Below are 72,089 nucleotides of genomic sequence, written 5' to 3'. Positions count from 1 at the left end.
GGAAGAGGGGAACCTTTGTCCTTGATGGTTATAAATCTAAACCCGGTATAGTATACAACACCAGATGTTAGGAAGAGGAGGAGGACCTTAGCTCTTGATAAATATTCTATAGATATTTAATTAATTTAAAGACTGAACGGGTTCTCCATGAATATGTCAACCGCCTGTAGGTGCAATATGGAAAATGTTAATTGCCTTACAGAAATACAAATCCTTAGCTATGGAGCACATATGCATTTTACCTGCCTGATTTTTCACTTTAAGTTTCCTTGTTTAAAAAAAAAATGTAAGTGCAATGAGCAGTTAAAATGTGATTTATGTAACAGCCTAACACATTGAGAAATAAATCTGATTTATGTAACAAGCTTGAGCATTAAAAATAAATGTCCTGAGGTCTGTCTTTCCATATGCAGGAAGAATGGTGTCTGAGCTTCTCGTCTCATCTTGCTGATTTATTTTCAAACTGTGAAGAGAGCAACGAGCTGCCCTTTCTATCCAAAGAATCTATAATGTATCTTGCAGCTTCAGAAACTCATCGAAGAAATTCTCAGGGATTCCATATAACCGAATTCTATTCGCATACTGTGCACCTAATTTCCCTGGACCTAATGCAATTTTTCAATTCTAATTCATGTAGAATGAAAGTTCAGTGTAATAAAGAAGGTTTCTTAGTAGGTGGTATGAGGTATTTTTGAGGACACGGTTGTCTCATAACTTCTTTTATGAAAGAACAAGGCATACAAGGGCTTTCCAGAAAGTATCCAGTCATGTATTTGAGGCATGAATCTTTTTTTATAAAAGATACAAAAATAGGTATACATGGAACAATGAGACCTCAGTACCCTTCAAAGTAGGCGTCTTGGGACCTCACACAGTGCGCGACTCTTCCATTGTACAAAATGTCGCAATTACTAAATCTGGGCTGTAGGGCATGGGGTTTTGTCCTGACGAAGCTGATAGTTCCCAGTTGCCCATAGCTGCAACCATTTTCGTTATGTTTCATCTTCCAATCGAGGAAGAACATTAAGGCTGTACTCATGATACATGTTTTGGCCTGGATGAGCTCACAAGTGATGGACAACATCATCAAACCCAAAAAACTCACATAACTTGTTTTTGATCATGCTACGACTATGCCACACCTTCTTCGGGAGCAGAGAACCAGGCAACTTCCATTAAGACGACTAGGCTTTCGTTTCTGGTAAACCTAAAATTCTGTGGTTATGACCTTCTTGAAGAGATCTGGTTCAATGACAGCAGTTTGACACAAGTCAATAACATCACAGTTTTTTGAATTCCCTGATATGATTCTAGTTCTTACACTGTCAGTTGCCAATCTTTGTTGATTGCATTCCTTATACATTCACCCTTCTCAGGTGTTCTGCTTGTGCAGGCCTTCCAAAATGTGGATAACTTTCAACTGATTTTCGACTACCTTGAAGCATTTGGGCCACACTGTTATATGCACTGTACTCATTCCATTGTTGCCAAAACCTTCTGTATCATCCGAATATTTTTTAAGAAGGAATGTTCAACCTTGAAGCAGAATTTGATGCAGGTTCGTTGCTCAGTTATTTTGAATGTGAAAGCCACACCTTACACATGCTCACTAGTACAGTGACATCATCATTGTTCACGCATGCGCATTCCAGTTCACTCTCCTTGACTGCCAAGTTACATTGATGTCAGGCAAACCGTTCTTATTGCCATCATAATGGCTGGACTTTTTCTGGACAGACCTCGTACAGAAAACAAATCAGGGATTGGCTTAAAGCAGGGGTACAGATGTACTTTATTGAAACTTCTTGATGGTTGATTGTGCTGGACAGGGTATACTTTCATTGTCTTCCCCTCCGTTGTGGTCTCCAGCAAGGAAAACATTGAAAAGCATAATAATGACTTCACCAAATCACACTCTAAATATAGTGAAGGTAGCAGTCAGAAGCAGCAAAGCCTTGGGGGATCCATCTCAGGGGCTACAGAACAGAGGTGCCTAGGCACAGTGAGCACTCTCCTTTTTTGTAGAGACAATTTAAGTCAAAAGCTACATTTTTTTTCCAGTAATGGTTAGATAAAATGATCATTTTTTTAATAAAATAATACATCTTCATTTTTGAGTTCAGCTTTACTCTAAAACCAACAAATATTTTTCTCAAACTGGTAATAATTCTACAACTGCCTTCCACTTAGGGGTGTACAAACTATTTGTTCTGACTGTGAATCTGCAAAGGTTCTTCAAGATTTTGTAGTGAAAAGGCAATTCTTCATAACATTCCATGTCTAACTATCATGAGGGAATAGCTTTTTGTACTTTGGTAGTAATGAAAAAAAGGGCCCAAAAATTATTATATAAAATTTGTATATTCAGTATTAGGATAAAAAATATATCAATTAAAAAAATAATATATTCAGTATTTAGATCAAACTATATTTCTAAATTCATTCTACAACTTCCCACAATCTCTGACCTCTTCTTGCTTGTTTCATTCACAATACATGACATAGACATACCAAACTGTCAGAGCATCCAATAATTAAAGTGTGCAGAATCATTCCTCAGGGCTGATGTCACTAAGTATAAAGTGAGTTTGGTTCTGACATCTAGTGGATGGTCGGTAGCTTACAGATGGAACAAATCTTCCTCTGTAAAAGAATTAAAAGATTTGCACTGCTTCCTTCTCTCTATTATCTGCCAAGACCAAATGATGCCCGTTTACATTCAGCTAAATGATCAAGCGCTGCTTCCTCCACCTCTGCCTGGTAAAGACTGTCATTATAAATATATATATCTTATTGATCCACCATGCCTCATAATGGTGCACAATATTATGCAGATCCAGTGCTGTTTTGTCATTCAAAAATGGTATTTTTGTCTTATATTGGGTATATTACTTTGCCATTTCCTTGTACACTGTATAACAAATCACACTGTACCAATCTAGATCAGGCTTTCTCAACCAGGTTTCCTCTAGAAGTTGCTAGGGGTTTCTTAAAGCATTCTTAAACTCAGAAATTTCACTTTACATAAAAGGGTAGATAACCCTAGGCAATCAGAAATGAATGGGAGAGCAAAGCCTACCGTGATATCTACGTCATGCATCCCGGGAGGCTCTTGGGTGGTCCTTCTGTGCATGCCCTTTTCGTGAAATCAGCAAGTTTTTTTTCCAACCTACGTCACCCGATTTCACGCCTGGGTTGGGTGACATAGCAAGAAGAACCTGGAAGAAGAGGCAAAGATGGCCGTGCCCGGAGCGTTGGAACGATACCGGGACGGCGGCATCTCAGCTCAGTTTAAGCAACACCAATGATCTTTTTGGCTTTCTGTAAGGGTGACATTCTTCCCACTAGCCTGCAATGTAAGAGACAATTCTCTCACTGACCACCACACTAATACACTGTGAGCTGTGGATTTAGTAATTATAGAAGGGGTTCCCTGAAGAAACACTGGTCTATATACCAATCCAGCACCGTTTCCTCCTCTACTATCTAAAAAGATGAAACAATGTTCTCTTGAATGTAGCCTATAGATCCAGCACTTCCTACAGTTCCTACCTGTCAAAGTCACACACCTATTTAATGTTAGGGTTATATTCTTTATCCCGGAAATAAAAGGATGTCATCTGCTTGAAACATATGTGCACAGTTTATGATCATATTAGAAAAGATGGACACCAAGGAGTATCAGTCTAGAGAAGATCTCAGAAATCAGAACAGATAGTGTAAGGCCCTGGTCCAGCACCAGACACCAGTCCCTGAATATAACTCTACACTCTTCACCTAGCAAGCCCCCGCTCAGCCTTGGAAGGCTATCTGCGCTGTACCAGCACATGGTTGCCCCCGGACTTCTGTGTGCAAATGATGGTGTCTGGCAGAGGACCAGGAACCCACAGATAATGCAGTACCATGATTCTAGCAGAGTCCAAAATACAGAGCCAGAGGTCATACACAGGTAATCCGTCCAACACAAGATGAGGTATTCAGTAGAAAAAACAAAGCAGTGTAGGGGTCACAGGCAAGCGGTCAGTCCAGGCTGTGTACAATCCAAGGGTCAGGAAACAGGCAAATTAAGAAACAGTAAATCTAACGAAATATTGCACCAGCAGTAGGTCAGTCAAGCTAAACACTACAACAGGCATTGGTGACTGGGAGCAGAGAGGCTACAAAGTCCCAACAGCCAATGGCAGCACAGGATTGAGATCAGAACCTACTCTGCTCATTGGTTGCAGCATAAACTCTAAATCCCCTCCGCAGTCTCAGAGCAGAGGATGCAGAGAGACCATTCACAGCCATAGGGAAACCGGGGATGCCGCAGACTGCAGAGCAGAGAACTGATAGCTATTTGTCTTTTCTCCCCTGTCGCAGTAAGCAACGTCCTTGAACAGAATAAACAGGGCATGCTGTTTGCGGTAATTTACCGTACGGGATTGCCGGCCAGATAATTGTCTCCTAACAGCCTGCTCATCTCCTGCACTTTACATGGTTCTCATACTCTGCAGGCATGCTGTACATTATAGTAAGCTAACTCTTTATCTCTACCATTTACTGAAAGAAGAATACCCCTCTTTCCTGTGTTATAACCGAACTCTGGGCAAACCTAAAACTTGTCCCATATCTTCCTCCACCTACACTAATCTTGGTTATCAGTTCTTCTCTGCCACTGTTGACAGCACAACACATCATAAACATGATCTAGGTATTGCTGTGTCTGTGCGTGTACTCAAAAACAGGAAATGGGTAATGTAGATGCAACTGGCCTGCACCACAAAACTGTACAAAACAATGGGACTTTCAAAGTACATTAGCAACCGTAGTAGTTCTAAAAATAATGTATTTTTTATTTAGAACATTAAAATACAATCACATGAACATCCACAATGTCCAAGAATATTTTTTTTAATATTTAAAATATTAAAAATATTTTAATATTTTATTTTAATATTTTAAAATATTTTAAATTTTTTTAATTTCATATTGGGTATATTATATTTTATCACCCTTCATAAAATTAATGCACAATACAGGGAGTCTTCAGGTTACATACTAGATAGGGTACTAGATTACAATTTGTATGTAAGTCGGAACAGGTACATTATTTTAATAATTGCAATTAGGACAGATGTTTGTCTCAACATATTATTAAGCAGTGTGGTGTCAGTTACTGTAAAAAAATCCTCACTGTGAGTTAATCACAAACAAAGCAAAAAAAAAAAACTTTATGCAGCCTAGACATTCATTATCTTCTGGAGCAAGCTGTGCTTTGATATACAAAAAGAAACAATTGCAGAGTTTGTCTTGGTCATTAAAGAGTTTGCCGAACAGCAAGAGATTTTCTATAAATCATGCGAAGCACCCCCCCCCCCCCCCAAGCCTCTGTCCTACACCCGACCAAGCAGGGAAGCTCCATTCGTATCTAGGAGTCGTCCGTATGTTGGATGTCCTTAACTTGGGGACTACCTGTACTTTGTAACTTCAACATACTTTGTAGTAATTTAAATGCATCTTCAGGAAGAGACAGTAGTGCATGTAGTACTCACTGAACTGTTTAGAAGTCTGTAAAAAATAAAATTAGCAGAATAGTAAACTTCAGCAAGGGGAGGTGGTTTTTCAACTCACAGTATTGCCTCTCACACACTGTATAAGGACATTTCTGATGGATTACAGACCACTAGGAAATGTCCACACATGAAACTCAGGATCGAAACCAAATAGCTAAAAGAGGAAGAGACACAGATAGGGAGGAGTGAGCTGGACGATCCTTGCAGTCCATCAGACAAGAAATAGGGTGAGCTCAGGAAACTTGCTGCAGCTTCTATTGCATGTTGTGTGGAAGTCAGTGTGCATGGAAATGGAATTATTCAATGTCAGCACAGGAGACAATCGTGTGAAGAGAGACAGATGAGGCTGGAGTTTGGCTTTACTATCTACTAACATATGAGAAATATCTAGAGTTTATATAAAGAGTTCAGGATAAGCAGGAAGACATCTGTGAGAATGTGTGGTTTGTTTTGTAATGCTCGACAGCTTTGTGTAGATGCACATTATACAACAGCCAAGGAAATTGTGCTAATGGAACAAGAGTGGGATACCAAAATAGACCCTGAATGCCTCACCAAATTACCATCGCAAATTATGTTCTAAAACTCCTTTTTAATTAGAGACAACACACTTCTTAAGAGAAACGGGCTGCACAGTTTAATTCCCAGTTATGAAAGTGTGCTGCTCAGAAAAATGAGAAATAAGTACGCCGGAACTGATCCGTCCTTTCTCCTCACATGTGGATTATAATGAGCAATATCAAAGACCCTCATTTGGGATAAATTAATGTAACAAGACGAAATTACAGCTAAAGCATGGAGGCGGACATGTAATTTTCAGAAACAGTTCTCTTGCAGCTGCACAGCCCACAACTGCTGATAAAATGAGAGTAAATTGTCCCATCAACAATGAGGGGCTTCAAGTGGACCTGTCATCAGGACGGCCTGTATAGTAAAGCATAGCAAAAAGCTTTCACATAACAAAACAAACGCATTGGGGAAGATTTACTACAGCAATATAAGATGTTCACCTAATATTACACAGTATTTATATAGCACTGACATATTACGCAGCGCTGTACAAAGTCCATAGTCATATCACTAGCTGTCCCGCAAAGGAGCTCACAATCTAATGTAACTACCATACTCATATGTCATTCATACAATCTAAGGTCAGTTTTTAAGGAAGCCAATTAACCTAACTGCATGTGTTTGGGATGTGGGAGGAAACCGGAGTACCCAGACACAAAACCCATGCACACACACCTACAAACTCCATGCAAATAATATCCTGGCCGAAAATTCGAACCTGGGACCCAGCACTGCAAAGGTCCGAGTGCTAACCACTGAGCCTTCATGCCGCCTGTGCAAAATTATTGTTCTCCCCGGCCCCTGAAGAGTTGGATCACATTACAGGGGTGGCCACCCGCCTATAGCGTCTTCCCACTCTGCTTAAACACAGTTTCTAGGTTGAACACTGAAATTGATCCACCCGTTAAAAGGAATATTTCCCTTAACCTGTTAAATATGATAAAGCTCTTCTGACTTCAGCCATAGAATCATGTGCAAAGAAAAATTCAGTTTTTTCGTTTTTTTTTTTTTTTTGCACCTGATTTTTACCATATTTACTAAGCTATGTGAATTATTCCTCGAAAGGTAATAATTCATTATGATAAACAGCTTTAAAGTGGGCATTTACATTAAATAAAAGGGTGCCTAATCTTTTCTTTATTAAAAAAAAAAAAGTTTCAACTTTTGTTTTAAAATTGGAAGAGGAGGACCCCATCCCCTTCTGTTTTCGAAAACCTGCAGCCTCCAGAGATATCTAACTTATGTATGTGCTTAGGGGGCTTTCCTGAAAGGTAAGAAAAAATGTTTTCATTTTACGCATGCGCAGCAGAGGCTTTCTTAAAATGTTAAAAAAAGTGCTGTTCTCACACTTGTACGGGAAGGTGCGTCCTCCGATCTCATTGCCTGCTCAGTACATGATTGGGTGACATCGCAAGAAGAAGGAAGAAGATGGTGGCGCCCAGTGTCCAGCCCATGTCAAGAAGGAGAAGAAAGTTAGGATGGTGCGGAGAAATTGAGGGCTTTTCACCTGTGAAGGTATGGGCAATTTTTTTTATGACAGTTCTGCTTTAATTCCTTTAACCCCCTTGCAAGGGATATTCCACTGAGCTTAGTAAAAGAGATGAAGAAATGAGCATCCAATCATGTGCAAGGATAAATGTTTTTTTTTAATTTCCTTGCACATAATTGGGTATTTTTGTTACAAAGTGAATTTTCATCACATTCACTAAGCAAAGTGAATTATCCCTGGCAAGGGGATAAGTCACTATGGTAAGTGTAAATATAAATAAGAGGAACAAGAAATCTGCTTTTTTGTTTGGCTAAAATTGTGATATTTTGTCACAGACAATAATAAAAATATACAAAAAAGTAAAAAAGGTTTGGCCCATTAGTATCATGAGTAAAGTAAGACCAATCAGTTAGACAGTTTAGATCCCTGACTGTATAATAATAGAGGGTTCAATACATGAAAGTGAAATGTCTCTTGACCCGACGCGTTTCGCCCTTGTCGGCTTCCTCAGGTTATGTAGAGATCGTTAGGAGATAAGCTAAATGCAGAAAATACAATACATGTATTAATATACAGGGTATGATAAATAGCTGATGTTTAAGTATAGTATTCACATAGCAGAACATCAAAGATGTAATCATGTTTCTTAAGCGCGCATATATAAGGCATACTAAGTACAACATCCATGTATTGGGATGATGCTCGGAGAATCAATATCTAAACATCAGAATTATGATAAGGTTTAAAACAGTATAATGTGCAAATAAGAATAAAGGTGATAACAATACACTAAGGTAAGTGAGCAATCTTAATTCTTTTAATAAAACAACCCCATAATGGTGAGCACAGTGCACAGCACACGCGCTTTTGATCCAGATTCACAAACATGACCGATCTCTTCACAACAGATGCAGATTCAGATCCTATCATTTTATAAGATTATGTCAATGATCTTAAGTCAAAAATCTGCTGGGTACCTAGCAATACAATATAGCAGCCTGATCACCGGGGGAGGGGAGACTAAGAAAATGCCTCTTCCTGCCTGCAGCAACTACTGGCATCACATCAGCCTAGGCAAAGTCAGAGGACTTGAGTTCAGGATCAGCTTTTTTATGAAGAATTATTAAAAGGTAAGTTATTTTTTTTATTATGTCATCATTTTTTTATTGTGACATTAATTAATTTATGCACACTTGACGTTTTATTGAAGGGAACCATTCTGTTTTATTCATTTATATTTACATTCCCAGTGCTACATTTCATAATTTGTCTTTATTGAATAATTCAGGTCTTTTTTTGGAGTTTTTTTAAAAAAAAACTGCAAGACCAAGTTAAAAATGATCAATAATACCCTGCCTGGGGTGAGCTCAGTGGCCATTCTTTTACTCCTGGATTACATTGGTTACTCCTGGATTACATTGGTTACTCCTGGATTACATTGGTTAAACAGTTTGGCTTGTGTTGGTATTCATTTTTTATGACGTCGCCATTTACATATGAAATCGTGTATCACATTTTTTTTGCCTGCTGCACCTACAACTTCATCATCAACTCTTTGACTTTATTATTTGGCTTGTGTTGCCATAAACCTCCTACATATCAGAGTGATAAGTGACACATCCCCAGTACAGCTGCTGCATGCTGATAATTGGCAATCAACTTAATTTTACTCATCATCAGCTTGGTTTGTAGCTGTAACTTAATGACTATGGCATTAAAGCAAACTTATGGATTAAAATTTTTTTTAAAAGACCTTCACGTTACAGCATGATCATAAGGTTTTAATATATGGAGTGACTTAGCTACCACAAGTCTGCAGTAAGTGAAGCTAGAACAAGTTAAGCATATTTGCTCTGGTCATTGACTCGGGGTATATGAAAGAAATGATTAGCATGATAACCAAATCTTAACAATGGCAGCCTCCATATTTGTATTTGAAGAGTCTTTTACAATGTAGATGCCCATTGTATTGAACCACAGGAGCTCGGAGTATGGAGCACATGCAGAGCAGACATAGGGAGGTGCAAAGTGTGCAACTGCAGAAGGCCCCCGGCTGATTCTCAGACAACAGGGGCCCAATGTCAGTTCTGCACAGGAGTCCACCAATGGCTATGTAATCCACTGGGCACATGTACCCTACCAATAGGTGGCATAGTGCTTGAAGTTAATTACAACACAGACACAATGGCACTGCTATGTTATGGGGGACTTTTAAGGGAAGTAATACTTTTCTTTCTTTAAATGTATCCCATATAGGTCCTGAATATTGTAATTGTTTAAATGTAGCTACTTTAATGTTCTGGTAAGGCACTGGTGGTTCTAAAGCCTCAAGCAGCATTATACTTCTTAAAAAAATAATAATAAATTGATTTAAAAAAACAAATATTAAACCACACACTTGCTGGGGTTCAGCAATGTCTTCATTTTTGCCTAAAGTCCTGGCATCTACCTTCTGTATGCAGTGTACAGGGCTCAGCTCATTTTCACTCAGGGGAGCATTCTTGCACCTAACCACCCCAATCCATTAGCCAATGGAAACTCTTACTGATGCTCATGATGATCATTATCAACCACTGAGCCTTATTGGCAATGATCACAGCAGGTGGAGTTTCCACTGGCTGATGGCTGTTGATGGAGGGACTGCTCCCCATTTTGTACTTAACCGATAATAGGGGAACTAAAGAAGAGAAAGACTAAAGATGGCTTTTGTGGCAATCTGATACACAGTTTACTATAGAAGCATTGCAGGGATCATATTAAGATCCTTTACTAGACAGAGTGTCCCTGTCAATAACTTAAATAGTCAATATATAAATCTCACAACATTATGCACAACATAATGTGTGTTTACAAGTGTCTTGTCTCAGCTCCCGACGCATTTCTCCCTGGGGCTTCTTCAGGAGATTTAAGAGACTTGGCTAGTTATGATATCAAAAAAAGGGATACATATGAAAAAAACATTATTATATATACAAGGTATGTATATAGTAATTACATACAAATAACAATTATTAGGTACACAAGGTAATCATTATATATTGCGTATTACGTAAACATCTTGTATTTAACCCTTATTTATAGTAATCTCAACATTATGATCATGAACAATATTTAGCATAAATAGTATGTGTAAACGATTTTGACCATCAAAATATCTAAATCATAATAATTCATAATATTAGGACTTACTTGTTTCTTAGAGAGATGGAAGTCATCTAGCATAGGCGGGATTTTGTTGTAAAGACACTTTAAGGTAGTGTCATAATGTAGAGTAGCTGAGTTTAAGTACCTTTAATTGGGATAAAAATAAAGCATGAATGTCTACATTTCAATTATTTATTGTTATTCAATATGGATTATACATGTTAATAATATAATAATGGATTATACATGAAATTGGATGTAGAAAATTGGATTGGTAGATAGGTGGTTGTGTTATTTTCTCTGTTAATATCTGGCTAATTTGGTCCCTAAAGTAGAAATACTGCTGAGTTCACTGCTTATTAAAGTAGGTTATGATCTACAAAGGATTGTGTTATAATTAAAAGCAGAACATAATAAATAGAAACCTTATAAATAAATAACAATGTTTACTTACTAGTGGTTAATTGGCAAATAAAACCCAAATTTATTGCACTCATGAATTGATTGTGTAGCATGGTCCAATCTGTAAAAAGGAGTATTGGGCTGTTATAGACCACATAATAATATTGCTCAATAGGAATAATAAGTTGAAATACTTATGATGAGCAATGAATATTCTGGTTTAAAATATAGGAATTCCACCATGGGATCCTATTATGTTTGAATGAACGTGCTTCTAAATATAGTATACATTCAAGGAAAACATTTGTTGCAAAATGGTGTGCTGATAACGGTCAAATATATATATATATATATATATATATATATATATATAATTATTAAGTAAATGAAGAGACATATGTAGAATTAGGTAATAATAAAGTTGTTCACTCAATAAAAAAAGTAAAAAAAACCCTTACATGAATGAGAGGTGAAGTTTGACAGAATGGCGACGGCCAGCTTTAAAGGGGCTGGTCAGACGGCATTCTGCTTATATAGGGGTTAACAGCGTCTTCATGGTTTAGCTGTTCATGTGTGTTAGACTCATGCACATAATGTAATGGGAGGCCTGATTTATGTATGGGCTTCCGCCCTTGGAGTGGGGAGTATGTGTAAGATAAGCATACGTGTATCATTTATTGGGCATGCGCATAGTTGAGAATTCGAGTGCGGAAGTGTTTGTAATTCTGCTCTCAGATGTTTGTTCACATCATAGAAGGAAGATTAAGGGAGGATCGTTAGGGTGGGTCAATAGTATGAATAAATAGCCAATTACCCAACCCGGGGGTGGTTAAGAATGATTAGGTATATCCCATTGGCCTTTACTTGCCTATTGATCGGAGTACGAGACTCCAGTTTGGCAAGTCCTAGGCATCAGGAAAAATGTCAATGCCCAGACGAGGGACGGGGTGAGCCTAATGCCGGTTGTAACACGGTTTTGCTCAACAAAGGCGCTTATTAGTAAGGGCGCCCCCATCTCTTATAAGGCCAGTGGTGTAGAAGTTAATAATAATAAGTAAAATGACATCTGTGCAGTAAACATGTAAATGCCACCTGAAGGCTGAAGCTGCATACACACATGCAATTATTTTCATTGGAAAGGATCTTTCATGATCCTTTCCAATGACTAATGACTGTACGATGCATGAACGAGCGTTGTACATACAGCACCATTCTGCTCTATGGAGAGGGGAGGGGGAGACCGACGGAGCGGCACCCTGCTGCTCGCTCTCCCCCTTCCTTTGCATTAGGATCATTCATTGTCCATCGTCCGTGGATCCGCCAGGATGGTCGTTCGGACGATGGATGACGGGTGCAAGATTCTCGTCCGATATCAGCTCTGAGCCGATTATCGTGCGGGAACCATTGGATGTGTGTACGTAGCTTTAGTCTATCATTAATACTTTGCTAGTGACATCAAGAAGTTATTGTAAAAGATAAGTGGAAAAGATATTCAAAAATGCCACCTAAAGACTGAATCTGAATATGACAATTTGCTTATGATATAATGATGATCAAACCATATTCGTAAAATAAGAAATGTGTTACAAAGTATAACAAAGTTTTTCTTAAGGAAATACAAAAAACAATATCAAGAGTTTCAATTCAAAGTAATGTTTCAAAGTGCAAAAAAGTTTCTCTAAATGGATTACAATGACAATATTAGAGGTTCCTTCAAAGAATCGTATTAGTGATGTAAAAATTGTTCCAGAGTACCAAAAAGTTTTCCAAGGTGTATATTAGGGACAATACCAGATATTCCAATAAACATTCACAATAACATTTGAAAATAAATCCAACATGTTAGCAGAAACCTCTACATATAGTGTGGAATACTTGTATACCAAACATTTATATATGAAAGAAGGAAGAGGAAAGAGAGAGGAAGAGGAATATGGTAAGTGAGATGTTTCATAAAAATGGTTTAAAAGAAAGAACATCATTAAGGCCAGGTGGAGTAGTGGCGTTAAGACTGTAGATCTATCTAGTTTCGAGTTGTAATAGGATTTTATCTATGTCTCCCCCTCTAGGGTTGTGGAAGACACGATCGAAGGCTGTAAAGGAGATCAAGTTATTATCAATGGTATGGCGAGTTCCAACATGATAGCTCATTGGTGTAGTCATTTTCCAGAATCTATTGAATATATATGCTCATATATGCGTTTACGGAAGGTCCTTTTTGTCTTCCCTACATAAAAACTACCACATTTGCATGTAAAAAATTAATTATTCCTCTTGAAGAACAATTAGTATGATGTTTTGCATTGTATAGATTATTACTGGGTAGTTTGATGGTTTGACTTTCGTTCACCCATTTGCATTGTGTGCAATTTCCACATTTATATGTTTCAGGTGACTATTGAGTGATGTTTCTTGATGGGATATCATTATAATGACTGGAAACCAATGAATCTTTCAGGGATGGTGATTTTCTGAAAGTTATCCATGGTTTGAGATGTAAAAATTTAGAGGTATTGGGATCACTCAGTATTATTGGCCATTCTTTTGAAAGGATATTGAAAATGCTTTTGTGTTGTTTGTTAAATGTGGTAGTAATCCGAAAGCATGTTTCGAAGGTTTTGGTAGATTCTGGGAAATAAGTGACTGGCCGTCTAAGGTTTTTGTCCTCTGATATGCTTGTTTTAAGAGGTTTTTATTATATTCTCTAAGTATTAATCTCTCTTAGAGTGCTATTGCTTCTACTTCAAAGTCTTTTTAATCTGTGCAATTTCTTTTTAGCCTAAAATTTCTTTTTAGCCTAAAATACTGGCTAAATGGTATATGTCTTTTCAAAGGTTCTGGATGCGCACTTTGAGCAAGTAAGATTGTGTTTTCAGCTGTTTCCTTTCTATATAGGGTGGTGTTGATTTTCCCATTAGGATGTGGTTTATATATAGGTATCAAGGAATGGTACGTTGTGTTTGTAGTAATTCATAGTAAACTTGAAGTTATATGAATTAGTTTGTATTTCTGAAAAGAATTCTTTGAGGGAGGATTCAGGGCCTGTCCATATGATGAAAATATCATCGATATACTTTTTCCAGGTAAATATGTGTTGTTTATATTGGATGATATTTGGATGTTGGAAGAGGTTTCTAGATAGATATAGGCATATGACGAAGCACATCTTGTGCCCATTGCTACCCCCTGGACTTGTAAGTAGTATTCTTTTTTGAGGATAAAGATGCTTCTGGTGAGTATGTATTCTAATAGGAGGACAATAAAATTATTGAGGGTGCCATTCATGGGGTAGTGACATTGAAGTTGTTTTTTAATGATAGCAAGTCCTTGTTGGTGGGGAATGCTACAATATAGCGCCTCCACGTCAATTGTCAAATCGGATTTGAATCTTAGTAGCTCTATCGTGTCTTTGAGATACGATGGTAGTTCTGTAACCATAGGTCTCAGATAGGAGTCTACCCATTCAGTCGAGTTTGATGAGATAGACCCTATGCCTGAAATAATAGGGCATCCAAAAGGTTGTTTGATGATCTTTTGGAAGGTTGTTTGATGCACCCTAGGGAGTCATAGGGTGTTTTGTGTGTAGATACACCTTCATTTTTTTATTAATGGTCCCCTGAGAGTGTGCATTAATAATGATAGCATAAAATCGATTGTAGAAGGAAGTAATGACTTTTTCTGAAATTTTGGTGTACCAATCAGTGTTTTGGAGGATTTTTTAACAAATTTGTTCGTAGTGATCACGTTTACAAATACTATGTTAACGCCTTTATCGGTGGGTTTAATGACTTTATTAGTGTTGTTTTTTAACTTGTTCAAGGCTTGGTGCAGTTTGGTATCCAGATTTTCTGATTGCTTTATGTGTGTTTGATTTTGTAGGTCTTGTAAATCTTTGGTGACTAGATTGATAAAAGTTTGGATGTGAGCAAACTGTGACATTTGAGGATAAAAGGTGGTCTTGGGGTGTTTAGATGAAATGGAGGTTATTGCATTCTCTTTACAGGGGGGTTGGGAGGCCCCAATGGTTTGTATTTCCATGCTCTCATTTTCCTCTAATTGATGCTGAAGCATGTTAGGTGTTCTAAAATCTTGGGTATTAAATTCCTTGAATTCAGGTGGAGGTTGAAATTTGCATCTAGGTTGAGTTTTATCGTACATAACTCTTAAAGTTAAATTCCTGGCAAACACGGTAATGTCCTTTAATGTCCTTTGTTTAAATTCGAACATGGATGGTAAGATAAGCCTAGTCTAGGTAGTTCTTTTTCTTCTGGTGTCAAAATGTAAGAGGATAAGTTGAATGTTTCCAATTCTAGTCTTCTAGGGATAGCTTCAGAAATAATGTGTCCATGGGGCCTTTCTTTGTAGTTAGTGATGGAAGGGGTGGGGGGTGTAGGCATAAAAATAAAAAAAAGTTTGGTTTTGGGTATGGTTCCTAGTTGAGAAATTGGATTCAGGGGAGTGAATCGGGAATTGGATTCGTCGAGAGCTAAGAAAAGACACTTCTAAACTCCCATTATGTTGTCCATGTGTGAGATTTATATTTTGACTGCATCTATATTAAACTGTGTAGCTTTAGTCTTTCTCTTCTTTAATTCCTTAATTACTTTAAAGCTGGGCAAATGTATATATGGTAAATCCTTCTCTGGCACAACTTCTCGTCTTACCCGATAATAATGACAAGGTGGATGCTTGTATGAAGAAGCTATCTTGGCACCCAATGCTTCAGGTCCATTCACTTCCATCGCACCCCTTTCAAGGAGAATGGGGAGAAGTCAAATCACTCCATTCAAGTTTTTTAAGTATTTTTTTTTATTAGTTATTTATGTTAAAAAGGAAAAATATAAGAAAATGAAATGTCAGCTTTAATAGTATTTGAATGCAACTAATAAAAATGTTATAACAATATTTTTGGGAGGCATACTGGCTCATGATGACACATAAGGAATGAAAAAAAATCAAATTAGGCCTATATAGCCTTGTTCAGCCAAAAACAGATCAAATTGTTTTGTGATTCTTCCCCTTGTCTATTACTGGTAATGGGCCCTGTGTTTTTGTACTGGTTGTATTTCTAAAACACGGCAGGGGTTATATTACCATAGAGTCCTGGTTTATGGCTTTCTCTTTTTCTCATTTTTATCATGCCAGAAAAAAATGTTCCCATCCTCGTATACGAGGAACAATGAGCACTTCTAAACCCTGCACAGCTCTGCAGGACAAAATGTGCTAATGTGACTTTTGGCATTTAGTAAAGCGACAATATTTTATTCCTTAGTGACATTTTCTTCCCACCACCCTCCAGCATAAGAAGAAGTTTTGTGTCCGAAAAAACGTAATGCTGTGTTATTTTTGCAAGGTCAGCTGATATGGCCGCGTTCCCGGCTTCCTCCACAGCAACACAGCGCACTCTTGGAAAACACTTAAAGGATTATCGTATGTCGGAGATTTCCTTATCTGTGGCATCTGCCCTCATTCACAGAAAAAAAAAACTATATTTATCTAACATGGCCACATAGTGTACCCAATTATAGTTTTAGTTAGTTCTTGCACCTGTGAAAAAAAAAGGATTCTGTTGTGATTTTATAGTGTAAGTAGACTCGATCATTAAATTCTCATACAAGATTGTATCTTGATTATTTTCAATCCTTTTATTCAGTTTTTTGGTCCTTATTCAGGGGCTTCTTTTATAAGCTGACAACACTCCCTCCTAATTGAGTTACTTTGTGGTCACCCTGCCAGGTGGATCCCCAATGAGGGAAACTTAAAGTCGCCATGTGCACACGCACAGTGGTGCCCACTGTTGTCACCATCAGGAAACCCAACTTTTAGCCATCGGTGGAGTGTGTGTACATGAGAAGTAGCTGCAAGAGATCAGCAGCTCTGAAATTCAAAAAATGAAAAAAATATTTGTGGAGGTACAGAAGGGTCCCTACTCCTTTTCAGCTGCAATAATCCACATCGGCCATTCTCAGCTGAGGTTCTGTGTAACCCTAAGGTTCCTTCAAAGGAATGTTTCCTAACCAGGGTTCCATGGAATCCTAAGGTTCCTCCAGAGGTTTCTAAGACATCTTTAAGCAATGAGCAGTTTGGACTCCTCAGTTCAGTTTACCTGACACTAATGATCTTTTTGGCTGTAAGGCTTGATCTGTAATGGCCACCAATGTAAAAGGCATTCTTCACATTGACAATCAAGATAAAATACGGTGAACTGAGAATATAGTAACTATAGAAGGGGTTTCCTAAGGACCTAAAAGTCATTTCAAGGGTTCCCCCATAGTTAAAAGGTCAAGAAAGACTCTCCCATTGGTCCCTTCAACTTTGGTTTATTGACCTCCAATTTGATGATGCCTGCATAGTTCTATGGCCAACACCAATTGGTAGGTTCAGCTGAATGACTCCATAGATATTCTTAGGTGTCTATAAAGGTAACATTCCAGCCCCCACTGTATCTTTCCACTGGCCACCAATATAAGAGGCTTTTTTCCTATTTAACCCCAAAAGGTAGGGGTTAAATAGGAAAAAAGACCAGAAGAGTATTTCAAGAGTTCCTCCAGGTTACAAGGTTGATCCACATTTAGGGTCTTGACCCAAGCAAATAAAACTTTTTGGGGGTGACATGGGCATTTCCCTGGTTTGCTTTTGCATACATTCAACAAAGGATTTAGAGTGGATGTATGAGACAGTTGGATAATATGATCTCCATTTTTTGTTTGATGTGTACTAGAACCCATAACATACCAGTCCTTTTTTTATCCTCTGGAACTTTTGTGACTTATGCAATAGAAGATATCTCCAAAGGAAAATTTTGGGGCCATATACACTACAATGTAAACAATAAAAAGCCAGTGACAGAGACTGAACATTTTATAAAAAACATAAAATTCAATATTTGGAATCTAGTTGGTCAGTAATCTGTAAATTGATTATTAGTGAAGTCTGGAGAGAGATGCATTTTAAAATATTACATAGGGCGTACTATGCATTTGATCTTAAGATTAAATCTTCCATAGTATCTAAATTTCTGATGGCATGCCCAAAATGTGGTTTATCTAAGGCCTCTTTATAGCATGCATTGTGGTCCTGCCCACAAAAACAAATTTTTTGGCCTTAAGTTTTTATGTACAAAAATTTACAGGTTGCAATCACTAATTTTTGCCTCTTGTGGCACTTTTTCATATACTTCCCCCTTTTTCTACACTTAATGATTGTGGACCTATATCTAAACTTGCAAATATCCTGGAGCAAAAAAATGCATTATATAGTATTGGCTGGAACCAATGGTTCCGCCTTTGTCATATCTCACACAATTATTGCAGTCTCTTATGGTGATTGATAAAATTGAAGCTACCCAACATCTTGACACGTATCCCCAACGGTTTTTGGAGACTGGATGCCCTTTCTAAAAGACACATTTTCTCCTGCTCAATTGAAAGATTTTATTGAACTTTTACACCACTCTACCTGGTATGACCATAGAAATTTGTGTGGTACTTAAAATTGTCTGTGCCTCTTTCTTCAATACCCACACAGTATGGTACGTTGTACATGTTTTATATTGTTTCTTTGTTTTTTATAATGTCCTTTGCTTTAATTTTATGATTTTTTCTTTTTGTTTCAATATTGTTTAGAGTTAGTCTTCCCCTCCCATCTTCTTTGTTATATAAAAAGGAAAAATGTCAGAAAGCGAACATATTCATGGTCACGATATATCCTACATTTTCTTTTATAATGTTTTATTTCATTACATCTGTTTGTATGATACTTTTTTCCTACCAATAAAAATTATTATTAAAAAAACAAAAACATAAAGTTCAAACATTGGCCTTTTAGTTGTATGAGTGATATAATCTATTCCCTAGAAGTAGTTACAATATAACATTACATCATTTTTGTATTAAATACTTCTGCATAACACATTTTTTTGAAGTAGTGTAGCGGGAGCCTTGACTAACAATGTCCGTCTTTCTGGCACTCTCTCCCTACTCATTTCCTGACAAAGGTTCCATGCAGATGTGATTGGCATTCCATCCAGAGAAATAAGAAAGAGGAGCTTAGGTGAAGAATGGGGCAGGAATTTCAGGCATGCAGCACACTTCATGGGGCGATGACAAAAGAAGCCTAATCTCCACGCCATTGACCATGAAATGCCAATTTGATTACTCTGGCATTTTTAGCACATACCAAGAATACTAAAGTCAGACTTATGACTGCCGTATAGTTCCATTATCTTTCCTATAAACCTTCCAAAATAAGACAAAAGCTATCCCTGGACTCCCTTCTCAGAACTATTTCATTACCGTATTTTACTTTTTTTCATTTTTGGCATATGTGCATTAAAAATGCTCTTTATGTCTGAAGATTACTTAAAATCCCTCAGATATAAATTTACTGAAACCTGTAAAAAAAGATTGCTGTTGAAAATATTTTATGTTGTGTGATATTTGCACAACTGTATAATAAGGCATCTAGGGTCTTTTAAAGTCTGATGTCTCCCCTGACTCATAAATTATTTTCTTATCGGCTTGTGTCCCCAGGCACTGAGCCCAGGGAATGACAACTCTGAAATAAAAGTGCTCAAAGCTCAATGCTTTCAGGTTCATTAAAGAGCGTGACGATAAAAGCCTATGCTGGCCATCCTGACATTTGCCAGCTCTGGGGTCAAGGGAGTTATAAAAGCCACTATAGATGTTATCGGCTGTGGATTTGTTTTTATTAAAGGTTCAACATTTTTTTTCAACTGTAAAGAAAAATTATAAAAATCCGTCCCCTCCCTGAATGAACAAATCTGGCACCCCAGGCTCGGAGGTTGGTATCCCCATAGGAAGGGAGCAGAATGCATGCAGACTCCCTCATATACCAACCTATATTCCCTTTCATTCTGGGGTGACACTGAGCAGAAAGCTGAGGTCCTCCCAAATCACCCTAGCTCAATACTCACCAGGACTGGATTTTGGGCAAACCAATGACTAGAAAGGGTGTAGGTGAGCACTCATGTTCCACCCATTTGCCCCCTCATGGGTGGTCATCCCTTCACAGAGAAATGTTTTAGGCAATCCATCCTAATTGTGTGAGTTTGTAAGAGAAAATGTAAATAAACACACCACAAAAATATTTTTAATCCTTATTTTAAATCCATTTACTTTTCCAGGGTCCAAGATCAACCCAAGCTGTCCATTCCAGCATGCAAGTCACACATGTTAGCTGCTATCAGCATAGCTTGCAGCTCCCTTCTTATAGAGATCCCAACCCGTATACCAGGGGCGCTGGGCTTGACTGTTTTACAGCTTTAAATATAGGCACAAAAATTATTTTTTAGCTTTTTGATATGAACCCTCCTAGTTGTGAAACTGTGTATAAACATACTTTCAGCACCATGGAAAGCAATGGACAGTAAGTGAATTAATGTTTTCCCCTTATATACCAAGATTTACCCAAAACATTCCCACATAGGGCCTGATTTATTAAAGCTCTCCAAGGCTGGAGAGGATACACTTTGATCAGAGAAAGCTGGCTGTAAATGCAGCAAGTATATGATCTGCAGGACAAATAAGAAAAATTGACAGACAATGTTGAATGTTGCCGCTGCTAACATTTGCATGGTTCTCATTCTTTATCTCCCTGGAATAAACCATGACTTATATGCTGAAAACTAATGTTCATGGCTCTTAGGCTTACCCACAAAATTGGCACATATGGTCACACACACATTTATATACACAAATATTGCACTTTTATTTGATAAATCTGTTTTGCAAGTCTAATACCAAAACCAAATCAATTTTTTATACTGTAGACGAGTAACGTTTAATTGTGTGTTGAATGGGGTTGAGGTCAGAACAGGGTTGGCCACTTAAGTTCTTCGACACTAAACTCATCAAACCATATTCTGGTGGGGTTGGCTTTGTGGATAGACGCAGAGTCATGTTTGCCCTTCTCAAACCATTGCCTCAAGGTTGTAAGTGCACAGTTGTCTAAAATGTCATTAAATAATGTACTGGAAACTCCTAATTTAAATCATTTGGAGGGAGGTAAAACAAAAATAGACTAGACCATATTTGACAATTATTTATACCCTCACCTCTGTAATTACTTCTTCTCACATGAAAATTTGCTCTAATTAGGTAAAGGCTTCATCATTATTATTCTGCATTAGACACAAGGGTCCAATTCAACTGCACTGGGGCTAAAAATCAATTAAAAACTGCAGGATTCACATGAGCTTACAAGATTGACTCGTTAAGTTTTAATTGAAAAGGAAGCTTTGAGGACAGCAGAGCATCAAAATTTGCCAATGCTACTTATCTCAGGAAGAAAACAATTGCAGTCAAGGCAGGTCAAACATCCTGATCAATTTTGGTCTAGAAGGACCAATAAACATGAGATTGCTATCTAATTGGAAGACGTTATCTTTCTGTAACCTGTTTATACAAACAGTGTTCATAGGGGAGATTATTTGTGCAACAAAAACACATCCAGGGACAGCTAGTGACTTGGCATAACCTCATGCTCTAATCCAGTGTTTCGTAAACTTTTTAACATGGGGGAACACCTTGAAATGACTTTCAGGTCTTCAGGGAACCCCTCCTATAATGACTATATCCACAGCTCAGAGTACTATAGTGTGTTGATCAGTAGGAAGAATGTCTCTTACATTGCTGGCCATTGGGAAGCATCTCACCTCTACATCCAAAAAGATCATTGGTGTCACGTAAACTGACCTAAAAAGTACAAATTGTTCACTGCTTAAATAAACTCCAGGAACCCTAGGGTTCCACAGAACTCTGGTTGAGGAAAACTGGTATCAGGTGAAAATGCTCTGATTCTATCTCTCAAATGTGCCCATGCATTGTCACTCCGCAACATGGGTTTATAAGGATTACAAGTGGCCTCTATTATGGAGGCATGGTTCGCTTATTATGGAAGCATGGTTCACCTATTATGAAGCCATGGCTCACCTATTATGGAAGCATGGTTCACCTAATATGGAGGCATGGCTCACCTATTATGGAGGCATGGCTCACCTATTATGGAGGCATGGTTCACTTCTTATGGAAGCATGGTTCACTTATTATGGAAGCATGGTTCACTTAATATGGAGGCATGGCTCACTTATTATGGAGGCATGGCTCACTGTTGTCACTATCACTTTGAAATATGGCTTGTAGTAGCCGTCCCTGGAGTGGACCTTGGGTGGGAAACACTTGCTTGGCACTTGCATTTTCAAGGTTGAGCAGTATGATATAGAGAATGTTGCATTTGTACTCTATTTCTAAGCTACAAATTCTGTATGTGTTTGTTTCTCATAAAAAAAATAAATAAAAGGTCATCGTGGAAAAACATTTAACAATGAACAATGTGCAGCATTTTTTCCTTGTTGGAAAACCGAAATTTGTAAAAATGAGAATACACCAAAGAAAACAAACAACACACTTGTTTAGTCTTAGATCATGTTTTTTCCAGTGATGTACATTCAGAAAAGTCAGAAGCATCCTTTATATTACAAACAAGAAACGCAGAAAAGAAATATTACTGTCAAGGCTCAACAAAGTGCTAAACCCTGTACTATCAACCTTCTGGTCTGGAATTTCTTCTTGCACAATTGCTAAAAACATCTTAGATAAACAGTGTTGACTTCTTCCTTTTAGGTAAAAGACATATTTAAAGAGAAATTAGATATGAATAAATAAACCAATGCACTTATTTACTTCTTGTAAAGCCTTTCGGATAATGATCATGTGGTCGGAGATACCAGATAGAGTTATGGTTGTGTCAGGAACTAAAGCCGGAGACACGCATAACCAACTATGACCTCAGCCGATACATGTAAAGCCAAGGGAAAAAAAGGCCCAAACTGTGAACTGTGATTCCAACCTAGTATTTAAAGTAATATTTTCAAAACTTTTCACTGCCAAAGTGGCTCCATTTTCTTACAGAATCTACACATTTTGGGTTGCTGGAATACAGGTAATGCAAAATTGACAATTAGTAGAATCAGACCCCCAAATAGGGTCCAAACTTCTTGGAAAGGTCAGCACCACTGCCCCAGCCAATGTGTACAGCGGAATACTACATTGGCTTGCTATTATGTAGCACAGGAACATAGTAAATGAAACACACCAATATTGGTGTAAACTACTGGAAGCACATAAAAAAGCACCATAATCCCAAAGGGATGAAACAAGATTGCTACAGAATATTGGAAAACATGTTGTACACTAGTTATTACATTCATTAAAGTTTATTAAATTTTAAACTGACTGCCTGGCCTATTTTCTGCTTATCGTACAGTTGGTTTTTGGGGCCCTGGAAACTGGAGCTTTCATGGGCGATTTCTGTACCACCAAGTCCAATCAAGGGCCATGACAGATCCGGCAGGGGTTGTGTTGGATTATGTCAGCACATCTTCCACCACCCATAGAATTTCACTGCAAATGAGAAGCGAGTTTAACGCAATGCTACTCAAAAGAAGTTAATAACATCAAACCGGGATAGAGAACCTGGAATGGATTGAGGGCTCCATATTGGGGCCTAGCAAACCTTCAAAGGAAAACTTCAGGCAAGATATGGGAGTCAGTAATAAGTATAAGTAATGAGCTATATACAAATGTCTGTTTTATTTAGAAGAAAAATATAAATATGTTTGGCCTGCAGAAAGCAAAGCCTATGTGCAACATAATGCTGCTCTTTAGTGGTCATGGGACCAATGGACGAATTCTAATGCACTGGGCAAAGTTGGCATGTTTGCACCAAGAGAGGAACGGGGAATAGCAGTGCTGTGTACTGGTGTGTTTCAAAGGGAATATTAATGTTCAGTTGGGAATCAAAAGGTGGGCATGCTCTAAATTCTGCAGGCTACTTTAGATTAGTAAATGGGGATGCCAAAAAAATTTCTTCCGAACCCACTCCAGTACTATGAAGGAACATAGCCTTCTTCTTGAAGCCTAGCATTTCTAGGCCATACTACTCCATTACTATGCAGGATCATGTTCTTAAGACTCAGTAACATAACCTAGAAGAGGTGAGTACGTTTTTCTTTTCTTCTTTTAAAGCTTTTACTCAACATTCTTCACTTAAGGTAGAGGGGTTGGGGGACGCCTGTATAATAATTGTAGTTTATCTCTTCTATATCAGTTAGAATAGATGATGTAGCTAAAGATATTTACATCTCTACCTGCAATATGTCGCTATATGTTTTCTTCTGATTCCCCCTACATGGTGTTACCATTAGCTACGATTAGATGTGACTGCCTAGTATGCTAAAGTATTAGTCAACTGAGCCTCAACATTGAACTGGAGGTCAAATTGCCACCAAAACAGATTTTGGTTTGAATGAGCAACTGGATCCCTATCTTGAGGACTCAAGAAGCAATACTATGACAATGTCTGCTGTAAGGAAGGCATTCTTATCACAGATTTTGTATATCCTTACCAGACATCAACATCCTGAAATATCATTAAAATTAAAGCAAACCCGTACTTTATCTATTCAAAGCAACAAGCAACAGGTTTGGTTCAATTACCCTTCCCTGCAGTATATACTGGAACATGTACAGGAGGGATTTTTCACTAGGCTTTCTCAAGTTGTACAAATTGATTTAAGAGAAAGCTGGATGATTTCTAGAAGCACAGAATATAAATGTGGATTAAAGATTTAAAGTAAAGATAACAGAGAGTGTGGATCCAGGGAACATCCGATTGCCTCATAGGATCGGGAATTTTTTCTTACCTGTTGGAGCAAATTGAACCATCTTTATATCTTTTTTTTTGCCTTCCTCTGGATCAACTATGTCTATAGGGTTTTATTTGGTATATACTCATTTGTAGTATGTTTATTTCCCTAGTGGTTGAACTTGATGGGTCTTTTTCAACATTACTATGTAACTATGTACTATGGAATGTCACATATGAAGTCAATTGCCCATAGCAATCTGTAGCCATTGGGTTTACATTTGACTCCTGATGGTCTAAACAAAGTAGGTATGTGCACCTGGGGACATCTGAATTAAAATGAACCCATTGTTTTGCAGTTCATGGGCAAAACAAGGGCTCAACAGCCCTTGAAAACTAAAAGCAAGTTGGAAATAATTTATTTTCATATTTATGAGTAGTTGTCCAAGTTTAGACATTTGAGAACCAGTAGCACAGGAGTTCCGTAGCTGTGACAATTTGGAACGTTCTTAAGATATGACTTTATGAATTGAAGCTTAAAGTAGAAAATTTTTAGCTGAGAGGAAACACTTCCTAAAATAGAATATAGCCCCTTCTAAATTCCAAAGCCAAACTATTTAAAACTAGTTTCCCAGTGCCAACAAATCCCTTTTATAATCCTGTACATTTAAGATGAACAGTAAAATAATGCTCTCTAAACAGGTTTTGCTAAAAAAAACCCTTCTAGTTTGACATCATAATAATACATTTTAACTTCCATCTGCATACTCTGTACATCCTGAGATTAAAAGCTACTTTAGGAGAGAGAAAAATACAGTTGCTCATCCACTGCAGTAATCAAACATCAATAAAGAAATAGTCATTTAAAAAAGTATTTTCAATTCTATTATGGAGCAGGAAAGTGCAGATTATATATTGTGCGGTACACAATGACTGTCAAATGACTTTCAGTGTCCTCAGTCCTCAATGTTTTATATTTTGACAGAAACCCACCAATCAATGTTGCATATTGGCGTGGCAATGCTGGCTAATTATGCCCGGTAAGAAACAAAACGAAGATCTAAAATAAAAAAAAACATTGTTCTGTAAAATATATTAACTCTCATCAACAGCTGTCTTGTGCAACTCTTGAACTTAGTATTAGTATTTGTGAAGTATAAAGATCAAAGCGGGCATTGTGTCGCAGTGTTTCGATCCAATTTTCTCCAACAACGCCTTACACAATGGATTCACTCAACCAGTTGGTGGAATGCTTTAGCATTAGCAGTCTGTTTTGGCCTTTCTTGAAATAATAAGACAGTCACTGAAATGTCCTTGGACTATGTCTCAGCCATCTTGACAATCTATATAGTTTCCCTTTATCCAGAAACATATCTGGGCATACTTAAGAGGTGTGATGCGCACAGCTACGTTAAAATCCTGCTTGTCACCATTTCTGTCAACCCACTGGTGACCGGAGAATATTCCAATGATTTTACGCTCCCATTTTTGCTTATCTCTTCGCCACATCCGGACATAGACTCCGGAACCACTGGCGCCAGGTTGGGCATCGCATTGTTGGTAAAGAAGGTCATAGGTTTCGTCCTTAACTTCACAGAACCTGTAGACCAAGTTTCCTGGTCTGTCGTTGTCGAAGCCGGAGAAATGAATACGGTGATTGGGCAGTTGACGGCCTGTAGGACTTACTCCGATCATCATGAATTGTCTTTTGTGTGGCTTTTTGAGCTCTAACAAAGCATAGTCGTAATCCATGCCAATATCATTGGCATTACCTTTAATCCAACCTTTTGGGACATGTGTCCTTTTCACTCGAATCCACTGGAACTTCATTTTGTCACTTGCTCCTGGATATGTGCGGTTTCCACCTTTGCCTCCGTCTTTTACTTTTGGTTTTAGGAAGCCCACCCTGAGCTTCTGTGCTCCTTTCACATAGCTTTTACCATCATGGATGCAATGGGCTGCTGTGAGGACATGTTTTTCGGCTACCAAAGTGCCCGTACAGCCTGTGGACAACTTCACCGATGTTGAGAATGGATAATTAAGTAAGAAGTTCTTCCCATATATGTTAAATCTAGTGTCATGGCCATAGATCTGCCTCTTCCGACGGGACTTGCCTGCCCCATTTTCAGTCCTGGCTTTGCTGGCAACAACATAAATGCCTACTTCAGTAAGTGTGCGGCTTCCATTGGAATAAAGGGTTTCATATGCCATATTCTCTTTCAGTTCCCCAAACGTTGGAGTTGGGAAATGTTTGTGGCAATCGGGACCGCAGGAACCTGACACATCTAGTCTTGGTGCTGCATCAAAGTGTGGTTTCTCCAAGCCAGTGGTAGACTCAGGAACTATTACGGGAACTTTATAGTTTGGCCAAGTTGGTTTCGTATTAGTGCCTTGAAGTTGCACACATGGCACCAAAAACAAAAGGAACCAAAATGCAGACATGTCAATCGCCATCTTTATTGTTTTCAATCTGCAAGAAAAGAAAAAGAAACATATTAAAAGATGTCACACATGTATTGCAGCAATCCCTAGATGTGTTAGTTACATTAGTTTTTGTCTTCTTTTTTTTTTCAATGGCTGACACCTTCTGGACCACTTTCATTTCCTAGGGTGACAACACTACCTTTTTTAATGATCTATAAAAGTGCAGCATTGTCACTCCAGGAGAGAAAGTGTGTTGTGACAACAGAACAACTCCCTCTTCATCTCAACAGAACATGGAGGTATATGTATATTTCCACACCTTAAAGTGCACCCAAGAAACCTATCAACCTCTGGTGTCCCTAAAGGCATACAGCAACCCTGGGAAGTGAATTGGTTGCTTATCTACATTCTCTCCTAGATCTTACAATTGGAGGATGAGACAGGTCAACATAGTAATAGACCAATGGGGCATATTCAATTACTAGGCCATAAAGCCCCTGGGGTCCCCTTCAAACTATATATTTAGACGCAGCATGGTGAATAACTGTTTAGCACTCTTACTTTTCAGACCTAAGTCCTTTGTTACACTAGCTGTATGGAGTTTGTATATCTTTTAGCGGTGTAGGGTGCTCCAGTTTCCTACAGACTCTAGAGGAATGTGTCTAGACCAGTGTTCCTTAACCAGGGTTCCAACAGAGTTTGCTAGGGGTTTCTTGAGCAATGAGCAAGTTGTGCATTACAGGTCAGTTTTTATTAGTCACCAATTTTTTTTTTTGGTTATCTGTAGCATTCTTCCCAATAGCCAGCAATTTTAGAGACATTCTTCCCACTGACCACCACACTAATATACTGTGAGCTATAAATATAGTAATTATAGAAGGGGTTCCCTGAAGATCTCAATCCCTGAATATTAGAGAGGATGAGAAACACTGGCCTATGATTTCTTCTAGAGAAAACTATGGATGTGAACAGTACTTTAAAACATATCCATGCTATAAAAACATTGTAAACAAATAAATACATTTCTACCAGCCACAATTCATTCTCAGCGCGTGTTTACTTTGTTCCTCAGGTACAGATTAAAAACATCTTGGCCCATCCAATGGCCATAATTCATGAAGTATGGCATTGGCTGAGGCTATTTGAGCCCAAAGTGAGACGCTCCACGTTCCTTCATTTTTTTGGATGAAGTAGATATAATCAAGCTGAGCTTCAATCATAAAGCACCGGCACGTGGAGCAGTGATAAGGCAGCGGAATTGGCAGGTAATCCCGGCCCTTATCAGCATACAAATACATTCCCAGGTATGGTTGCTGATCTAAAAGTATTGCTGTCTTTAATTGCTTTCCACAAAAAAATATTTGAAGTGCCTGCTGTACATCTCCGCTAACGTCTTAGCAACTTAAAAGGTAAAACAGGGGAACAGTTATGCTCAGGGGAAAGCTGGTGTCAAAAACATGAAAAAGAAACAAAACTACTACTTCATAATAAATAATCCTACAGGGACTGCAGGCGTGATTTGCAGCCACTTTGCTTATTTATTTAGGAATTTAGAACAGATTAGGATATTTGATGAACACAAACATATATACAATAAATACAAAAGAGTTTGCATGGAGTCTGCAGATTCTCCCTGTGTTTGTGTGGGTTTCACCTGGGTGCTCTGGTTTCCTACCTCAATCCAAAAACATGCAGTTAGGATAATTGGCTTCTCCCCAATATTCACCTTAGGTTGTATTACCAGACATATGACTATGGTAGGGACATTAGATTGTGAGCCCCTTTGGGAGACAGTTAACGACATGACCTTGTAAAGTGCTGCACAATATGTTGGTGATAAACAAAAAATAATATTATTAGTAATAATAAAAACCCAGTCCGTCCTTTAGGCTAACTTTAAACAGACAGTGGAAACATTTCTGGAAGGCAACTTTGCCCACCACTTGGCTGCACCAACCACTTGGCCATTGGCTCCAAATGAACCGGAGAGCAGCAACAGGTGGTACAGGATGTTCACCACTGCTTCCATTCGTTCCTCATTGGTGGCCATGGGTGAGATGTTACATGTAGTATCTCAAACACAGATGATGTTCATGGACATGAGGAACCAATAACTATACCACAACTTTCCATAACTTATTCTTAAAGTTAAGTTCATATTTTTTAAATCAAACAAAAATAATTTGTTGTGAGTATTATATTCAAACAATAAAATAACATCTTTCTTCTTTGGATACAATGCTTGGTTCTTCTTTTGATGTTGATGTTGAACAAATTATTTTTTGATACAACAATCAATACACTTAGTACAGGTTTCTATCAGAATTCTACTGATAATATAGATTGGTCATATTCTATAGAAAGTTTGTATAACTTTTAATGGATGTTAGATTCTTTTCTTCAGAAAGTTATTCTGTTCTATTCTTCAGAAACACAAACCAGCCTATTTTCAAGATATTCTGATTATTAATTAGAGCTAAAAACTAAAATTTTAAAGCTAATAATATTGTCAGGACAGGAGATATTTAAAGAGTATTTTGATTGAATGAGAAGAGTTAATTCCAAATTACATCCCCCCCCCTCCATTCCACCTTTTTCTTTTTACTATCGAGATTTTATATATAGATGCCAAACATTGTGTTTTATGTTTAGGTGTTTTTTCCCAGTTTAATTTAGAATTCATCCAGCAGAGGGCCTTCTTTCATGGTGTAAATCATGCAGACACGTCTCTCTCTCGCCCATGTGACCTTATTACACTAGTAAAACCTCAATCATGGTTTTGCTTTGACTCCTTTTTTTTTTTTTCCTTGGTTTAAATTCCTGGCTCCATATGTGGTTACGGAAAAATTCTATATATCCCAAGATCTCTTTAGCAGCTCCAGGCCTGCAGATAGATGATTTAATCTCCAAAAATACAATAATTGTGTATCTCTAAACTTTATAACCAGAGGAGGAAGGGAACCTTTTAGCCCCAATATTTTAAGCAGACCTGACATCACATTTTAAACATTATATAGAAGTGTGGATACCCCTTTTTATATAATGTAAAAAAGTGGGGTTTTTTTATTTATTTTTGTTTTTACAATTTTTGCAGAGGCCTCCTTCCATCTTTACTGCCATGGCAGTAAATATAGAAGGGGAAATCCGCAGTCTTTTGACTTACTTGCAGCAGATATCCCAAAAGGGTGTGGGCTGCTCCTTCTTTGCATGCCTGGCATTGGGCATACATCATCACAAGTTTTCTTATAATGTAGCTCAGCACGGTGGCTCAGTGGTTAGCACTCTGTCCTTTGCATCGCTGGGTCCCAGGTTTGAATCCGGGGCCAGGACACTATCTGCATGGAGTTTGTGTGGGTTTTCTTCTGGGTACTCCGGTTCCCTCCCACATCCCAAAAACATGCAGTAAGGTTAATTGGCTTCCCCCCAAAAATTGACCTACATTGATGACATATGACTCTGGTAAGGACATTAGATTGTGCGCTCTTTTGAGGGACAGTTAGTGACATGATTATGAACTTTGTACAATGTTGTGTAATATGATGGAGCTATATAAATACTGTGTAATAATAATAAAAATGTAAAACACAGATCAAAAAAGATGATGGTAGCATTGGAAGGAATGGCAAGAACCCCAAAAGCAGAGGGAAGCTGAGCCACTGTTGGAGTTAATTGTCAAATACACTCCCTTGCCTATCAATGATTCAGGGTAAAATGTAATAGAAAAAAAGGAATAAAATGGACACTAAGGGTTCATTAAGGCAAGGCGCAACAATGGGGTCGGTATTTACAATGAAACCCCTAATGTCTTGGTCTGTACTTTAACTGCAGAAAAAGGCTAAAAACAAGAACCAAATGCCTATTGGCTTCCAAGGTGCTTGGAGCCACAAATGATACGTTTTATGATGCTCAAACTGCCTATATAATGTTATCTGCTAATGCTGAAATCCAATCTACTAATTCATGTAAAGTTTAATCATAGGCTTCAGCTTATGCCATGAACTTTCTGACTTTGGCACAGTTATAATGGTTTATATATAGCATAATCTGTTTGCTGGTTGCTTTTCTGGCAGATTGACATCTTTTTTAAGACCTGTATAATGGTCAATGCCGACAGCTAGGAAGCTCTGTGGTTCGGAATCTGAAAGCTGTGGCCACTTTAAATGACAATGTGATACTGAACTGTATATCTCCATTAAAGACCTAACCTACCAATTATCTTCCGGATACATCAGTTCTAACTCACTAACCTAAAGCATCATCTTACAGGAATGCTATAGCCAAGATTGTTAATATATTAAACAGGACAATACCCCATCTCTCACGGATGTGTTTCCCTGACCTGACCATAAAAACTAAAGAGTTGGAACGGTCTTATCCTGTACTCCCCTCATTCCTGTATGACTCATGCATGAGAAATGAATGGAAATTCCCACATCATATCTTCAGAAAAAATGGACGTTAGAAACTATTTGTTGGAAGTCATAATTGTCCAGGAAAGAAATGTTTGTTTCACTAAAGTTTGGAGCGGAACTTAACTTTACAACTAAACAATTGCAAGTAGGCAACTCTTTATTGCAGAAGGGACAGGCTATGTCCCTTCAGCAATAAATCAAATCTCCCCGCCTGTTCACAATCTTCTGGTAATTGTAAACTTACATGGAATTGCATGCACAACTCAGTATACCTAAGCATTGGGAATGATTGAGGAAGTTTTGTCATTTCAGCCTGGCCAATTAAGGTGTCCAAAGACCCAAACCCAAATTAGGAACACATGAAGATGTTGGCACCAACAATGAAGCGAGGAAAGATAAATTTAGTTCTGTTTTAATACAACCACAGCTGGCTTCCTTTTTGAAAATTCAAGTTGCCTGGTTGTCATGATAACTCTCTTGCGTCAATAATTTGATTCTTTAGGCTGGAACAAGTACGTAGATAAAGATATAATGTACGGAAAAAAAAGCAGAATAGGGGTCTCTGCAAAGAACCCCTGAATACCCCCCTTTACCCCCATATACTAGTCATATCTATCCTACCTCAATGCTCCTTCCTCTGTCCTAATTGGCCTTGAATAAGCAATGCTGGTGACCCATAAGAGCTAGACATCACTCTATTAGTAATGTAACAGTGTTCAGGCCTTGTGAATGGCTACTAGACCTAAGGACTGGAAGATGGGAAGAAACTTCATTATCTCTGTAATGTCACCTCAACTGAGAAAGGAGTGACGAGAGAACCCTAGTGCGTATATGGGTTGGGGTTACCGTTTGCAAGTGGTGGTACCATGTATTTTTATTGTGTTCTTGGCTGTTTGACTGGCGCTGTGCTTTACTTTCTTCTATGCAGTCAAAATGTCATTAGCAATGGCAAATTCAAGCCGTGCCAAAAGCATCACCAAATTTTTTTGATTGGGTATCAAGTGGCATTGGTTCAAGTGGCATTGGTGGTGAAAAAGTTTCCAGAATGATACATATTGGTAAAGTGGGGTTTTGTTAAAAAGGGTTGAAATTGTATACCTGTTGTATACATTTGCAAATATCTTTGAAGCCATGTTGTTTGAAACTTCCATTAATGTTAAACTTCTGATACATATAAATATCCCAATTTAGGAGCATATATATATATATACACACACACTCAGTGTTAAACCCAGACATTTTTTAAGGGGGAAATTGTAGAAAGGTGGCAGCCCCACTAATGCGCCCTGCTAAAAGGGGATGGGGAGAACACTGAATTATTTATATATATATATACACAGAGAAAGAGATGGAGAGAGCAATGAATACATTGCTGCCTTGGTGGTCATTCCCTTCTTTCTGGTGCAAGGGCAAACCAGATGCTCAATATTATTCAATGGCAGCCAAATAGTGTTTTAAACAAGACAAAAGGGCTACACTTTTCCAAACTTGCAGTATGGCTTTTTGTAGATTTGTAAAAGTATGAAACAAAAACTCTTGCTGGAAAACCTTTTGGCTTTAGATACACTCAAAATGACTTATCTGTTTTGCTGCAGATTTATCCAACTCTTAATTGGTCTTGGAAATCATAGATCGTTGTTGTGCACATAAATGCAGCAGATTTTCAGATTATTACAACAGAGACAGAGGTCATTTAGGAGCTGAGATTCCATTATTATATTCCAAACCTAATTTATCCCTTGGTAAACGTAAAAGCCCCCCTGGGGGAAGGACCTCTAAATTACTCGAGAGCTGCAGTGATAGTTGCTGTGTCTGAACAATATCAGTCACCACGTCTCCTAGATGTCTGCCACATTTTATATTGTTTGGCTGCCTAACAAATTCCAAACTGTAGAACCGGGTATGGACCTCACAAATAAACTGCACGCTTATTAAACGCAGTAAGTGTGGCTTAATGAGTTTTCTGGATGAAGCCAATAAGTCCATACCTGCTGAAAGGAATCTGCCGCCTAGCAAGAATGTCTGCAGTAAGTGACCATGTCCAATCTATTCTCTGATTGTTTTTCACATTCTGCTATGCATGATTGCCTTGTTTTTCCAGAAGAGTTATAGAAAGTTGTCATTGCTTCACTAACAGACGGTTTGCACATATACTTCATACAAAATAGCTTTGGGGTCTACAGGTCTGGCTTTTCTTTAAATGCAAGTCATTAAAATCCTTCTAAGCAGTGCACATGGCTGCATTTGAGCTGCTTTGCATTGCACTGAGTTTCTTTGGAGGTGCTTTTGAAATGCAGGAAAAGCAGGCTTAAGGCAACCTTCTATTGCCAAATGTTGGTTGCCATTTAAAAGCATACATTTGTGGTTCAATCACTATTCAAGTGTGATCTCCATTCAGAAGCAAAGGTGATTGTTATTTGACTCAGAATTTGTAACTCATACACCAATGTGTAACAAAAGCAAACGCAACATTTCAAAAGAAAATGCATTATTAAATTTTCTCTAAACCAGACTTTTAGCATGGGGGAACCCTTGAAATAACTTTCAGGTCTTCAGGGAACCCCTACCACAATACCTATATCCACAACTCAAATATAAAAATAACCTGATGGCTAATAGAAAGAATAATTCCTACATTCCACATAAACTTATCTGGGAGACACAAACTGCTCAAGGAACCGCTAGCAACTTCTAAAGCAGGGGTGGCCACACTTTTTGGCATGCGAGCTACTTTTAAAATGACCAAGTCAAAATGATCTACCAACAATAAAAATGCTAAACATATATTTATTTATATATGTACCGAGTACACTTAATATTTAAAATATATATTGTCTACCTTGCTTAACAGCATGAACATGGCACAATACAATTCTGTATATTTTTGGACATTACCTTACTCTGATGACGTCTTAAACTGAATGGAATCAGCAAAAAGTTGCTTAGTCCGGACAGTAGTTTCTGGTAGCCAGCCTCGAACAGACTTCCAAATGATCATCAGTCATGGTGGAATGGTATTTGGAATAATAACTATTGGATTATTAATTAATAGCTGTGTGCGGTAGAGTTTATTTTGAAAGGCAGGGCTCCGCGATCTACTAGCGTTGCCTTTGTGATCTACTGTTAGATCGCGATCCACGTGTTGGTCACCCCTGTCCTAAAGGAACTCTGGTTGGGAAACACTAATCTAAACAGTAACATTGCAGCTTACTATGCTTAGATGTTAAAGTTGCATTGGTTTTCTTTTTTTCACACTTCCCAGGGTAAAAACATTCACTCATTGTACTACAGTACTGTATCCATTGAAAACCTGTGTCACCTTCAGGACTACAGAATACAATGGTGGTGTTCATTAGTTTACAGAGACAGCTATAAATTCCATGGGATAAAAAATTACATTTTTTGCCACTTATATACCAGATGCAGGTCCATTTTTTCCAGATCTCAACAAACTCTCCTAAGACCCTTTTAGCTGGGCACACCACCTGGCAGTTTTCAGTAAGCACGATTTTGGGTGGCTACTGAAAAGATGGGCCACCACCCGCCTACAGCTTCTTCTGGGGAGAATACTGTTTTTGGCACCTGCACCATCCCATGCACAAACCCCTGTATTAGCTACAAATGGCTACACATAGCACCCTCGGGGCACTGGGCTCTCTAGTGATAGCATTGATTTGCCAAGTTTTATGTAAGAATCAAAATCATAATTACTGGTATTTGACAGATAACCAGCAGGAAATCTTAGCCTAAATCCTTCCTAGATAAATATTCAGTTTTATTGGCGAAATCCTAATGTATCCAGGAGCTACACAACATTCTGTTCATAGTTATCATCCCCATAGTCTTCAGTACTAGCTAGCGGGCTGAATGCCAGAGAGTTTTGTCCTGTATTCTGCACACAGGGAATTTGTATTATACAGTAACATTAATCCCAGAATTGATATAACACATTCCTTTACCAAACTCTCTTTTCATGGTGACAAATAACCTTTGATTTATGCAGATATCTGCGTGTTTACACATTTACCTATGGAGGAAGTACGACAAAATGCTATTTAATATTATGGTAAAATATGAATATATGTGTGTCAAGGTCATTTGCTATAGTGTAGTATGTTATCAGCAGCAAGTATTGAAATGTATTTACATTGGTATGATAAGTCAATGGGACGCCAACTGGAATTTTTTATTATCCTGAAAAAATTAAATTGTGATTTGTGTTTTTCTCCTGTCAACTAGAAAATTCCATAGATTTTTTTCTCTGTTATCTAATTGCCAAACATAAAACTCACTCTGTGCACCCATCCAAGCCAGCAGGACACTTCCTGAATATTTGGTGTGCCAACCAGGAGCCCTCATGGTCAGATCACTTTGACTAATGTAAGATGAATACACTATAGGCTATGTTCACAGTGGCAGTGAGGTTGCCGTGCGGTGATTTCTTCCTCCAGGGAACCGCTGCCTCTGGGGTGACTCTACATGTAGATGCAATGGCAGCGGTAGCTCCATAGGGAATCAATAGGGGTGGCTCATAAGTAATGATCACTACTGCTAGCTGTCAAATGTGCAGACACTGTTTCTTTAAGAACCAGAGCTGTGGCGTGAGCAAGGTGCCAGCTGTGGGGTGCCGTATGGGTCTGCTCAATCCTAAAGCAGGTCTGAAACTGCCCTAATGTAACCTTCTCTACATCCTGGCTCTGGCTGGGCACCTTATGGCTTAGAAGTGCCTAGAAAGCCAATACTGTAAGTATTGGTTTTCATTTTTATTTATACAGTTGACATTCAAAAATTTGGCAACCTCCAGACCTGATAAGTGCCAGAATTTCGAAAATTCCAGATTTTTGTAGATTATACTCACCTTCACACCCAGGCCAGCCTTCCTCTCGCAGCACCCGCGGAAATCTGGCACAGTTCCAGGGAGCAGGCGGCAGGGACATCTCAGCGTGTATTTAGTTTAGCAAGCAAGACCTAACAGCTGTTTCTGCAGAACAGCGCCATCAAAACATAGGTGGCCAAACTGTGTATTACAGTCCCTGTATTGAAAATGCAATGTGAAATTCATGCCGGAAAACTGAAGGATCCGGATTATTGATGGCTGGATTTTCGATTCATCTATATAAAACACAATGAGATGGGTGGGCACAAGACATCCAAAAGCTTCCCCAGTCATCCCCTGTGAAGCATATGAATCCTCTCCTAATCTAGAAGGTATGTTCTTGCTTCTATCAGTCTTCATTTATATAGTGTTGCATGCAAATAATATGGCAAAGTAATTACGTTCTCATTCCTTCCCTAGCCATACTCCATACTCCATGGAAGTCATGGTTCCTTTATAAAGAACTGACAAAAGCAAAGAAGCCACAATAAGCTGCACGAAAAGGCTATAATATTAGGCAGCATCCGTGCTTTAAACCAATAGTTCTGAATGTCTGTGTTGGCCTAGAGACTTGCATGGATTAGAAACAGCAATACTCTTGTTTTTTTATTTTTCTTATGAAAATGATGCATTATAGATTTAGGAAGATTCTGTTGCAATTAATTTTAATATTACATTATTATGCTACATGTGGGCATAAAGCACTATTCTTCTAATATAGCCTGGCCACTAGACATGATCATATTAATACAACTGTTTATACTCTAAACAAAAAACACAACACTTTTACCTGGACATGAATATAATACAATTCTATTACACACTATAAAATCACCACACACTAGGAATGATCATTACACAATTCTTTTACATTGTTTACATACACACAACACTACAACTCCAATATAACTATCAGAAGTCATCATAATACAACTCTATTACACTCTATAAAAAGAACACTACACCCAAATATGACAGACCACTGGACATTATCATAATGCAAAGCTAAACCCCCAACATAACCTTAACCATAACCATCACAGGACATGATCATGTTACAATTCTATTTTACTGTATTATTCCACTAACCCGACTCTCTCCTCTACAATCTATTATGAATGCTGCAGCCAGACTCATCCATCCTTCCCTCCGCTCCTCTTCCGCTGCATCTCTTTGTAGTTCTCTTCTTTGGCTTCCATTTCATCTTAGAATCAAATTCAAGCTCCTGTGCTTTGCCTTCAAATCCCCCCACAGTTCCTATCCCACTTACATTTCTGACCTGATAGAAAAATACCCCCCTAGCCGCTCTCTTCGCTCCTCCAATGACCTACCAATGACTTCCTCACTCATAACCTCATCACACACACTACTCCAAGACTTCTTTAGAGCTGCCCCGACTCTCTGGAATGGTCTTCCTCATCCTATTTGGCTTGCTCCCACTTTCTGCTCATTTAAAAGAGCACTCTAAACCCATTATGACCCATTCAAACTTGTCTACCCATCTTCTTCTGTCTTTTGAAACTGTCACTACCTTCCACCACTACATATTTCCCCTCCTATTGTGTGATACTTCCCCCACCTCTGAGATTTTAGGCTCTTCGGGGCAGGGTCCTCTCCTCCTCATGTGTCACGGTCTGTATTCGTCTGCTAAATTCTACCCCTATTTATTGTACAGCTCTGCGTATTATGTTGGCGTTATATATATTCTGTTTATTAATAATAATATTAATAATAATGCTTTATTCATAGAACACTACAGTTCCAACATAACCAATCACAGGACATGATCATAATTTAATTCTACTACATTCATAACATACCGAACCACCAGGCATGATCATAATACAATCCTATGCTTTATGCAAACATACAACAAAACAAAACAGCATGAACAACCACTGGACACAATGATAATACAAATAAATAATTAATACAATAATAGCTCTGTCAAGAAAAATGTTAAAATATTTTCTACTTACATAAACCCTTTGCCTAGTTGCACAAGCGTACACTATAACAGTCCCTGGCAATCTTCTCTGAAAGTTGAACTTGCAGCCAAGGAGCAGAACAATGCTTTAATATGGAACAAAGTTTCTTGAGAAGACAAGTTAAATTGTTAACTAAAAGGTGGAATTACATGCCCCAGGCAGGTATGTGGCTTAGTACACAGACTCTGAGGTAATGCATTCCTGTCTGTCCGGGTGAATCGCTGGCAAAGTCCCAGCTGACAAGTTTATAACCAAAGAAGACAATGTAAAAAAATAAACATATAGCGGATATACAGAAATGATTTATAAACAATACAAAACTAATTAGACTCCAATGACAGAAACAATGAGCTGCAACTTCCATATATTGATTTCTTGTAACTGGGTGTTTATCTTAAGTGTGCACTATGTCATATGCAGGTCAGCAGATACACCTGACTTTATTGGTGTAGATTACAGTCTGGGCTGCTTTATGAAAGATCCATGCAGAAAGTCTACAGAACAAGAAGTTTATTCCTGATAATAAATGACAATGAACAGAAATGGCAAGTGCATCAAGAGCTTCCATTATCTATAGGTGGTGAGATGGACCCCCAATGGTGCCACCGATCTCACAACAATAAGGCTGTAAGAATGTGCTAATTCCCTTTGTTTGCTTGCAGGATTTTCCTAAATACTACAAAATCTCTCTAATTCCATTAAAGCTCCCAACTCCCAAGCTAAATTCACAGCTGAAATACATATATGGGAAATGTTTCAACTTAGAAATTACAAGTTAAAGGGTTCGCCAGGGCAAAATTTTCTATATATATATATATATATATATATATATATATATATAAATTGCCTTAATTGGCAGATTCGCGACCCCTATTGCGCATGGCAGGAATCCGGCCGACAGATTCAGGACGCGAGTGTACGCGCGCACTCGAGCCCCGGACCGCGGTAATCCGCGATCGCTGGTCGCGCGTATTATCGCACTTCCCGCGATCGTGGATTTCAATGATGAATCAGGGCCAGTGTCTTGTTTTAAGGAAGCTATGAAAACACTGAACCCTGCTGAACCCTTCCACCAAAAATTATCAGCTGGCATAGATAAGCACCCACCAGGCCTTGGTGCACCATCTCCCTATTCATTCCTGTTGGGAGCTGTACACCATGTGCCATATGAGCACCAATGGTCCTAAGAGTCCATATTTCTGCATAGGGAAGAATGAGACCGTGAGAAAGAAAAGGATCCTTTGAGGATCTACTACTTCACTAGTAGGACCACACAATGGAGATCACTGGAATAGTGGTAAAGTATCAGGCGGGGTGAGCTTCATTCTGGGGTGTTAATAGGGCGGAAATCAAAATTTCACAAAATAACATTTTTAAAATTAAAAGACAAATTGTATCAAGGGTACAGTTTTCTTCAAGCCTTTTTTTAATAAATAACATTGAACTCTTTGAAACTTTGGCCACTTAAGAGTATTTTGCTAGGATAGAAGTGAAATTCAAAGTCACGTTTAGGTCACCATAGGGAAAGAACCTACTCAAGAAGTTACAATGTAAAGGTTGGATGGAATTCTGTGATAATATAATTTACCTTTGTGTTCTGTTCATTAACTGACAGAGGAATGCACATTAAATACTTGTAAGTTTACTTATCTATATTGTCCTTAGCACAGGGGAATGCAGAGTACATATCATACAGACTTGTATATCGACTCTTGTGGGGCAGCACAATGGCTGAATAGTTAGAAGTTTTTGCAGTAAAATGATTCTATGACTCTTTAATTCTCACTATGGACACTTTCTACGTGTTGCATACTCTCAGAAAAAATGTTACTGTAAGAGAAATATGCAGGTGAAGATGGCAACACCTGTGTCAGAGTAAGAACAGGTGAGTGCAAGTAACAAATTTTGAATAGGCAGTTGAGTGTATTTTATTGCTTGTTTGCATTTTTTTTTTTCATTTTAAAGTTTAGTTTTGCTTTAAAACCAGAAAAGTTTTTTATACATCACATATATTTTATAGTCTGTTCTGGATCAATACCTAAAGTACAGACAGCAATGGAACTAGCAAATTTAGATGGTGGTCCACAGAATAAACTTATGTATATAGGAACACATATTCTTTACAGTGTATGCCCATTCAAAAATGTTTAAAAACCCTAAAGGGTTTTTACTGCTATCCTGAATTAGATGACATGACAGTTATGCTTTGTTAAAGGAATTGCAGAGGGGTGCCAAGGCCCAACATAGGGACTGGTATCTATTATACAGCAGGGAGCTAAAAGTGCAGCCCTATCTGTATTTCAAAAGCTCCTAATGGAGATTAAAGACAGTTCCTAAAGGAATAAAAACTGATACTTGTAATGTGAGAATAAACATTTAAAATAGCTGTCAGTGTTCCTAGTCAACCAGCATGCTCAGGTTGGCTGAAATCCAATGCCTAGTTGACTTATCGTGTCATCTGAAGTTACAAAGAAAAGAGTTAACAGCATTATTTGACATATACACAATCATTAGGAGAATCAAATTATATAAATTATATAATAATTTATAATTATTATATAAATTATATATATATATATATATATATATATATATATATATACACACACAGGTAGTCCCTGGGTTACATATGAGATAGAGACTGTAGGTTTGTTCCTAAATTGAATTTGTATGTAAGTCGGAACAGGTACATTATTTTAATAAATGCAATTAGGACAGATGTTTGTTTAAACATATTATTAGGCAGCATGATGTCAGTTACTGTATAAAATCCTCACTGTGAATTAATCACAAACAAAGGAAAACAAAGCAAAAACTTTATGGAGCCTAGACATTCATTAACTTCTGGAGCAAGCTGTGCTTTGATATGCAAAAAGAAACAACTGCAGAGTTTGTCTTAGTCATTAAAGAGTTACAAGAGCTTGCAGAAGAGAAAAAGACTTCTTCTGCAAGTCATGCGAACCCCCCCCTCCCCCCATCAAGCCTTTGTCCTGCACACAAGCGAGCAGAGAACCCCCGTTTGAAAGAGAGAGAGAGAGATGATAAATTATGGACATGTTGGTATTTTTAATATTAAAATAATCAAAATAGGTGCCCACAAAAAGCACCTACAGTCTCCTTTTCAAGATCTATCGACTTCTAAGCTTTTCTACCTCTAGTTAGCACAGCTTGCAATTGCTTGGACTGTGGAAAAAATTGCACTGTAGACAGACAATGTAATTATAATTATCAGGAGCAGGTTTTCAAAGCTGAATAAAGTCTGATATGAATTGTTAGCTTTTCGGCCAAACCTTTCCACAATACAACAGGGCGCTGTTTTATCTGAGCTGCACTTTGGTTCTTCCTACAAGAAAAATGTAAATGTGACCCCTGAACTGTATTGAGTCACTGGGTGTGAACAGGCCATAGATCCGTCTTTCCTGTAGGAAATGTGTGTGACACCTGAACGTGCTGGGTGGAAGTCAGAGGGTTCTTTCATTTACACTTTAGATGTAAATAAATGCAGCACCAGAACAATACGTGTCAACGGAAACGCCAGATAACTCACTTTCATAAAAGAACATGATCACTCCTCTGTGGTTTCTCCTTTCTAGAAAACAGATACATTTTTCTATACATGTTCTCCAGCAACCTGCTTTTCTTTTTTCCTACTGAACATGAAGGGCCTTCCAGATGGAAGCTTACAGAGTCTTAGTGGGACCATATGGGTCAGGGAACAATCAAATCCCCGGGCCAGAGAACTGTCAAACTCCTGGTCCCCGGCCACCAAGTACTCAACACCAAACCAAACAGTTTTCTCATAAGCATAACAGTTTTTAATTAAAAAATACTCCACGTATTCAGTTTATTAGAATGAAGCAAACAATATTGTAAGGGGGGGGGGAAAAAAAGTTGTTGCTTCAGTTCAAACGAATACAGAATGAACCTTTGCATCTATAAAAATGAGTCATCCCATTTTAAAACAATGAGCATTACCAGTGTTCTCCACAGCCCCCTTTTGCAGGGTGCACTGCTCAGCACTTTTCGGTAATCACAATACAGGGACCACCACCCACCTACAGCTTCTTCCCATCCGGCTTAAAACAATTTTGGGAAGAATACTGGGCATTAATATGGAGTTGATCCCAATCTGACTCTTCTGGGAAGGCTTTCCAGGGATAGAGCTTGCAGCATGGCAGAGATTAGTAAATTTTAGGACTAGAGGGATAGAAATAAATAAATAAATATTATTAAATAAATATTCCTACATCCTTCTTGTGCTGCTGAATGCCCCTTTCAAGAAGAAGAATTGCCCCCAAGGTTTCTTTATACTTCCAAGAGTGCTGATCTTCTTTGCCTCCCCTGGAGCTATGTGTTTTTTTTCACCAACCCCCTGTGGCACAACTATCCTTTCCAGGAGTGGGCAAGAGAAACCACTAAGTACCAGAAGGGACACAGGAGATCAACACTCCTGAAATGCTCTAGGGCAGGGGTGTCAAACTCACATACACAGTGGGCCAAAATAAAAAAACTTAGACAAAGTCACGAGACAAACTTAAAACTGAAATAGCACCGCTACTACAATTCTCTGTGTCTATAAAACAGTCCATAGTGGGGCCAATGTTATGAGTGGGTGGAACTAGCTCTTCACTGAAATAGAACCGCTACTACAATTCCCTGCGTCTATAAAACAGTCCAAATAGGGGGCCACGCATAGGCAGAGAGGCCACTGGTCTATAAACCCGAGTGATGCCGCTACTACTATTCCCAGCATTACTTGCTTCTTTAAAACAGTCCAATACGGGGCCAGGCATAGGCAGAAAGGCCGCTGGTCTATAGATGCGAGTGATGCCGGAAATTGTAGTAGTGGCGTTATTTCAATGCAGCGGCAGGCCAGCTGCAATTCATATTTAGGATTCGGGGCCAAAAAAAAGGACGTTGTGGGCCAGATTTGGGCCAGAGTTTGACACCCCTGCTCTAGGGTGAAAATACAAGGACTGGATTGAAGGAGGAATTTAGGATGACATGCTCCACCCATGCAGTACCTACTACTACATATACTACTCATTAAATAAGCCATTTCTTTAGATTCCAAATGGTCAGTGGTTGTACTACTCAAAATTACCAAAGCTTTTGCATATAGTGGTCACGGACATTGCATTGCTGTACTATGCAGGGCAATTGAAAGGACAAATTACCAGTGATTTCAAACACAAAGCGTGTGCATAATAATAGTCAGAACAATTCACAACATTAGTGAACATATATACAAATATATTTATTGGGTTGCCTACAGGTCAGCTTTGGCTGCAGCACAGCTGTTGTGTTTGCTGCGATCATTAGCAGCCCATTGATTTTGTCAGGAATCGTTCTTTAAAATATAGGTAAAATACTTTTTGCTGGAGAGCCGTTGACATTCATCCTTTAACAAAGGATATACAAGAGCCATTCTTCCAAATATTCTTCTCAAGCTCTCTTAGACTTTTAAACAGTAGCCAAAAGAGACGTGATAATAACATCCACATCGACAAAAGGAGAAGTTGAAGGGTGGAAGGAAAATTGACTGACAGCCGACCCGCTTCACAAACAAGACAAATGGACAAAAGAGTTCTTTAAACACAATGAGCAAGTAGCTAAAGCTTTCTTTTCCCTTTCTTGGTACGAGGACTGTTGGAGCGTAGCAGAATGGAACACACAATAGCCAAAACAATCATCAGTTGCCAACACCGGCCAAATACACTTTTAGAGCATTAGTCTGTGACTGCCATTAAGCACACATTGGATAGAGGTATATGACTGCACCCCTACAAGAGCTGAAAGGGGAACCAGCAGAGCGTTAGACATGATGATGAGCATCTGGAAGGCATGCTAAACCTAAACATTTAATGTTTAAAGAGACAATGTAATCTTACCCATGCAGAGCTAAGTTACATTGGACCTGATTTAATAAAGCATTCCAACACAGGAGAGGATGGACTTTCATGACTTTCATGGGAGAACCTGATTTATCCAACAAACCTGGAATGGATATCTTAAAAATAATTTGCAAAAATTTCAACCCCAGATCCACTGCAGGTTGGGTCACATTGGTTCTCCCATGATAGTCTATCTTCTCCAGTCATGGAAATCTCATTGTCTCTGCAAAGGTTACCCTGATCCCCTTTAGCAAATTTAACCAGGAACCCCACCTATGCAGATACTTTCACCTATGATGCCAATCAAAATACTAGTAGAGCATATGACTTACAGTCCAAGTGAATCCATCGCTCCACATCCAAGCTTTCCCTGTAAACAGTCTCGTGACCAAATGCCTTGGAACTTTGTGTTCCAATCTAGACTGAAGAACAGAAAAATCCAACCTGAACTTTGAACAAAGACATTTGGTTATGTGACTTGAAACAGTTATGTCCCACAGCAAAACTTTATGCATTCTTGTGTTTCCTGCTATTGTTTACAGGAAAAAGTTGGATGTGGAGCCACGGATTCACCAGGGCTAAAAGTCACATGCTCAACTAGTATTTTCATTGGCTACGTAGATGAAAGAATCTGCATGGGTGGGATCTGCATGAGTGCATTGGTTTGCTAAAAGAGGTTGAGGTGACCTTTGCAGAGCCTGATTTTTTAAAGCTCTCCAAGAGTGGAAAGGCTTTATTAATAGAAGCTTTAATTAGCAAGATTAAAGCTACAGGAGTTTAAAGATCTCAAACTATTGAACCCATCAGTTGGCACTTTCAGAGCCACACAAATATAAGCATAGTGGTCACTAGAAACTAGCGGAACAGCCAGCCAGACAAAATGAAAAAATGTTTTGTCTAACTTATTTTTGCTAATGTAACATTATCCTTAATTATTCAGTCTAAGCATATCTAGTGGCAAAATGATGGGATTAGCCTTCCTTTAAACAGTTTCCACATAGAAGACACAGCCGGAGGCGATAGAATATTAACAACACATCTCGCACAATGACGCCCTTTAAGTCAGTAAATGAAGGAGACAAAGAGCTCGGAGCTTTGTTTTCATATCTGACAAGGTGGAACTGATAACTTTAAGGTCACACCTATAAGCAAAGTCCTTGATCGGGGATTAGCTGAAGGATCCATGAAAACAACACATTGCACTACACGGGATTAGAGAAGAAAGTTACACAAAATCCTAGATTTAAATGGACATCATAGGGAATGAAAGTTATAGAGATGTTACTTGTAGGGCAAAAGGATTTGCTCAGAAATCTCTGACATTGACAAGCAACGGTAGGTTTATGGAACCCAACGAGAGTTTTGTTGAAAGTATATCTAAAACAAAAATGTAAAATAGTGCAGCTTACCCATTCATAGATGTGGTGACTGCATTCGCTTTTTTCTACTTGGCTATCCTACCAATAACATACTTCCTATTGTAGAACAAAAAAATGGAGGGCATTTTCCTATCAATTGCATTGACACACCTAATTCTATGTGAAAATTCATGCACTAAAAAAACGCGAATGCAACAGGACAATCATTGATGCACAAAATTGCTAAAATATAGCTGAGAAAGCTGTCCTAGATATCAGTCAGGAGCACAAGACGATACAAGCATACAAAATATCTGTCAGGATTGGATATTTTTCTGTATTTAAAGGAAAAATACTTGTCATTAATAAGAAAGCAAACACATGCATTGCATCAAAAACTGCCAAGTTGCCATAAATATTAAATTTTGATGTAAGGGAATGTGATACCTTCCTTACTAAAAGTGAAGCAGAGATGAGACTAACACTTCCAAGGTTTTTGTTTGGGAATGTTGCTAGTCCTAAAAGTAGGGTCCCTTGTAAAATTATTAGTATTTTGCCATTGGACTCTGGGCAGTGGTTGTGGGCAGTATAGATTGGTGTAAGCTAATAGCCTGCTGGCTGAAAAATATGGTAGCCAAAGGAATCCATCTAAAAGGGTATATGGAGAACACGGACCTCTCTAAATGTTTGAGTCCACGAGTTTCCAGTGAAAGTTAGTTTCATTGCTACAGGCATACAAAGACATTTTGGACAATAGTGCTCTTCCAACCATTTGGTAGCAGTTTGGTGAAGGCTCTTTTTTTGTTCCAGCATTACCGTGTCCCGGTACACAAATGCACCTCCATAGACATGGTTTGATGAGCCTGGGGTGGAGGAACTTAAGAGATCTGGTCTCACTTTACTGAAAACATTTAGAATGAACTGAAAAGCCAACCACAAAATAGGTCTTCATATCCAACTTCAGTACCCGATTTCACAAATTTTATTTTGGCTGATTAAGCACAAATTCCATTAAACATACTCCAAAGTCTTGTGGAAAGTCTTCCTAGAAAATTGGGGGCTGTTCTAGCCACAAAGGTAGAGTCACCTCAATATAAATGCAAGCCTATAGGAGTGTGATTGTCAGGTGTCCATAAAATGTTGGCTATAGTGCATATGTGTCAGATTTGTGCCCACAGGTGTTCCTTAAATGTTATTGTCTTATTCACACACACAGAAATCTGAACCTACTTTACTACCAGTATGTATTGAAGTCTGACAAGAACCTGGTGGAAATCCATACAAACTCCATACTGACAGCATCTCTTTAATGGAAACCATATCCAGGATTCTAGAATTACAAACTCATAGTGACATCTTACCCTTCAACAAGCTTTCCCCTAATTATATATAGAACAAAATGGTAAATCTGCTTAGAGGCAAGAAACGAGACCAGCTCTTGCTACAGTAACTTTGATAAATATGTCAAGATTGGGAAAGAACTCTAAGCATGAGATTTAGAAAATCCGAGGAAATCCATGGTAAATCCAAGGTAAAACCAACTGAAAGCTCTTTGTTCATTATTCATAGATATTTTTTATGCTTTTACTACCCAAACATGGCAATGTTTTCAATACATTTCCCAACCAAATGCACATCAGGCTAGGCAAGAAGAAGATTTGAATAATCAACTAACACAACAGTACAGTATTTCTGCTGTCTGTGCCCTATTAGGGAGTTTTTCCTTTATTTACTGCCGCGGAAAAGCAACAGAAGGGGAAATAATCTCCAAAAAACTAAAGGAATCTCCCTCCTATTCAACTGCCCTACAACAGGTGTCCCTATAAGAAGAGTTACCTTACCGTCTTGTTCTGGTAATAATGGCAAATTCTCAATTTCTCATCATTTCTTTGGGTGAAAAAGTCAGCAGGATGAATACAGAGGGCGAATCTACCCTAGATTTGATACAGACTTTAATAAAAAAAAAAAAAGATAGGGGTTCTAATCCTAAACCGTAAGGGTTCTAACCATTCCTAAAACTAGGAAGTACACTTTGGCTGTACATATACTTGTATCTTTATAGAATGAAACTAAAGAAGAATGGCAATGCTTTACAGATAGATCTATGAAGAATTGCTAAATGACCAATAAAAATTATGTTTACAAACATTTGTACATGAAGAATATATTTATAGTGTTATAGTTTCCTTTTATGTAATGAAATTATGTACAGTGGCTGGCAGGGCAAAATAATGGAAGGAAAACCCTTTGGATTACATCCCTCAAATATATTGCATGTTTCTGCCTCCGGGTTTATGGTAGAAGTGATCTAGGAGGCTTTAGAGCCACCTGACCACTTTTACGATGACTCATATGGGCTAGCCGCATCTGGAGCACAGGATCGCAGCAAACACTACCGTGATAGTGAGAAAATAGGGGAACATCCCTTCTCCGGTTCTGATTACCAATCAAGCATTTTTTTGCCTAATCTTCTATGCTGGTGTGCAGAGAAGGTTTTAGAGATCTCATAGATCTCTGATGCCTCCATAAAGCTTGTATATTGTTTTATACATGCTTTTACACAAGGGGTGTTGTCAACCTTATTTAAATAACAATAAAGTAAAGTAATAAAAAAAAGAAAAATTGTGAAAAATAAAAAAAACAGTAAAAAAAAAAAAAAACAAGGGGCCCACATCCCCACTGCACATGTAAATTCAACTCACATATGGAGTGCCAGGGTGAAGGAAATATTTCTAGGGCCATTAATTACATTTAACTCCAAGCTGATGGGCTAGAAAGGCTTTTAAAGTATGGTCTATGGACAATCTGGGCATCCTAGATTTTTGCATTTGTATATTTTTTGTTCTATGGGGTCCTTTGCTTTTTAACACATATATTATGTTTTAGGAGTTTTAGGTAATCTTTAGGCCTTTTATCATGAGTGTAAAAACAAAAGAAAAGCTGCAAAAAGCTTTAGGATCCTACAAGTACAAACAAAATGCCCATCATTCTGCAGGTATTTTGATGGACCAAGTGGTATCAACATTGCTCAGTTGTTGTTTGCTCAATTACTCAAAGTTGCCCTCTTTCCAAATCCTAACATCATAGAAACAAATAAATCTCTGGTCTAAAGCTTCAAACACATGTGTGTCCTGATTGAAAATCCGCCATGGCAATTTGATGAATGGCCTATTGGGAACATCCACTGTGCCAGCCTATAAAAAAGAGAACAGCGATGGGCCACTTTCTCATCCTCCCCTCTCCATAGAACAGAACAGTGCTGTGGGCCACTGAAAATGATCAAAAAGACAAATCAAATAATTCAAATCAGGCTAATTGGACTCCTTGGGATAACCCTGGAAATGCGTTCAAGACCCAGGACAGCCATGAATTTCTGGAACAGGAATTTATTTTTCATTGATCATATATGACAAAACACTTTTTGATGTATTAATAGACCAACAGGTAGCAAATAGGAGCAGTTCACTGTTAGGGTTTATATACGCTTTGACCAGTTTTTACCAATACAGCAGTGTTCATTATAACCCAAAAACTAAATCAAAAGATTTTTAATCAAAGTAAAAATATATGAGTTTCCATCACAAGAGCTCTATGCATCGAAATCATTAAATTTCTCAATGTGAAACAAAAAAAAAACAAACTCCTACTGTGGGGTGAGATACATAGGAATTGGTACCCCCATGTTTCAAAAAAAGTTTCATAAAGGTCACTTACAAAGCATTTTTTATAACAGAGCCCAGAAACATGGAAACCATTGGGTGCAGTTTATCGATTTATGGTTATACTTGATGTGCCCTTTATCATGGGTTTTGAAAAGAACAATGCACAAGCAAGGCCAAATGGAAAACTGAGATCATTGTTAACGCAAGTTTTTGCCTCTGGATGACATTTTAAAGCTGAACTCTAGCTTGATCTTTAGTCTTACATTGTTTTACAGGTTGCTTTCCTGTAGTCATTATAATGTATCACTATAATTATTTTAATTTCAATGAACAATGCGAGTTTCCTGTAATGTGCACTGAAAGGTGCAGCAAGTAAGAGAGAGAACAACGTATTTCATGGCTGATGGACATTTAGCATCATATATCCACAGCTTACCATATACCAGCTTACTATATCCACAGCCTAGAATGTATATACATTCACCAATGAGAAGACTGTCACCCTTACAGATAGCCAAAATCATCATTGGGGTCACCAAAACTCACCTGAAAAGCTCAAATTGCTCAAGCAACCTTCGGAGGAACCCTGGTTGCATAGCACTGATCTAGCACTTTTTTGCCGAAGGGTTCAATGAAAACCTAATAATGCAGATTTATGCTCATTGACATTTTGATGCTTTCCAATGTGTTCATCATGAGAAAAGAATTATTAATCCAGCTTCAATGATTTAAAAACTGTTTGCTTAATTTGTAAAGGTTCAGTGGCAAGCAATGGGCTAAGCAGTCCCATTCAGAATATGTTGTGTTGTTGGTGCGAAAAGACAATAGCAGGGAACACAAAGTGGAAAGTCAAATATATTATTGTAAATAGTATGTAAACCCACATTCAAAACATCAAACAGCTGAAGTTTAAGCCTAAAGTTTGCTAAACCTGGCTTCTCTTCCCCCCTTAGTATATGCTAAGGACCCCTTTAAATAAAACTTTTTAATTTCTGTCACAAGACTTATTTAAGACCCATCTATGTAATCCCTGGGTCTATACAATACATAAAAATGATGTTTGGTGGAAGTATCTGGAAAAGTGCAATCCATAGCTTCCTAAAAACATCAGAAAGACATTGCCCCTGTACTCCACACAAGAGCCAGGAATTGGCTTACTATGGGTAGAGTTATACAAATCCTTGAAAGGTGGCTGTCAGTCTAGAGAAATGGATCTACATAGGTAGGCTGCATTAGCACCTAACTAGGTAATACCAGCATGTTATTTGGGACCCCTTATGAACTGAAATTAAATAAATGAAAGGAACAAGAAGCTAAAAATAGGCTAGATGATGCTGGACATCCTTTAACAAGATAATAATGTGGCTCTGTATGATTTTCTGTAGCTACTAATGCATCAAAATCAATTTTAGTCCTAGAGGAGGTCATGCAAATGTGCAAGTTTATCATTAAGTTCGGGATACACTTGCCCATAGAAGTAATATAAAACAACCCCCATATATTTTGTGTGTAAAATGAATCACGTGGACATCATCTTCCATTCCATGCTGGGGAAGCCAATAATAATATGCTGGGGTTATAACACGCTCACTAGGTAGAGTCCTCCTTGGATAGCAGTCACATTCCTGGCATTCCTTTGTGACAATATTCATACTTCTGGCACATGCATGGGAATAACATTCAACTGGGCCAGCTGGTCAAGATGGCCAAAGATGCCAAACACTAATGAAGACAAGGCAACAATTTCTGCTCCAACAATGGCACTCATGGACATCACATCATTAGAGGACGGATGAGTACTGCAGACTTTATTTCCAAATTAATAAACTGGCATGTTTGCCTCTTGAGAAGACACTTTTCAATAAACAATTTAATATTATATTTATTCTATTTTGTGGATGTTTTTATCTGCTATTACACATTAGAGAGGACCTATGCAAAGGTAATGCAGCAAACTATGGAAAGGAGGTTGACCAAGGCTTAAGGGACTTTAAAGGGCATTTAAGGCAACAAAGTGAGGAGAAACTTAGGGTAAGTAAATTATAGTTGATAAAAATTCCTATAGTACCGCCCATGAGGTTCTAAAATTATTACATTTCAGGTTGTTGGATCCTAAGAAATTTTAGACAAGAGCAGTCTATTGTAGCAAGGTCCTCTCCGTTAGAAAAGAAGCATCCAACATTGTGTGCATTGCCTGTAGAATGACCATGGACCATGGGGTACCCATCTTTTGCATTATAGTATCAGGGTTTGAGTAACAAATGTCCCAGGTTGTTTTGCCAGAAATATTACTCTTCCTCAATACCACAACTAAGAATAAAAAACTTACTCCATTATTTCAATTAATTTACCCCTACCCCACCATGCACATATAAAAGAGTTTTCAAACGCTACCTATAGACTCTTTTGATGCTATATTTTTATATTTTCCTGATACACGTCATATTATAGTCACTTGTGAAAAGTTAAGGCAGATAAAAAAAATAACAGTCAGATGGACATGCTGGGAATACTTTTAGGAAAGAGAAACATTGTAAAAAGTTCTGATTTCCACATTTGTTTAATTCACCAACAGCTCCAGGCTAGAAAAAGCCTTCCACAGGAAACCAACATACTTTGAAATGAATACTCATTGATAAAACGCTATAATTTTCCTTTAATTATCTCAGAAATGCAAGTAAAGTAAACCACGATCTGTTGGTTTTCTGCCGCCCTGCCTTGTGGCGTAAAAATTCAGCTTCCTTTGTTGGAGAGATGGAGTGTCAGATGAAGGTTGGAGCACCTGCCACTTGTAATTGTGCGTGAAGCCATTAATGTCTTCTTCCTGCAGTATATGAAGGGCGACCTGACACCTTAGATGCCGTCAGGAAGATCAGTGACAAAAATACATGTCAGAAGTTTTCAAAGAGTTGTCATAAGGGTTTTCCTAGAGGCCAAATCAAACACTGTCAAATATGGAGAAGACAGACGTCTCATTATAGAGTGCTTAGTGGAATGATAGCAAATCAGAGCAGAAATAAGAACAAAAAATTTACAATATCAGCTTACACATATTTTATAGGTATAAGAGGCGAGGTGACTTTGCCCTCCATTTGGTCCAAAACTCTCTGAAAGTCAACAGCTCGCCCATTCTCAGCCCATACATAGACATGAATAGTGCCCAGTCTCTCCTCTATAAATGTATACCCAATGCCCAACCTGCACACAGCCCCATCACAGGCTCACCTTTGCACACATACAGCATGCATAATGCCCAGGAGCAGCCTCACCTTTATGTACTTACATGCAGAAACCAACCTCATCTCTGCCAACCGTTGGCTTCCAGCCTAATCTTTGGGTAACCAGCCTTATTTTTGTGAGTACCCAGCCTCATCTTTGGGTACACACAGCATCCAGTCTCATCTCTAGGAGCACAAAGCACCCAGCCTTATCTCAGGGCACGCACAGCACCCAACCTCATTTCTGGGCGAACACAGCACCCAGCCTCATCTCTGGACACACACAGCACCCAGCCTCATCTCTAGTCATCTCTAGACACACACAGCACCCAGCCTCATCTCTAGACACACACAGCACCCAGCCTCATCTCTAGACACACACAGCACCCAGCCTCATCTCTGGACACACACAGCACCCAGCCTCATCTCTGGACACACACAGCACCCAGCCTCATCTCTGGACACACACAGCACCCAGCCTCATCTCTAGGAACACACAGCACCCACCCAGCCTAATTTCTGGGCGAACACACCACCCAGCCTCATCTCTGGGCACACACAGCACCCAGCCTCATTTCTGGGTGAACACAGCACCCAGCCTCATCTCTAGACACACACAGCACCCAGCTTCATTTCTGCGCACACACACCACCCAGCGTCATCTCGGGGCACACACACGACCCAGTCTCATCTTTAGACACACACAGCACCCAGCCTCATCTCTAGGAACACACAGCAGCCAGCTTCATTTCAGAGCACACACAACACCCAGCCTCATCTCTGGACACAGACAGCACCCAGCCATATCTCGGGGAACACACAGCACCCAGCCATATCTTGGGGGACAAACAGCACCCAGGCTCATCTCTGGGCACACACAACACCCAGCCTCATCTCTAGGAACACACAGCACCCAGCTTCATTTCAGAGCACACACAGCACCCAGCCTCATCTCTGGGCAAGGACAGCACCCAGCCATATCTCCGGGAACACACAGCACCCAGCCTCATCTCTGGGCACACACAGCACCCAGGCTCATCTCGGGGCACACACAGCACCCAGCCCCATCACTGGATTCACAATATGCTCTCAACTCTGCCAGAACACAGCACCCGGAATTTGTGCATACACAAGACTTGGTCTCTTTTCTATCAACAAACAGCACCCACCCTCATCTCGGTCTACACTCAGCACCCAGCCTCATCTCACCACACAAACAGCACCTTTACCACGTACTTCCCACCCACCCTGACATTCACCATATAAACAGAGAATTTTATTGCCAAGAACATTCCTTCATAATGTCACCAAGCTCAGCTATTATGCAGGCTATTCAGCATTCTACTGCAAAGATTCCTGAACTCTGACCAGCATTTCACATATAGAGAACAGTAACCATTCCACCACCACTGCCTTTTACTCTGGACTACAAACTCCACGAGTGATAATAGATGTTATAGGGACTATAAATGTCCAAAGCTTTGTAAACTACTAATAGCTTTCCAAATTCTCTTGGAAAAGGTTGGTGGAAAAAGTTACAATCATCTAATATTAATCAATTTAAAAAATTTCAGTGGAGTCATAGAGGAATATTTGATAAATGTAATGGCCCACCATCATTCACCAAACTGATCACACCCAACACCAGTAACATGGTTCTTCTATTCATTAATGGACTATCCAGGTCCTGGTAACATTTTCTGCATTAACAACACACCAATTTCAAACTACCTATACATGCTGGATGATCGTCAACTAAGATGACATTATTTCAGTTCCAACATTTGCTAAATTGAGTTTTTTTTACCATTTATTCTAATGTTATACTTGGTTGTCATTTACCAGAGCTCACAATAAGAGATTGTACATGAAAACTGTAGGCTAACATCTTTATGTTTATATGCAACCATTTACAAATCCCCATTTCCACATTCCCAGTCTTTGACCCTGCAAATAAAGGTGACCATAGTTGCCCCACATATTTGGATGAAGTCAACTGCCAATACACAACGCCAGCTGCATGCAAGTACCCCAAAGGTTATTTCAGACTCAGTGAGCCACAGCATTCTGCTGCAGGCTCAACTGCTATGCCAACCTCTCCCATTCAAATGTTCAGGAGAGATTGGGGAACATATTTGCATATGCCTGCAGCAGAAAGCACAAAGGTTCCCACAAGCTACATTTTGCTTTTGGCCATGAGGTTGTTTTTTTGTAGAACTGCACTGCAACCCAATGCAAATATTGTTTCCAACGGTGCAGTTGCCTCCCCTGACTGCAAAGCAGCAATAAGCTCTGCAGAAATCCGTTCGATTTTACACCATTGGTCTGAAAGAACTCTGAATGTGCTAAGCTTTTTATGCAATGTCAAATGCTTTAAATGACCTATGTCAGCTTAAAAATTCCATCACATAAATTCCTAGGCTCTATTATACCTGTAATGTACATACATTCCTATACATCGGCACCTATGTAAACATCCTTTCATGCATGTCAACGCCCAGCTGTAAATATTTCACTGTAAGCCAATCTTACTTTATGGGTGATATATACTTTCCTTCTGCAATTTCCTCCTTTGTTATTAGTGGGACATAAGTGTGATCATTTTCAGCCTATAGCACCTTCATATAATACAGGACTAACTACTTTAATGTTAAAAGCTGTACTCCAGGCAAAAAACTAAATGGATTAAAGTTATCCATAAAAGCTGCCAATATTCTGTATTTTTGTCTATTCAGTCTCTGTTTCACAGTCCTGATTTTTTCCATGCTGAGATTAAATATAATATAAATATATTAAATCTTGTCCACCAGCATGGGATTGGACACTGAAAGAAAAAGCTGGAAACTGGATGAGTTCATCTCTCTGTCATTTTGATTTCTCTCCTCCTATCAGAATGCTCCTCAGCACATCTGAATAGCCCCTTGTGTCATTCTTTCCTACCCCAGTTTCAGTTTTGATATACAGGGATTGCAGGTTATCTCCAAGTACTTACCCTGCCATGGCAGTAAATTCTAAAAGGGTAGCCTGCAGCCTACTGGGATACGTTATCCACACAAGAGGCTGTGGGCATGTGGGCATGTGCAGAAGGGGCTTTATTTTACTGCAAAAAAAAAATGAGATTGGCACTTTTTATTTTATATACAGAAGTGTGTCACCTGATCTCACGTCTGCGCAGTGCAAGATCCCGGGACATACAAAGAAGAAGAACCAGGAAAAATATGGCACCTGGTTTCCAGCCTGCTCCAAGATGAAGAAGGAAGACTGGAAAGCACAGGACTGACTCGACTTTTAGGATTGTGGAGAGATTGATGGCTTTCCTTGTAAATGTGTTATTTTTTGTTGTGATAATTCCACGTTAAGTTGATTTATTTTTAATTCCTATGGAGATTTCAAAGTTTTCCGGTAAATTATTCTGATGGCTCCCCACACTTCTGGCTCCCTGCAGCATCAGAACAATGTCTGGTAATGGCACTGGTTTCGGTGTTTTGCCTTCCGCCCTCATTACTTTTTGTGCCATTTACAAACCACAAATGCAACGTCAGTAAAACAAAAATGAGTGTTTATGTAGAAATGTACAAAACATTAAAATAGCTGTGTCTGGAATTGGGCTTTAGAGGTAAACAATGCTAATATTTTAGGATAAAAGGAGTAATTTGTCATCATAACCGCCATAGTTCTCAATCAGAATATCTCTACACATTGATCCTAAATTCTAACCCTTATCAATACCCCTAACATTCAGCTTCACCCCGGGCCACAGACCCTAAGGGTTAATTAGATGCAGGGTCAATGTGACCCCATGAAATCATCTATACAGAAGGATGCATCTCTAAACATGGACATCCATTCAATGGCATTAATTGATCTTTTTCCCCAAGAGTCTTTTAAATGATACATTTTTTGGAAAAAATAATCCCTTGCTCCTACTCATCGTACAATCAGCCACTGGATTTTCTTCTCTTCGATGGAAAACCATAGGCAGGTATTCTGATTTACAATGCAGGACCAGCAGTCCCGTATTTAAATGAGGATGCCAAGGAGTAAGAGGGAGGTGCAGACTGTTAAGTAGCAAGGGGTATGAAGACAGAAAAGAGTATTTATTCCATGTGATGGGGGAAGACGTCCCAAAGCAAGGGTGCAATGGAGTCAAAATGGGCAGATGGTGAGAGTGTCAATGGATGTCCATGGCCATCATAATCTTCTAATTAACCTCCCTAGCGGTAACCCCGAGTGTGACTTGGGGTAGAAAAAAGTTGCTAAAAGTGGTAATCCTGAGTCACACTCGGGGTATGTAAACCTATGGAAGGTTAGTAAATACAGCGCTTACCTGATCCGCCGGGGTCCCGCGCGGTCCAGCGTCATGATCTCCGTCTTCTTTCTTCTTCCTTCTTCCTGTTTCTGCATCCGATAAGTCACCGGGGGAGTTCCCGGTGATGTCGGTGCGTGTGTACGTCCTGGCTGGGCGGGCCGGGAAATTCAAATTCCATTTGTATTGCATTCACCAAATACACGTATTGAAGGCACAAAATAACTGTATTGAATGCAATACATTGGATTTGTATGTGTAAAAGCAGGACATTGGTTTCAAGAACATTTATTTTACAGTATATTTATTAGTAAGAGTATAATGTGTACTTTTTTTTTAATTTAAAAAAATAAAAAATAATTTTTTTTTAAACATATAGATTTTTAATTTATTCAATTTATTGATTTTAAATGATTTTGTGTTTCAAACTTTATTTTAATATTATGTTATACTGTAAAATAAATTTTCATGATAAACAATGTACCGCTTTTAGACATATGAAACCAGAAAGAAATGAACCGCTAGGGATGTTAAAGCACAACACCAGCAAACGGTTACAAGCAAATATAAACAATATATTCTGCCAAAGGATTTGTATTATTGTACATCAAGTACTGAGACAGCCCAGTCCTGCCTGTGCAGGAGACCTGATTTTCATTAGTTCAGGGACAATTACAGGACTTGCCTTCTGTCTGTGAAAGGAGAAGCAGCTAATTTCTCTGCTCTCTCTTATCAACCTGCTCATTGCACTACACAACTTTTTGGATCATTGTGCTGCTTCTCCCTCGAACATTCTGATATCTGATTTCCGGGGGACTGTATAAGGCTGATACCAAGCAAACATTCAGAAAAAAAAATATTCAATGATATGGTAATGGCTACAAAGCTGCATTAATTTGTGTTCTGCTTGGAATTAAACCACAACCTTCACCCTAATTTACAGCTTCTATCCTAAGCCTTCTCCCTAATCATAAAAACCATTATCCTTGATTCAATATTTTTTTTGCAACAAAAAGTTTATTGTGCCGAAAAATTCCAAAACAAATCTTTAGGCAATAAATAAATTTGCCAACAACATTGGATAACAAAAAACAAACATAATACCCAGCTGAAATGCCTGTATGTGACACCTCCCATAAACAGCTGTAATGCTGACCGCACATTTTTCTATTTTTGGCTTATTTGATAGGATTTGTGTTTTTTGATGTTGTTCAATCCAGACTCAGATTCAACTCTTCGGTTAAATCAGTGTTTCCTAACTGAGGCACCATTAGAGGTTTCTAGGAGTTCCTTGGTCAAGGAGTATTTTCTGTTTCTCAGATAAGTAAAAATTGACACCTCCATGTACAATTTAGATCTTTATCAACCTAATAATGACTTCCAGTGCTAAAAATGGTTCTTCAGCACTGAAGGCAAAGGGCCAAAGTGCAACCAGTCTCTCCACACCCTCCCAACTATTTTTTCACAGTTTTCTACATACATTTCTGCAGATTGTCTACCCAGCAGAACCTATGTGCACAAGAAAACCAGGGTTGCAGAACACTATCATAAACCAGGCTTTCCTAACAGCAGCAAAAAACAAAGTATGCCGTTGGTATCATCTTCCAACCAAACTGGAAGCCATTTATGTAGTGGGCTAAACTTGAAAAATTCGGAAATCGAGATCAGGGTCTTAGTAAACTTAGGCTGGCTAGATTGGACTTTCCAATGGCAACAGTGGGTTTAGGAAGCAAGTATATCTCTTGTATGATCTTCCAACCAAACTGGAGGCCATTAATGGCAAAAAGCTAAGCTTCCAAAAATCCAGAGATCCAGATTAGGGTCTCAGTCAACAAAGGCTGGACATAGATCAATTGGGCTTTCCCAACAGAAGCAAGCAAAGAAAGCAAGTATGTTACTTATATCACCCTCCATCCCAACTGGAGGCCATTGATAGTAAAGGGCTAAACTTCCAAAAAACAACAGATTAAGATTGAGGCTTTAATCGGTTTAGGCTGGCTAAAGAACCATTGAGTTTTCCCAATTGCAAGCAAAGGAAGAAAGTATACCAACTGTATCCTCCAGACAACTAAAAGCCAGTCATGGTAAAAGGCTAAACTTCCAAAAAAAAAAAACATTCATGACCCTAGTCAACTTACGGTAGATTGGCTTAGATACTGGAAATCCCTAAATGCAGCTGGCAAAGGAAGAAAGCATACCACTTGTGTAACTTTCATTCCCAAATAGAAGCCATTGATGATAGAAGGCTAAACTCCCAAAATTTAGATAATGACCTCATTCATCTTAGGCTGGTCACAGTTTTATAAAACAAAGAGATGTTCCCAAATGTGAACTGTAAATTTTTTCTAAATCTTAGGTTGAATGTCCTGCCCTTTATGCACCACCACTTTGCAGACCAACTGGAAGCCATTATTAATTCTAGAGATCTAAATCACAGTCTTAGTTGACTTAGGTTGGCCATAGATAATTTAGGATTCCCTAACAGCAGCAGACAAAGGAAAAAAGCGTACCACGTGTATCACTTTCCATACCAAATGGTGGCCATTGATGGTGGACAGTTAAACTTCCATATATCCAGACATTCACGGCATGGTCTCAGTCAACTCAGGCTGGCCATAGATAGCTCAATAAAAGAAAGATAAACTCCCATTGTGATCTATGAACCCCCTCAGTACCATAAGCTGTAGGTCTTGCCCTTTATGTACCCTACACGTAGCTGGCAAACCCAAGGCAGTTACTGACTGATCACCACAATAGATAACATTCTTCTCAATGACCACCCCAGTAATGATCTGTGAGTAATGTTGTATGACCTGCAGGGATTCCCCGATAGACTTCTTCATGTTAAAAGATATGAGAGAGTGAGAGCGTTTTATCATACATGCTACAAAATAAAGAACGCTGAGTACAATGTACAATGACTGAAATGAGCTTGAGCTCCTTAAAGTGACCCGGTCAGTAACTGGGCTCCACCAGGTTAGATGTGATGTCAAGTCTGTCACTCTATAACATCCTTTCTTACCCTTTTTAACATGGAAGAACCCTTGAAATAACTTTCAGGTCTTCAGGGAATTCCTGCTATCCACAGCTCACAGTACATTAGTGTGGTCGTCAATGGGAAGAATGCCTCTTACACTGTTGGTCAATAAGAAGAAGAATGTCATACCTAAAGATAGCCAAAAAGATCTTTGGTGTCACTTAATATGACTTGGGGAGTACAAATTACTAATTCCTCAAGGAATCCCTAGCAATCCCCGGAAGGATACTCTTGTGTTGGAAATCCCACCAGTTGAGTCTCTGAGAGATACGAAAACACAGCGGGTCACCTAACCCATTGGTTCAACCCCAAAAATTCCATTTCCCTGTGATTTAAAGCCAAGGCAATGAGTACAATTCAGCCATGATCAGGCAGTGAAGGAGTTACAACTTATCCAATGCTTGTTATCTCTCCAAGAGAATTTCCAACTTGTCATTTATGGCCATCTAAGGAATTCCAAGTACAACAGCATTACTAGTCCCAGCAAAACTAGTCCAGTCTAGGACACATGGCCAAATCTTCACTTCCAATTTAATTTCCAATCCTATAAAATGTTCAGGTCTGAATCGAATGTAGGAAACCAATTCCTATCAGTTGCGGAATATTCATACATATTGGTTTATACTGAAGTTGCCAAAACACATATTTAGGTAAATCGCCAAGTAATGGGTCATTTAAGGCCAACAATCATTAGGAGGTAATTTTTTGCATATTATAAAATTAACTTCATTAAATCATTTAAAGCATAATTGCATTAAAAAGACAAATCAGACAAACAAAATAATTAATATGAATAAATACAAGATCCTCCTATTGGGGTTTTCCCTGAAATGGGTAAATCCCATAAATTACCTTTGAATGATTGTTGGCCCTAAAAGTCTAATTACTTGGTGATTTACCTAAATATGTGTTTTGGCAATGGTTAATAGGGATGTGGCCAGGTTAATTTTACAGATTGGATCTGTTCTAAGATAATAACGAAGTGCACAATTTGCACCGTGTGTAGGAAGAATTGAGTAAAGGAATCCAATTGGAATTCCAGTGGCTTTCTATTCTGGATTAGAAGGGCAAAGCTTCGCCTATATTTTCATTGTTTTAGGACGTAAGATAATTTGCTTGATACAACCCATCGATATTGTGATAAGTCATAAGACTTTTTATTTATTCAATCAAATGACCCTATGGTCTAATTCTCACTTAATACATTCTCAGAGCCGTCATTCCATAAAATACCAATATCACAGCTATAGAGGGCACTGGTGACTTCATTTACGCTTCCCAGGGATTTCCTTATCATTGTTCCCCATTCTGCTATCACAATCATCCAGGAAAAAATTGTAACAATTGTAGCAAATGGGCTGGGAACCAAAGAAATGAGATCTGCACAATATCCTTAAAGATGTAACTAGCTCACCCTTTAGGCGCAGCATCTGTGGACATTTTATTCACATTACAAGTTACAGCAATAGAAAAAAAAACAGAATGCACCTCAAAAAAGAAGTGGTACTATGAGTCCCAGCATAACCCCTCATCAGACCCTGCATATACGCCAGCATTTAAAACACATTTCATACATTTTTCTGCCAAGCAAGTATATGGAATGGGGTCACCTGATAATAAAGAACGCTGACATTTATCACCCCTCACCCCCATTTATGTCTACAATGTTTCCAAACAATTGCCATATAATAAAAAAACTTAAAACAAACTTTTTTGTTTTATCATACCAATAAATTAGTTCATATTTACTATTATTATCCTTATGGGAAACCCTGTTATAGAGAAATGACCAAAGGCAGAGAATCACCCCTGGGGTCTACGTATCATCAAAAGAGGACCTGTCATTTCTTATAAAGCACAATGCTGTAGAACACCAAGGGCTCTGTTTATAAAACAGGGAATCAGACATTCCTTCAAACATTCACTAGTAGGAATCTTCCAGGTCCAGGTGTGTCAATGACAGTAGTTAATTCCCAGCAGGGATTGTTTGAGGGAATGTCGGAGCCCCAAAAAGTTATTAATATAAAATAGGGATCGTTATTCCTGGTATTAAATTCCATTTATCTCCCCTCCTATTGTGTGATACTCCCCCCACCTCCTAGATTGTAAGCTCTTCAGGGCAGGGTCCTCCCCTCCTCTTGTGTCACTGTCTGTCATTTGCAACCCCTATTTAATGTACAGAGCTGCATAATATGTTGGCGCTATATAAATCCTGTTTAATAATATTATTAATTATTCTTATTATTGAATATATGAATTTTTTAATTCAAGAAAGCAGAATAACTTTATATTGTATATGGGCAAAGCACACGCCCCAGCCGTACCACCAGTTACCCCAGACCTGACTGCGTTATTATTCACCAAAACCACTTGATTAACCCCTGGAGTAACCCCTTTTCCCACCATTCCATTTTCTTTATACTGATTTGTTTAAATATTATGAAGACGCTGGATTAAAAGTTTTGTGTAAAATTCTAAATATTGTTTATTATAACAACATTTATTGTACAGCGCTGTGTAATATGTTGGCGCTATAAAAATACTGTTGAAAAATAATAATAACATGTCCAACATCAGAAATGAAAAAGGAATGTGGGGCAGAAGGGAATTTGGTCCCATTTCAGTGTCTGCACCTCCAAGTGAACTTTACCTTTTATCCTTTTATTTAAATTAAAGGCCAAAGCAATGTCAAGAAGAAAAGCTAAATAGCACTCATCAAGATCAAATCCAAGCTAAAAAAAAATAACTTTTGCAAAACTGTAAGAACCACTAATGATAAAATCTGCCAGGCTATCCTGGGACTTGTAGTTCCCCAGCTGCTTCAAATCTGAAGATAGGAAAATAAAAAGTGCAACATTGATCCTTTTTTGATTTATAGAATCTTTGTAACTAATGACACATTATTTAGCAGGGAGGTCTGACTTACAGCTTAGCAGATGTGTGCAGATAGAGCTCAGAGCAGGACAGCCTGGATGATATCTCCCTGGTTGGTCACAGAGCTTCTCCAGTGTTCCCCATGTGCAGAAGTCAGATTCCTATAGAGCAGCCAGTGGTGCAGGTGTCCCCTGACCCTCTCCAAGCAGATCTGAAAACTTCTGGGAAAGTTATGCTGGGGATATGGGGCTGCTCTGTCACGTGACCCCGCCCACCGGCAGAGGGAGTGCGGCACCTCTGTGCTGCTGCTGGGATCTGACTCTTCGCTTTTCCTCCTTGGAACAAAGCTGAGACTTACAATAGAGCAGAGAATGCCATGGGAGCCGACTTCGGATGCCTCTCCCAGACTTGTATATAGATTCTAAAGGCTTATTATTATTATTATTATTATTATTATTAATAAACAGGATTTATATAGCGCCAATATATTACACAGCGCTGTACATTAAATAGGGGTTGCAAATGACAGATACAGACAGTGACACAGGAGGAGGAAAGGACCCTGTCCCGAAGAGCTTACAATCTAGGAGTGAGCTGGAAAGAGAAAGGGACTGGGTGATGGCAGCACCTATAAGTGGCACAAGAAGCTGTAAAGAAGTAGTTTGGGACATTATAGGGAAAAGGTAAAGTTCTTTCTATTTTTAGGGTTGATGAGTTTTCTTTTCACTTTGTGCCATCTTAAAAGTGAACTCCAAAATTTGGGCTACTACTTGCCAATTCAAGAGTGGTTTTGATTTTTGATTTGGTTTTCATTATTAATGAATACGTTTTATACTAATAAACTGACCCCAGAGATAAACTTTGGAGGAACCCTAGGGGTCAGTGGGACCCTGGTTAGGAAACTGTGCACCAGAATGTGGTTGGTTCCTTGGCATCCTCCTGAACAATACAGGATTGCTGCTCCTTCATCCTAGGCGATGATGTCAGAGAGCTAAAACTGGTTGGACAGCCGCATGAAGGCTTAGGGGGGCCAGCCGCATGAAGAATGAATGAAGAAGGAAAATATCTTTAGAGTTTTATAAATATCCGTAATATTGTATTGTAACTAGGGATGAGCGAGCAAATTTTTAAAATGATTTTTTAAAAGATTTGGGCCATTCTTGCTTACCAAACATGTAGGTGAGAACAGCCTTTGTAAATTCGGCCAGCGAGACCAAATTTTTGGGGACTGCAAGACCAATCAGGAGAGCAAAGCTGTCAGCTCCACTCTTCTGATTGCTGTTGCAGCCCTTTACAAGGATGACATTCTTCCCAATGGCCAGCAATGTAAGAGGAATTCTTCCCACCGATCACCACACTAATGTACTGTGAGCTGTGCATATAGTAATTGTAGAAGGGGCTAGCTGAAGACCTGGTAATTAATTTATGGTTCCCCTATGTTATAAGGGCTGAGAAATACTGTGCTGGGGACCTGATTTATTAAAGCTCCCCAAGGCTGGAGAGAACAAACATTCATCTGTGAACCTAGGTGATCCAGTAAACCTGGAATGGATCTGGTCTAGCACTGAAAATATTTGCTAACAAACAGCAAATGACCTGAAATGATCCATTTTCTGGATCACCCAGCTTCACCGATGAAATTGTATTCACTCCCATCATGGAGAGCTTTAATAAATAAGGCTCGGAGTGTACAGTGGGTGCTGACTGCCAGCTGGTCTAATTGGGAGACCCATCTACACCTATGATTGCCACCATGAATGTTCCACCAAGTAAATTGGTGAAGGAGAGGGCACAGTCGGTACCAGAGGGATATTCTGTCTTGGATCTATATCTAATGGACCCATTTAAGGAATCAGGGATGTGACACATGGAGAGAACCTGTCACTATTGGAAAAAACTGGCAAAAATGTGACATCATTTCTCATTGTTTCCACTGCTTTCTTTCAATGTTTTCCACATTATGCATTCTGTCAAAGCACACATCTCCCAAACACTGGATACACTGTCAAACTATCTTTACTTGTCTCCTGCCCACTGTCATACCCCCTATAGTCCCTGTGCATATACTGCCTAGCTTCATACCCTCCACATGCTTCTCCTGCACACACTGTCCACCTTCATTCTCTCTGCACTTTACTTTCTGTACGACTTTTGTTATAGCCTTTGTTCTCCTCTGGTACATATATTGCCCACTATCATACCCTCCATACACACATCCTCCATTACCTGTCTTTTGTCATACATTTACACTCATTTCCTTCATATATACTGTCCACCTTTGTTCTCTCTGCACTCCTCTTCTCGAAAGCATGTTTTATGTCATAGCCTTTTTTTCTCTTTCCTACACATATTGTCCACCATCATACCCTTCACACTCTTTTCCTGCATATTCTGCTTTATGTCATAATTCTCACACTTCTCTCCTGCACAAACTGTCCACATTCATTCTCTCTGCACTCTTCTTCTGCACAGCTTTATGTCATAGCCTTTGCTCTCCTCTCCTACATATATTGCCCACCATCAAATCCTCCACACTGCTTTCCTGCCTTATGTCCAGGGGTGTAGTCATAAAAAAAAGAAGAGGGGGCACGGTACTATCCATGTGCCCCACTACACCCCTGCCTATGTGTCACTCAAAGGGGAAGAAACTTACCCCAGAGTGACGTCATGATACCAGAATGATACCAGAACCAACTACCAGAGGTTGGAGCCTGTGATAGGGGAGAGAGCGGGTTGTGTTCAGAGAGACAATCCACCCACCGCCCTGAGCCTGCAATTCCATATGGGAGACATGGTCCGCGGTTCTGGCTGATGCGCCCCCAGTAGGGTGCTTCTCTTGACCCCCCGGGGGGGGGGGGCAGACCAGCCAGAGCCGCGGACCACCAAAGAATACTTTGCAATATAAGAGTGGGCATGCAAGCCCATTCCCGAAAAAAGTGGGGGAACGGTGTTCCCAAACATGCACGCCCCACTAACCCCTGCTTATACTGCCTAGCTTCATACCCTCCACATGCTTCTCTTGCACACACTGTCCACCTTCATTCTCTCTGCACTTTACTTTCTGTACGACTTTTGGTATAGCCTTTGTTCTCCTCTGGTACATATATTGCCCACCATCATACCCTCCATACACACTTTCCTCCATTACCTGTCTTTTGTCATACATTTACACTCATTTCCTGCATATATACTGTCCACCTTTGTTCTCTCTGCACTCCTCTTCTCGAAAGCATGTTTTATGTCATAGCCTTTTTTTCTCTTTCCTACACATATTGTCCACCATTATACCCTTCACACTCTTTTCCTGCATATTCTGCTTTATGTCATAATTCTCACACTTCTCTCCTGCACAAACTGTCCACATTCATTCTCTCTGCACTCTTCTTCTGCACAGCTTTATGTCATAGCCTTTGCTCTCCTCTCCTACATATATTGCCCACCATCAAATCCTCCACACTGCTTTCCTGCCTTATGTCCAGGGGTGTAGTTATATCATACCCCTTACTGTCCTCTCCTTCACATACTGCATATTATACTCTTCATACTACCATTCACTCCTGCCCATACTCCATGTCATTAAAACACTCCTTACTTAAAAATACTGCCCTCCATCAAACTTTCCATACTTCTCTGCTGCTCATTCTGCCTGTTATATTCTTCTTCTGCTCATTCTGCCTGTTGTCTTAGCCTCCACGCTAGTATCTTAAACATATGGCCCATCGTCCCACCATCTACAACTCTTTCCTGTGCATACTGCCCTCTATCATACCCTCTGCCCTTCTTTCCTTCAAATACTGCCCATCGTCCCACCATCTACACTTCTTTCCTGTCCCTACTGCCCTCCATAATACCCTCTGCCCTTCTCCCCTTCATATACGGCCCATCGTTAGACTCTCCACACTCCTCTCCTGCACTTCTTTGCATTTTCTGTAATATTTCCAATTTCTTTGTGTCTGTAAAGCATCTAACAACTTGTCAGCACTGTAATAATCAACGATATAAATTCTCTCATCTACGTCTAGAAAGAACAACATTGGCAGAGTGCTTAGCACTAGAGAAAGATCAGGGATGACATCCTCATTGTAAGTAACCATTTCAATGTACTGTCAGTAACAACACATGATAATGTTGTGTTTTCATTAAGTTTTTGGAAGTCTGATTAAGGTAAAAGAGCAAATTCACTTAAAAAGTGATATTTTAGTTATAAATCATTCCTGCTGGATATATGACCTTGAAGCTTATCAAATAGGATGTCCCAACCATAATCCCCACCATCCATTCCTGGTCACCCAGGAGTTTTTGGTGTCCCCACTTACCTGTGTTCTAGCTCGTTCTATTTCCGTCTGTTTTGCGTAGGTGGAGATCAGAGCAGATGTCTCACCAACTGATAAATGGTCAGATGGCATTACTCTCCAACAACAAGAAAAAAGATGAAATATCAGTTTGAAGTTGACTGTGAGTAGTTTATTAGTTTATACATCCATGAAACATGGGATTTTTTTGGAGCAGGATGTACTGGTTCAGACAGAAAGCTGTCTCTAGGGTACCAGGACATCAGAAATTCTCAACCAGAGTTGAGTGGAACCCTTGGGTTCCACCAGAGATTCAAATATGGTATTTAGAAATATCAAAATATGGGACTTTCACGGCAGTTGAATACTATAAAATTAATAAATTTTATTTACAACATTTTTAAAAGAGTTTATACATGCCTCTCCCCATATAACAATTCAGGGGAAGTTAGATAACATCGTAACATACATTGGCTGAATACATTGTACACATTACATATGTAGGGATCATCCGACGCGTTTCGCAGACTAGGTCCGCTTCCTCAGGCATGGAATTAGTACAAGCAAAGAGATGTATCAGCACAAAAGGCAATTCAACTACATATACACTTTGTCACTTGGTATGGAAGCAGGTATAAAGCAGGGCTAAAACCACAACAGCAAACACAGCGGTATCCCAGATTAATCAACCACCATAGCATTCATTCTGTAGTGTTTGTCCCTTGAGGTTTTCAAAAACTTGCCTTTAAAGCACCTATTTGACCATAGTATGTTGTTGTTTTAAACCAATGCATATAGTTCAGGGAACAAGAGAGACCGCCATAATTTGTGATGAATCCAGTGCACCAGAGATTGCTAAGAGTTCCTTGACCTATGGTTGATTGACCTCCTATTTATTGGTTCCAGGGTCAGTACCACTTGGCAGAGCCACCAGCAGAACACAATGATTGTTTTACCTGTCTGTAGCAGTCTGTCCACCATTGTAATTAGGGCCATCTTTCCCAATGACAACTAACATTTTCCAACTGATCCCAAATAATTTGGTTTTAGCAGGACCTTGATGAAAAATTATTTCAAGCGTTTCATTGGTTAAAAAGTTTATGAAAAGCTGTATTAGATGGTGGTCTCAGCCTATATACTAAGATTCATCTGGATTAATATTGCTTGGACAAACAAAATGTCTTGTCTCCAAAATAATATTTAAACTGATAAACTGGTACTAAAGATGTGGTACAGGGCAAGACAGGGCTGGTTTTATGGGTGTAGTGAAAATTGCCCAAGCACCCAACACGTTTATCTTCTTCAGGGCCCCAGATGTTGTATCAGCAGGTACATAGGAAGCTGGAGTGCTATGCATTTGGGTTCTCCATTTTATATTTGCCCAGTGCCCCATATTAGCTGCAGCTTTCCCTGGTGCACAGCTATGCCCTGCTCTATCTTTGCTTCCTCCTACATTGTTCCATTGACAGATCTTTAATCAATTAGTGAACATAGCACACATTAGTGAACATCCAATGATTCACCAAATTGGACATAAATTCCAATAACACATTTTTCTGAATTAAAACAATACACTTAGTTACAGTAGATCATTGCACTTTGGATCTCATGGTCTCTAACAGCCAGGTCCTCACTTCACTGAACATTGCACAAAATCAAAATATTCCAATGAGACAGACCCTGTTGAGTACTAATATTCAATCTGCATATATTAATCAGTGAATATGGATGCTCCATGTATATAAATTTTACAAAACTATACACAGAAACACAACTTTTATCACATTAGTACCTAACAGAATGATTAGCAAGGATATATAAATATAATAAAGATACTATTTAAACATACTCTGTATGACACAGACAGCGCTATGTCCTAACAGTTCACAGTTCATGTACTAACAGTTGTTACATTCCACATATTAGGTCAATGCCGATGGTAACACACACTAGAATTGTGATGAGCATAAAGTTTATCAATACTCACAGTAAGTATACTATACACGTATGGATTGCATCGGATCCGTGTCAAGATGAAAGGGTTTGACGGATGATCTACAATGTTGGATGTTCTGCATTGTATTGAATGTCTGACATGGTGAATTGCCCAAATTAAATGTTGTCAATAATAGCCCAAGAGAACTGCCCCATTTTCCAGAGGACCCACCTTACAAGATTCCAATAACCTTTTCAGGTAAGAAGAGAAAATATAAACATCTACTTTGAGGCAACACCAAACTTAACCTCTAGAACAGCCATTCTCATTCAGGGTTCTTCCAGAGGTTGTTGGAGGTTCCTTGAACTGTGGCTGATTGTCCTCCTATTTGATTATGCCTGCATAATTCTGGGGCCAACACTACTTAGTAAAGCCAATTGCATGACTCTAATGATATTTTTAGTTATCTAAAAAAGGTGGTATTATTTTGGTCACTGTAGGGCATTCTTTATGTCCACCAATTTAGGATGCTTTTTCCCATTGACCTCCAAAAAGTTTTAGTTGGGGTTTTCTAAGACCTCAAATGGATTTCAAAGTCTCATCATGGGATACTGAGAGGTTTTTTAGAGAGGGAGTTCTGAAATATGGGAAGCATAATCACGGATAATGGCCGACTTACCTGCTAAAAGGAACCTCTTCAGCACATTAATGTCCATCCTTCTCTCCAAAGATGGTGCTTCTATTTTCACCGTGTCTTCATCTTCATGGGAAGTACTTTGTCCCAGCACAGAGCTGTGCAAAGACTGCATAATGAACCTATGTGTGGTTCATTGTACCTTTTCAGGACATAGACCTGACAAATGAGCTGAATGGACTTTGCATAATCTATTATGTATTAAACAAAAACCTGTCCATCTGCTTTTTGCCACATTTAGACTGAAATCTCCTAATTGAATTGTATTTTATGCAACCCATTTGCAGCGATTTCCTGTCTACATGCACTCCAGTGATGGCTACATGACATATCTCAAAGTGGAATTCCTGATGGTGACAACAGCTAACCATGCCTGAATAATTTGATTTCAAATAGCCAATGTTAGTCTCATATAGCTTCCATAAACTTTCCATAAACACATGTTGCAATCCATCTGTAAAATTCCCCTTAGATCCACCGACAACTATGCGGTATAAGCCTGATTGGATATAGATTAGGTGGATTGTTATATTACATTCCAAGGTAGATTGTATAACCCGTAACATATATAGGTGAGTACGTACCACAAATAAATTTATTTAATATGTATTAGATCAGCTGGGTCTCACATCGGATATTTTGCAGATCCAAAGAAGATTGTACAATTAGACGGTAAGGTTTGTGATCAGTTTGTAGGTTCTCACCCAACAATCAGAAAGCATGACACTTGCTTGTTGCTGTGTGCCATTGACCTTCTTTCTGTCTCTCCATTTCATAAAAAAAAGGTTTTGAGCCAGACAAAGAGTCAATATTTGCAGAATTTGCTTCCGTCCTGTCTTATACAAACATAGAGGTAAATTTAAAGCAGAAAATGTCTAATGCACACAAATACAATATACTGTGCGGCTCGTATTTCACCCAATGCTGTAATATGTGCTGGCAGTTCAAAGAACTGTGATCATTGTACTAGTTGTTTCTATGAGTCCAAAGATCTGTAGGTTATATACTGTTTCAAGGGGACAGGGATAAGGCTCAGCATCTTTGGGGTTAATAAAAGGTCTAAGTCCCTCCCGTTCCTAAATCATGGTAGATAAAAAATGTACCTGAAAAGAAAATATTGTAGAATTATATTTACCCTTCTCTGATCTTTTGTTCTTCATGAGGATGATATATGGGACTGGCTGTTGTCTAAAAGCTCTAACACGCTCTCAACATGAATGTGACCATTTGGGAACCATTGTGCATGTATTTAAAAGCAGTTGCGGTGGGGTTCCTGGAAGCGACAAGTCTCTACTGGCCATGAGGTTGCCTTTTCCCCTCTGGAGGAAGAACTGCACCACCACTGCAAATGCAAAAAGGGACAAAATGTGCAAAACCAGTGACCTGCATTGAGTGGCTAGTGGCAGGTTGCTGTGTATCTGGGAGCAGCAAATGTTTGGTTTTCCATTGTAAATATGAAAGAGTGGAGAGCAGATTAAATTTCTCAAGAACATACTTTTGCAATGGTCTGGAATGTCTTCTTACTGGATTTGGCCAGTATGAATAGTGAAGTCACGCCCAGCAATACTGAAGTCGGGTAAGGTTTGTATAATTCCATTTGCATTCTTCTTGGGTCGATTTTTCACCTACTAGGTGATTTGGGGTGGTTCAGACAGAATGTGGTCTATAGGGTTTAAAGACACATTCGATCAGCCATTGAGCCTTTGGGTTCCTCCATAGGATGCTAGGGGTTCCTTGACCAATGGTTGATTCTATTTAAAAGTGCCCAGAGAGTGTAAGCTTTCAATTTAAGTGGAATTTCCTCTTTAGGTGACTATGGACATGTAGAACACTTTATGGTATTACCCTTTACTCTTTATCCAGTAGCTACTATATATAAAAGTTTATGTAGCCGGAGATAAGGGCAAAGGCAGGGGACCTGGGTCAGCCCAAACAGGACATTCCCAAAAGGGGAAGAAAGCTGTTGTAGTATGGATGGAGGGGGCTGTGCTAGGGAATTGACACATTCTAGAGAAGTCAAATATCTTAGCATTTGCAAAGGCACAAAAGTGAATAAAAAAAATCATTGTTAATAATGTGTATTTATATAGTGCCAGCATTTTTAGGCAGCACTTTACAAAGTCCATAGTCAGTGATTAACAGTCCCTTAGAGGGGCTCACATACTAATGGTCCTACTATAGTCATATATCATTCCACAGTCTAAGGCCAATTGTGGAGCAAGATAATTAACTTGACTGCAAGTTTTGAGAATGTGGGAGGATACCTGAGTAGCAGGAGTAAGCCCATGCAAAC

General features: G+C 38.9%; 1 protein-coding gene across 2 annotated transcripts; it reads right to left on the bottom strand.

The window, feature by feature from the left end:
* Nucleotides 1–22,587: 22,587 nt before the first annotated feature.
* Nucleotides 22,588–63,096, bottom strand: PRSS23 (serine protease 23). Of its 2 annotated transcripts, none has more exons than XM_072402359.1 (2): nt 62,927–63,096; nt 22,588–27,295 (listed from the first exon to the last, which is right to left on the bottom strand). In XM_072402359.1, the coding sequence occupies exon 2, from the start codon at nt 27,277–27,279 to the stop codon at nt 26,152–26,154; it is 1,128 nt and encodes a 375-aa protein (XP_072258460.1). In that variant the 5' UTR covers nt 27,280–27,295; nt 62,927–63,096; the 3' UTR covers nt 22,588–26,151. The 2 variants fall into 2 exon arrangements, with proteins under 2 accessions (XP_072258460.1, XP_072258466.1); XM_072402365.1 differs by lacking the exon at nt 62,927–63,096 and adding an exon at nt 38,517–38,652.
* Between the last annotated feature and the right edge of the window lie 8,993 nt (nt 63,097–72,089).

Source organism: Pyxicephalus adspersus, chromosome 1, assembly GCF_032062135.1.
Source record: "Pyxicephalus adspersus chromosome 1, UCB_Pads_2.0, whole genome shotgun sequence".
In the NCBI taxonomy this organism is placed as follows: Eukaryota; Metazoa; Chordata; class Amphibia; order Anura; family Pyxicephalidae; genus Pyxicephalus; species Pyxicephalus adspersus.
The sequence above is the reverse complement of the archived record's forward strand: the minus strand, read 5'-3'. Positions and strand labels throughout refer to the sequence as shown.

Bases quoted from the DNA above. Each gene is read 5' to 3' on its own strand.
- PRSS23 (XM_072402359.1), bottom strand. From the start codon at position 27,279: ATGGCGATTGACATGTCTGCATTTTGGTTCCTTTTGTTTTTGGTGCCA.